General features: G+C 46.3%; 1 protein-coding gene across 1 annotated transcript; it reads left to right on the top strand.

Annotated features, from left to right (window-relative positions):
* The first annotated feature begins 12,910 nt into the window (after positions 1-12,910).
* LOC138301550 (olfactory receptor 11L1-like) lies at positions 12,911-66,153 on the top strand. Its single transcript, XM_069242068.1, has 8 exons — positions 12,911-12,996; positions 16,656-16,768; positions 17,133-17,318; positions 20,937-20,982; positions 46,839-47,776; positions 48,424-48,506; positions 48,776-48,917; positions 66,044-66,153. Exons 1-8 carry the CDS (start codon positions 12,911-12,913, stop codon positions 66,151-66,153), a joined length of 1,704 nt encoding a protein of 567 aa, XP_069098169.1.
* Positions 66,154-72,089: the final 5,936 nt, after the last annotated feature.

The following is a 72,089-nucleotide window of genomic DNA, read 5'->3' as shown; positions in this document are numbered from 1 at the left end:
CATGACACACCACGGAGGAAGGACTACAGTCCATCCGCCGACGGGGACAGCTGTACAGTGGTTGCAGTGCCAGTGCAGGTATCGGTGCCGCCAGTGTTGGGGGAGGCACCAGCTCTTCCCCTGCAGCCTCGGACGGCTGCCCACTGGGGCTGCTGCTGCTGGAAGTGGTGCTGCTTGCGGCGGTGCAGGTGGCGTGCAGATGGCGGTGTGTGGCATTCTGTATATAGAATCTTTAGGCAGAATGTATGACACCGGAACCTGGTGACAGTAACTAAGGGTGATCTGGCGGTTGAGAAGGAAGGGGGAGAGAGAAGACGTCTATTGGCTGGGGTGTTTCATGAATTCCTTATCTTGAATAAACCAAAGCAGATTTGTTCACAAAGAAGTGTCTCCCACCATCATTTCATTGGCGACGAGGAAGAAGAATTCACCGGGATTTACTTCAAGTGGAGCATCAACACCCCAACACTACTACTGGATATGTGGAACTGCGTAATGGCTCACCTAATTTCTGAGTTTTCATCGATCAGCTGAAGGAAACTCTGGCAGCAAGCTCCGAAATAATTTTCGTTAAAAGCACTTCGGTTGGGGTGTGGCGTAGGCGCTTTGGTATCCAGGCAAGGAGCGCCGTCTTGTTCCAGAGCTGATTCAATTGGAGACAAGAAGCGCCGTCTTGTTACGGAGCTGTTTCAGTTTGTCAACCGTTTCAGCCGTCTTGAAACAGAGCCGCAGTGTGTATCTTGCGGCACGGGACGGCAGAGCCGCAGTGCATAGCGGCGATCAAATTTCACAACTGCTCTGCCCCTCTGTAGTACAACCATGTCGCAGAGCCACAGTGAACGTCTCTCTTGACATCTTGGTTTAATCTCGCCCGTTTGCGCCACGGTTTATAGCGGCGAGCGGCGATTTAATTCTTCAGCTGTTACAATCCTCCGTAAATACAATGGAGCCACGGAACCACAGTGTGTGACAGTGTCTTCCTTGAAGTCTCGAGGAAATTGTTCCGGGTACCAGATGGTGGCGCTGAGGTGCAGAGGAAGCTCTGGGGTCGTTAAAAAATGCTTCCTAGAGCTGGAGCTATAGTTTTAGAGCTGGAATTGTTTTGAACAAGCAGTATTGTGCTTTTATGGCTGAAACTGTCTAAAGCAAAGGAAGGCTTTTGAACTTTCAAAGTTTTAAGTTCTTTAATCACATACTTTCCTGTAATATTTATATAGATGTTTTTGTGTTGAAGAAAGAAACTCGTTAGTTTAAAATACTGTATTGTTTTGAGTAGATCTGTGTCTCACAAAGGGTAAAACATTATCTACAGTTTCAGTATATAACGGTATTTTGCATGATATTTAGGGAGTTTTTAGAGTTTTACAAATTTTAATAATTTAAAAGGAGACATTAGTATTTTATTTACCATTAACATTCACCATGCAGAACAAAACATGTCCCCCGTTTTTCTTACCTTCTCCTGGTGAACCACAGATTCCGTGGAGAAAATGGAAATGTATATTTTCACATTATGCAAGGGTCTGTGGCACTTCGTTGAGTGCTGAGCGCAAAATGTCACTTTTGTTACACTGCCTAGGGGCTGAAGGTCAGGAGGTTTTCGAGAATCTTCCTGAACTTTCTGTTGAAGATGCGAGTAAGCTCAATGATTTTGAGATTTGTATCAAGAAACTTGATTTGCATTATTTACCTAAAGTTTACACAGTTTTAGAAAGGTATCACTTTGGGAAAAGGGTTCAACACCCAGGTGAATCTGTAGAGGAGTACATCACAGTTCTAAGGAAATTAGCATCTTCATGTAGTTTTGGGAGCAATAAAGAAGAAAGGTTAAGAGACCAGTTCATGTTGGGTTGTAGCATTGAGAAAGCGAAAGAATCCTTTTGGAACAAAGATAACCCTTCACTTAGTGAAGTAATTGTGATTGCTAAAATGCATGAACATAGTTCAGCCTGTGTAGAAGAAATTAAGAGGACAAATTTTACTGAAAGAGAATGTGATGTACATTTTGTCAGTCAAAGGAAGAACCCACAAGAGAGGGTGAATTCTCAGAAAATGGTGAAGGAGAATTCGAAAGTCAATAAGGAGAAGGAAAGTTTCCAGGGAAGGTGTTATAGGTGTGGAGAGTTTGGTCATTATGCTAACTTCAAAGGCTGTGTTGGTTGGAAAGCATCTTGTAAGAAGTGTGGTAAGAAAGGACATGTTACTTCTTGCTGCAGGAGTGCAGACAAAAAAAAAAAAGGTTCAGGAAATAAGTTTGGTAGATGAAGATTTTCCGCAAGAATTTGTTTTACAAGTTAAAAATGGTATCAGTGGTCCAATAGAGACTGTACAGGTTGAGGGAGTACATATTCCCATGATGTTTGACTCTGGAGCAAAGATTACGCTTATTCCTAGGGTTCTATTTGAAAAACACCTCAGAACTTCTGTGAAACTTTTCAAACCAGACATTTCACCCAAAGAGTATGGTGGAAAACCAATTAAGTTATTAGGTTACTTTGTTGGCTCAATTCAATAAAAAAATAGGTTTACAGCTGGCAAAGTCTATGTTTCTATGAGAGGAGATTCCCTCATTAGCTGGTTCCACCAAAGAGATTTAAGAGTGTATCTTTATCCCAATGAATATCCATCTGTAAGATTGAAAAATTATGTGCGTGTTGATACTGTGAAAAATGATGAGTGCGTCAAGATTAACAGTCCGAGACCATCATATGAGCAAGAATTTCCAAATCTTTTTCAAAACAATCTCAGGTGTATGAAAGGTTATGTGCATAAAATTAAGATGAAGAAAGATGTCACACCTGTGGTCGGTAAAGTAAGAGGTGTACCTTTATTGATCAAGGAAAAAATGAGGGCAGAATTAGATAAGCTAAAACAGAATGGCATTATCGAAGAAGTGGAAGCCACTGAATGGTTGGCTCCAGTGGTTATGGCTGTAAAGGCCAATGGCGAACCAAGGCTTTGCATTGACTTGAGAGAACTAAATAAATGTATAGTGGTGGATCATTATCATTTGCCCAACATTAATGAAATGCTATCTTTATTAGGAAATGCAAATTGCTTCTCTTCTATAGATTTAACGTCTGCCTACCACCAAATTACTTTACATAAAGACTCTCAAAATTTAACAGCATTCATCACTCCTTTTGGTATCTACAAGTTTATCCGTATGCCTTTTGGCCTGGCTTCCGCTGCAGCTGTATTTCAACGTGCCATGGAGAGACTACTAGAAGGACTGCAAGGAATCAAGATATATCAAGATGATATTCTTGTATATGGTAGGAATGGAAAAGAACACAATGAAAGAGTACGCCGAGTCCTTCAGAAACTGGAAGAGAGTGGCTTGACCTTAAAAGCGGAAAAATGCAAATTTAATCTTCATGAAATTGACTATTTTGGTCACAAAATTTCTTCCAAGGGTATTGAACCCAAGAAAGAGTTGGTAGATACTATAGTTAATTTTTCCAGTCCTTCTTCAAAAGACAAGGTGGTAAAATTTCTTGGCATGGCAGAGTTTTACAGTAAATTTGTGGATCATTTTGCTGACAAAACTATAGGTATGAGGGAATTAGTGAGGAAGGGTGTTGCTTTTAACTGGAGTGATGAGTGTGAAAAGGAGTTCAATTTAATGAAACAAAGTTTGAAGTTTGCTTCTAGTTTAAATAGTTTTGAACCTGGGCATGATACAGTAATAATGTCTGACACTAGCGCCAAGGGTCTTGGGGCTGTCTTGATACAAACTCATAATGGAGTTGAAAGAACAATACTCTTTTTATCCAGGTCCTTGAAGGGGGCAGAAGTAAACTATTCTGTTATTGAAAAGGAAGCGTTAGCTGTGTTCTGGGCGGTGAATAAACGAAGAAAGTTTGTGTGGGGTAGCAAATTTTTTGTAAGAACGGACCATAAACCGTTAAAAGAGATCTTTGAAAAAAAGGGTTTGGATGCTGTATCTGGTAGAATCAGAAAGTGGGTAGTAGCTTTGCAGGAATTCTCGTTTGGGGTCCAGTACATACCCGGAGTTGAAAACAACCTGGCAGATTGTTGCTCAAGGTTAGTAAGTGACAGTTTGGAAAATGAGGATGTTTCCATGTATGGTAGTGATGATTTTGAGGTATGTATGATCAAGGATGGTATAATCAAGGAGAGTGAATGGATGTTGGCGTTACTCGGTGATGAAGTTTTACAGAAAATTCTTTAAAAAATCAGAAGTGGATGGGATGGTACTGAAAAGAATGATCAACAATTATGCGGATTCTGGAGATTCAGAGATGAATTGTCAACTCTTGGTGATTTCATATTGAGAGGAACTAGGCTTCTTCCTCCGGAGAAGTTGAGAGATGAGCTAATCTCTTTAGCTCATGAGAGCCATCCTGGCATTTCTAAAACAAAAGAAAGGTTGAGACTCATGTATTGGTGGCCAGGTATGGATGTGTTAATTGAAAGATGTGTTAGGGAGTGTGCGGAATGTTCGAAGGCTGACAAGACTTTAACTTGTAGAGTCCAGCCCATGAAAGTGAGGGAGCTTCCGAAAGAACCGTGGCAAGAGATTTCTTTGGATATTTTGGGTGCGATTAGACACTACGGCTCTGATAAATATGTAATTGTGTTATTGGATATGTATTCAAGGTGGCCTGAATTTAAAATCACTACCTCCGTGGAAACAAGGGATGTAATAGGCTTTCTCAATGATATTTTTGACAGAGAAGGGTTTCCTTCCTCTATACTCACAGATAATGGTGTACAATTGGTCTCACAGGACATGGAATGCTTCTTGAGTGAAAGTGTCATTATACATAAGAAAACTTCTCTTTACCATCCTGAGACCAATGGTATGGTGGAGAGGCTAAATAGAGTATTAAAGGAAACTATTCAAATGTCTCTAGCATGTAACAAATGTTGGAAGGAGGAAGTGTCACGTAAGATCAAGATTTATAGGTTGACTCCTCATTCTGTTACGGGCTTTTTGCCTTTTGAGTTATTCAGGAGGAGAAAACCTAACACGTTGGTGTGTCCCTCATGGGTTAATGACAAGGTTGGTTCAAAATCTGAAACTTTATGTAATGATAAGCAGAAGTGTTTGAAAGAATTTAAGAAGGTTTCAGAAAGAAAGATCAGATTTGATAAGCGGAAAGCAGTGAAGAAAGTGGTGATTCGAGTAGGTGATTTTGTCAGAGTGAAGAATCCTCGCTTTGGTCTTTCAAAGGAACATTCGAAATTTTCAATGCCTCTCAAAGTTAAGAAAGTTCTGGGAAATGCGGTAAGAACTGAAGATCACAAAGTGTGGAATATTGGGAGAGTGGTCAAAATGAAAACTGCTTGTGGGGAAAATAATTCTGAGGGAGATAGTGTAGAAGTAAAACATGATAATGTTGACAATCATTTTTTTCCAAGGAAGTCTTCAAGAGTTATCAAACGCCCTAACATTTTAGATGACTTTGTTTAGTATTTATGTCTCTTTATTTTATGTGTTCCCATGTTATATGTTGTCATTTTTAATTGGATGCCCTTGACTGTTGTTTGGTTACATTTCTTCCTATGTTAATGAAGGGGGGGAGATGTGTGGCATTCTGTATATAGAATTTTTAGGCAGAATGTATGACACCGGAACCTGGTGACAGTAACTAAGGGTGATCTGGCGGTTGAGAAGGAAGGGGGAGAGAGAAGACGTCTGTTGGCTGGGGTGTTTCATGAATTCCTTATCTTGAATAAACCAAAGCAGATTTGATCACAAAGAAGTGTCTCCCACCATCATTTCACGGTGCTTGCGGCGGTGCTGGTGGAGGTGCTGGCCGTGGTGCAGGTGGCAGTGCTGGCTGCGGTGCAGGTGTTGGTGCTGTCAGTGGTGGGGGACGGCTCCAGCCCTTCCCCTGCAGCCTCAGACAGCTGAAGTGCCCTGGCTTGTATTCTGTGCCCCTTCCTGCCCTTGGCAGATGGTGGTGCCTCCTTGCTTCTGCCAGCTGGTGTCTTTGCCTTGGCTTTGCTGCCTGGATGTGCCTCCTTCTCCTTGCTGGATGCTGTCCCCTTTTTTGCCCTTTCTAGATGGGGGAACCTTCTTGTCCTTGGCAGGTTTTGGTGGCACACTGGCTGGGCTGACAGGTGCCTCCTTGGAGCCTCTCAGAGCTGTAGAAACCACAGCGGATGTGGACTTGGTGTCTGAGGTGCTGGGTTGGGTTCTGGCCACCCTAGCCCGAGGTGAAAGATGGGGGTAAGGGGTAGGGAAGAGGTCAATGCTGGCTAGAAAAAGCTTCCTAGGGACATTGGGGCGGGAAGAGGGTGAAGGTTTGGGAGTGGAGGAAGAGGGAATGCTTGTAGGAGGTGTCAGTTGGCTGTGTTTGGGTGCAGGTGCATGAGCTGGATGTTGTGAGGTGGATGGCTATTGTGTGGGTGTGTGCTTGCGTTTGTGTACTTTGGGAGGAGGGGTCACAGACACAGTGGGAGAGGACACAGGGGACATGTGCATCAATGTGGGGGTGGAGACTGCCAATGAGGGGCGTGTAGTGATAGGTGTGCTGGTGATGGAGGTAGTGGATGTGGATGAGGATGTAGTGCATGCAGGTGTTTTAGTGGAGACGCTACTGGGAGGGAAGTGGACGAGGAGGCGGAGGGAGACACAGTGGAGGCAGTGGATGTTGGTGTGTTTGCATGGGGATGGTGCTTGTGTGAGTGCCTGTAAGATGAAGCATGGTGCTTGTGTTTGCCTGAGCCACTTCTATGTGTTGATTTGGTTGAATGCTGGTCTGAAGGTGTGCTTGGGATAGGTTGGGTTTGAGGGAATTGGGACTGGGTAGAGGAAGTTGGAGGGGGAGGCTGGAGACAAGGACAATGGCTGCCATCAGTGTGGATGCCAGACCATGAAATGCGCTCTGTTGGGCCACTACGCCAGAGTGAATGCTTCCAGGTATGCATTTGTTTGTTGCAAATACATTTTGACTCCCTGGATGGCATTCTGTATGGTTGACTGCCCAACAGTGAGGGATCTCAGCAGGTCAATAGCCTCCTCACTGAGGGCAGCAGGGCTGACTGGGGCAGGGCCTGAGGTGCCTGGGGGGAAGGAGTTGCCCACCCTCCTGGGTGAGCGGGCACAGGAAACACGCTGAGGGGCTGCTGGGAGGGCGGTGCTGGTACGGGGTGGCAACTGTACCTGTTGTTGCGGTGGGCACAGAAGTGTCTGCACCGCCAGGGAGCTTCCATCAGAGGAGGAGTCTGAAATCCCCTCCTGTCTCCGTCGTGGTGCTCATCTCACCCTCCGTCCCACTGGTGCCCTCACTGTCTGTGGCCCATGTGGGATGCAGCTCCCTCTGTCGCCGGTGCCTCTGCTCCTCCGCCAGATGATGCTAATGCACACAAGGACAGGGTGACAAAGCAAGGGGGGGAAGAGACAGAGGATACACTTCGTCAATGTCAGCAGCAACACTACCGTTGGTTTATACAACACACAGGGATCAGCCCTATGCACTAGGCCATGCACTACCAGTTACACAGCTAGTCACCAGCCCATGGGGTACATTGCCCAACGCCATTGGCTGCACACTTGAAACCAACAGGACCCTGCCCAGTAGTAGATGCCCACTAACACTATTGGGGTGGAGTGCTTTCAGAGCCAGATGGATGATTGCAGATCTACCCTGCCAGTTCGCCCTGGCTTAGCGGTACCCATAGCCCACATCCCCCACCCAAGTACAACTTTAAAGCATGCAAAGTCATGATTCAGAAACTGTACTCACCGCCTTGTGGCTGCTGTGATGCCTTCAAGCGCTCATCAAACTCTGGATAGGCCACCGCCAGGATGTGGAACATCAGGGCGGTCAGGGTACGATGGGCACCCCTTCCTCGTTGGGAGGCCAGCCCCAGCTGGGCCTCTACCGTCTTCCTTGCCCAGCGACGCAGGTCCTCCCACAGTTTATGGCAGTGGGTGCTCTGCCTATCAAAGACCCCCACGGTCCGCACCTCCTTGGCGACGGCATGCCAAATATCCTTTTTCTGATGGCCGCTGACCTGCAGAAAAATATGCATAGAAAAAAGTGATTAGTCATACCATCCGGACTGTTACACTCATGGCCCACAATATCCCTGCCATCCCCTTACGCACAGACATTGACCACCAGACATGCAGCACTCTGCCCAGATCCCCTCAGTCCCCCTTACACGAGGGTTACACACACAGCAATCCATACATTTATGGCCCATGCATCATGGTCACAGTGTACTCACCTGTTTGCCTGGAGGACCATAGAGTAAAATATACTGGGGTAGGACCCCATCCAGCAGTCTCTCCAACTCCTCCGAAGTGAAGACGGGGGCCCTTTCCCCAGACATTCGATCCATTGTCGCTTCCAGACACAGGTCACAGCAGCACTTGCAGTGTAGGTCCTCTCCTGTAGAAGATCAGGTAGCAAGTGAGTAAACAGAGAGAAAATGGCGGTCACGTCCGCGGTGGTGCGTACCGTCACCACCGGCGTACCTCGCCATTGGCTCCTGGAACCCATAGGGCCCAATGATAATCAATGCAAAGTTGCACAGCAGTCATCTACTGCCGACCGCAACAGCGAACAACGCCAGCCGAATTACCTCATTTCCACGTGTCTCTCCTCACTGGTCATGCAGCCACCATTTCAGGGGGGCACAGGCCTTGGCTGCGTCACAGCAGATATTGGCACATCAACTGACTCTCAAATTCACACACTGTTTCTGTAAAGGAAAAAATGCATTCTAAATTTCACATGTGTGTGAATATGACCCTCTGCTCACCATTTTCCACCCTAGAGTTCAACTGCTGAGGATGAATAGGTGATGGAGACTTTCCCCCGTGTACAGACCCCTGGTGGACCTGGCGACAATGGAGGACAGACACATGATCCTTACCTACAGACTTGATAGGGCCACAATCCAAGAACTGTATGCCGAATTGGAGCCAGACCTGATTTCAGCTATCCTCCATCCCACAGGAATACCCTCTGTAGTGCAGGTCTTGTCAGTGCTCCATTTCCTGGCAAGTGGTTCCTTCCAAGCGACAGTGGCCATGGCATCAGGGATGTCTCAGACAATGTTCTCCAAAGTGTTTACCAGAGTGTTGGCAGCCCTGCTGAAACACATGCGCAGATACATCATATTCCCCCAGGTGGAGGATTTGGCCACAGTGAAGGCTGACTCTTTTGCCCTGGGACATTTCCCCAACATCATTGGTGCCATTGATGGTACCCATGTGGCATTTGTCCCCCCCCGGAGAAATGAACCGGTGTATAGTGAATATAAAAAGCTTTCACTCTCTGAATGTGCAGCTGGTGTGTTTGGCGGACCAGTACATCTCCCATGTGAATGCCAAGTATCCTGGCTCTGTGCATGATGGCTTTATCTTGAGGAATAGCAGCATTCCATATGTGATGTCTCAACTCCAGAGGCACCGGATGTGGCTAATAGGTGAGCCCATGGTCCCCACCTAGTATATGTTGGTGTATGTGTATGGGTTTGGCTCTAAGGGTTAGTGTCTGGCTAACAGGTATCCCTCGGTATTTGCAGGTGATTCTGGTTACCCCAACCTCTCTTGGCTACTGCACCAGTGAGGAATGCCAGGACAAAGGCGGTGGAACGTTACAATGAGGCACATGGGCGAACAAGGAGGATAATTGAAAAAGCCTTTCGCCTCTGAAGGCCAGATTATGGTGCCTCCATCTGACAGGTGGATCCCTGTACTACTCTCCCAAGAAGGTGTGTCAGATCATTGTTGCATGTTGCACAACCTGGCCTTGAGACGCCAGGTGCCTTTTCTGCAGGAGGATGAGCCTGAAGACAGTATTGTGGCAGCTGTGGAGCCTGTGGACAGTGAGGAAAAGGAGGCAGAGGAAGAAGATGTGGACAACAGAAGGTCACTCATTCAACAGTACTTCCAGTGACACACAGGTAAGAAACTGTAACTTCACTTTCCATTGCAATTTTATGTTAGACATTGGACATGGCAGCCTGAATTCCCTATGTCTATGGCCACTTACTGTACCCTTTGGGATCTCGATTTTCAGATCTCTGTGTCCCACTCTGGCTTCTGGTGTGTTTACTGCTGCCCACTGCAGGTCATACCTATGTATATATAACTGTACATGTGCATTGCAATGTTTACAGCTTGTTAAACTAATACATATTTCAATCACTTGACAGACTAAATACTTGTATTTGTTCCAAGGCTGTTCATTTAAGTGCTAATAAGTAGAGGAGGCTGTGCAATGGGCTGGGGTGATGGTCGAGGAATGTCCAGGATAGAGTCCAGTCTATTTGTATCACAGGTGCATTATCCAAGGGGGCACAGGAAGGGGAGCAATGGCAGTACAAGGTGGACATTGTGACAGAGTGGGACAGAAAAATGACATTCAGGAAAGTCTTATTTCCTGGCGGGGTCTTGGCAATGTTCTCTGGCTTCTGCCTGGATCGCAGGGACCGTTTGTGGGATGGTTCTCCTTCTTCAGGGAGTGGGGTGCTGGTGGCCTGTTGGTCCCGTGGCGGGGCCTCCTGTCCACTAGCGCGGGTGTGCCAGGACAGTGTGAATGTATTTGAGGTCCTCCCTGATCCCCAAGTACTGTCCCTCCTGCATCCGCTGGGTCTCCTGGAACTTGTACAGTATCTGGTCCAAGGTCTCCTGGGAATGCTGGTATGCTCCCAGGATCCCTGCAAGTGCCTCATGGAGAGTGGGTTCCCTGGGCCTGTCCTCCCCCATCACACAGCAGTTCTCCCAGCTTCCGTGTTGTCCTGTGCCTCTGTCCCCTGAACCGTGTGCCCACTGCCAATGACCCCAGGTCTCTGATTGTCTTGGGTTTCTGGGGGTCCTTGTAGTGGTGGATATACTGCTGAGTGACGTGTCCTGGGGACAGAGGGATGGGCCCGCTGGGTGGGTGCTGTGCTGGAGTTTCCTCAAGGGGGAGGTTCTATGGTGGTTTGGGACTGTGGCAGGGTAACCAACTGTCCAGAGGTCCCTGATGGGCCAGGTTGGTCCTCGTGATCCAGGTGAGCAGAGCTGCTGTCATCACTGTGGGCCTCTTCCTTGGGGGACTGAATGTTGGTGGCACCTCCTCTCCGGTGACGTTGAGTGGGGGTCCTGTGGGGATGTAAATGCAGTGTTATTGTATCTGTGTGTGCCATCTTGTGCATGGATATGTTTCCCTCTATGGTTGTTATTAGCAAGGCACGTTTGGGTTGTGTGAGATGTTATTGGTTTGGCTAAGGGATTGTCACTAGTGTGCATGCTATGGTGATGGGTGTCCATGCATTGGTGTTGCTGCAGGGTTTGGTATTGGGATGGGTGGGTTGTGAAAGTGGGATATATGTGAGGTGGTGGAGTGATGGGGGTTAGGGTAGGGGTAGGAGTTTGTAATGGCATGCAGGTGGGAGGTAAGTAGTAAAGGTTTGACTTATCGGAGTCCAATCCTCCTGCTGCTCCTGCGAGGCCCTCAGGATGCATGATCGCCAAAGACTTGCCCCTCCCATGTTGTTAGTTGTGGGGGAGGAGGTGGGAGTCCACCGCCAGTTCTCTGTATGGCTACCTGGTGTCTTGCAACCACAGAATGCACCTTCCCCCGTAGGTTGTTCCACCTCTTCCTGATGTCATTCCTTGTTCTGGGGTGCTGTCCCATGGCGTTGACCCTGTCCACGACTCTCTGCCATAGCTCCATCTTCCTTGCAATGGATGTATGCTGCACCTGTGATCCAAATAGCTGTGGCTCTACCCAGATGATTTCCTCCACCATGACCCTTAGCTTCTCCTCTGAGAACCTGGGGTGTCTTGGTGGTGCCAGGGGTGTAGTGTGCGTGGTATGTGTGAGGGGTGTGGGGGGAGATGTGTTGGGGCGTGTGCTGTGAGGTGTGTGGATGGTGTATGGGTGATGGTGTTATGTGGCTCTGATTCAGTGGGTGCTCCTGACTTGTCTCTCTCTCAGTTGCCAAAACTTTTATTTCGTTGTAAGGTGTTGTGGGTAATGTGGGTGTGTGTTTTATATTGGATTGGGTGTGTGGGTGTGGTGTGTGTATGTGTCAGGTGTGTGTAGTTTGAATTGTTCAATGTGGTGTAGTTTTGTTAGTGCGTGTGTATTTTGAGCGAGGCGGTGTGTAGCACCAATGGTTTACCGCTGTTGAATGTCCACTGCAGTGATTCGTGGGTCATGATGCTGTGGGCATATTTCTGTTGGCGTAACGGTGTGGGTTTTGGTACTGCCAGTTTATCACTGACCTTTGGTCTGGCGTATTTGTGAGGGTGTCTGTATAGTGGCGGATTTCTCTGTGTGGGTCATAATACCCGTAACGGTATACTGCAGCGGTCACGGTATGATGGCAGGCGTCAGCACGGCGGTCAGCGCCATTTACCGCCAGGGTTGTAATGAGGGCCATAATCTGCATTTCACTATGATGTGTCATTTGTGCATGGTGTGTGTGTGTTACCACAGACAGATAGTATGTGTCTGGTGATTTCCATTTATTTAATTCAAATCTATTTATTAATACTGTATTTAATAATGTTGTTATTGTGTGATTTGACATTTATAAAAATATTGAACATTTTGCTGTGTAAAAATGAAGAGCAACCCATTAAAAAAATGTGAACACTATGGTGGTCATTACAACCCTGGCAGACGGTGTTAAAGCGGTGGTAAGACCGCAAACAGGCGGGCGGTAAAAAAATTGGAATTACGACCGTGGCGGAAACCGCCAACAAAGACAGCCACTTTAATACTCCGACCGCCACGGCGGTACAAACAAACAGCATGGCGGTCACCGCCAACATACAGGCAGAAGACAAAGTACTGCCCACAGTATCACAACCTACCAATCTGCCACCTTTTCCGGGGTGGATTTACCGCAGACAAAAACAAGGCGGACACAGGACTTTGAAGGGAAAACGCTCACCTCTACACACCCCACGAGGAATCCGGACGCCATGGAACCAGAGCTGCACTTCCTGACAGCCATTATCTTCCTGCTCCTCTACCAGGAGCACGAACACAGGCGGCAAAGACAACATGAGTACTGCACCTACGACACAGGGGAGGGGGGAGGGAGAAAACAGGGACACACACACGCAACACCCCCACCCTCACCCACTACAATACACACACCAATACAGCATGATACATTACAATTATACCCCCAACCTCCCCTGGAAGAATGCAAAGACAAAAGCAAATGAGTGTAACCATCGTAATATATTAAAATCAAGTACGCAAAAATATATATATATATACACTATAAACAAAATATACACCAAGCTTAGTAGTCCAGGTAGTGCTCCAATGAAGTCAGTGGCACACAGGGCCATCACAGTATGGGCGAGGCCTACACAAGATCCCCGACCATGACGGAGAGAACACTGCAGGGGCATAAGAGAGCAAGAAAACAGGCACCTCAGGGGGAGGGAAAGGGGGGGCACCTCAGCCGGTTGAGTGCACGATGCCAAATCCATGAGAGGGCCACATGCCCACTGTTCAATCCTGGGGAGTGCAAAGCCACAGTCTCTCAAGTCTCTACAGTGGGTGGTATGCCCACTCTTCCATCCTGGGGAGTGCAAAGCCACAGTCTCTCAAGTCTCTACAGTGGGTGGGTTGCCCACTGCTATATCCTGGGGAGTGCAAAGCCACAGTCTCTCAAGTGGATAACAGTCTCCATTGGTTCTGGAGGGGGCTTTGTGCCCAGAGTGCTTCATCCTGCTAAGGACAGAGGTAGTGGATGACAGTCTCCACTGGTTCTGGAGGGGGCTTTGTGCCCAGAGTGCTTCATCCTGCTAAGGACAGAGGTAGTGGATGACGGTCTCCACTGGTTCTGGAGGGGGCTTTGTGCCCAGAGTGCTTCATCCTGCTCGTGATGGACTCAGTAGTGGTCGTGCCTTTGGCGCTTATGTGCCAGCGGTGCTTGAGGCGGCGGTGCCCTGTTCAGCGGTGCTTGAGGCGGCGGGTTCCTCTGCAATGACTCATCTGCTGGCGGTCCCCTCTAGCCCAGTGGGTCTTGTGCTGGCGGTCCTCTCTAGCCCAGCGGGCTTGTGCTGGCGGTCCGCTCTAGCCCAGCGGGGCTTGTGCTGGCGGTCCTCTCTAGCCCAGTGGGGCTTGTGCTGGCGGTCCTCTCTAGCCCAGCGGGGCTTGTGCTGGCTGTGGCCTCCTGGGCAGCAGGGCAGGTGCTGGCGGTGGCCTCCTGGGCAGCAGGGCAGGTGCTGGCGATGGCCTCCTGGGCAGCGGGGATGATGGCGGTGGCCTCCAGGGCAGCAGGGCAGGTGCTGGCGGTGGCCACCTGGGCAGCGGGGATGATGGCGGTGGCCTCCAGGGCAGCAGGGCAGGTGCTGACGGTGGCCTCCTGGGCAACGGGGATGATGGCGGTCTTCTCCGCCGTGCTGCTCTTCCCAGACTTGCCGGGTTTCTTGTGGCCCTTCCCCACCTTGGAAGGTGTCGCAGCTGACTCCACACTCCCACCGGGACCCCTGGGAGCGGCTTTGGTGGCTGGAATCTTCCCCCTCTCCCGCCGGGCACTGGCCAACTTCTGATGCTTGACATTTGGGGGACTGTCTGTACTGTGGCTCAGTGCCACACTGGCTGCCCTAGTGGCCGGAGCACTCCATATTCCCGTGATTACAGGCACCACTGGTTCCAGAGATGTTGTGGCTGAGGTGCTAGTTCGGGACCTAGGAGACAGATGGGGTGGGGGAGGTGTGGGAAAGAGGTCAAGGTTGGACAGGAAAAGTTTTTGGGAGACACTGGGACGGGTAGCTGGAGGGGGTTTGGGAGTGGAGGAAGAGGTTGTGGTTGTAGGTGTTCATTTGGTAACTTTGGGTGAAGGTGCATTTGCTGGAGGCTGTTGTGAGGTGGATTGCTGTTGGGTGGGTGTGTGCCTGCGTTTGTGTATTTTGGGAGGTGGCGTCACATACACACTGATGTGCCGGGCTGGGCTGGTCATCTATTTCCAGTTGGACAGAGCTGCTGTCATCACCGTGGGCCTCTTCTGTTGGTGGTGTGGACATGTGTGGACCCTCCTGTCCAGTGACGTTGGGTAGGCGTCCTTCAGGGGTATGAAAGGATGTTTATTACATCTGTGTGTGCCCAGGTGTGCAATGGGTGGGTGACCGTGTACCCCAGTGTTTGCATTTTTGTGTGGGACCTTGCGTGATGGTGGTTTATGGGATGTATGGGTGTGTGCAGTGGCCATGCTTTGGTGATGGGTGTCCATGCTTTGGTGTTACATGCAGGGCTTGGTGTTGGTATGGGTGGTTTGTGAAATTGGGACATTTGTGAGGAGTAGGAGTGATGGGGGTGAGGGTGAGGGTGGGTGGGGGTATGTGATGGCATGCAGGTAGGGTGGGGGATGTAATAGTTAAGATTTGACTTAGTCCATTCCGCCATCTACTCCTGCGAGGCCCTCAGGATGCAGAATCGCCAAGACCTGTTCCTCCCATGTTGTTAGTTGTGGAGGAGGAGGTGGGATTCTGCCACCAGTCCGCTGAACCGCATATGGTGTCTTGAGACCACGGAACGCACCTTCCCCCGTAGGTCGTTCCACCTCTTCCTGATGTCATCCCTATTTCTTGGGTGCTGTCCCACTGCATTGACCCTGTCCACTATTCTTCGCCATAGCTTCATCTTCCTAGCTATGGTGGTGTGCTGCACCTGTGCTCCGAATAGCTGTGGCTCTACCCAGACGATTTCCTCCACCATGACCCTGAGCTCCTCCTCAGAGAACCTGGGGTGTCTTTGCCGTGCCATGGGGTGGTGTGGGTGATGTGTGGGGTGGTGTATGTGGTGATAGGTGTGCTGATATGTAGTGGTGTGTTGTGTGAGGTGCGTGGACGTTCTGTTGGTGATGGTATTTTGTGCCTGTGGATGCTTGGTAGTTGTTTGTGGTGTCTCTCTCTGGCCTTCTTTCAGAATTTTTGGTAGTAGGGGTTTGTGGGTGATGTGGGTGTGTTTTTTATATTGTATTGGGTGTGTGGGAGTGGTGTGTGTATGTGTATCAGGTGTGTTAATTTGGACTTGTCCAATGTGGTTGTGTTTTGTAAGAGTGTGTGTATTTTGAGCGCAGCGCTGTGTACCGCCAATGGAATACCACGGTTGAAAGACCGCCGCGTGGATTCATGGGTTGTGATAGTGTGGGCGTATTTCTGTTGGCGTGACGGTGGAGGTTTTGTTTTCGCCAGTTTATCACTGACGTTTGGTGTGGCAGACTTGTGTGGGTGTCTGGATTTTGGCGGATTCCGAGCTGGGGGTCATAATAGCTGTGGCGGATTTCCGTGACCGCGGCGGTGGGTTGGCGGACTTCTGCACGGCGGTAAGCGGCATTTACCGCCAATTTCGTAAAGACCCCCTATATTTCCTACACATCTCACAACTGTATTTGCTTATTCAGCTTAAATAGAGTTTTTTTGGGCAAAAATATATAAATACATTCTGAAACAAAAACACAAATTGTATGTTTAACATAAGGCATGTGTGTATGTTAGTATCCTAAAGCTAATTTTGATAATTACATAACTGAAATGTTGGTAAAATCTGAAAATATAAACAATAGTTGGTTAGAATTAGGGTCCAAAAAGCTAAGTCTTGTAAAGCTTGGTATAAGTGAAGCCAACACATAGATAGTGTGACATTAAAGTCCAAAGTTAGCACTTTGGCATTCTTCCTTTTCTTCTTGGTGTGTTTTTAATGAAGGCATCAGCTAGACCTGCAGAACAATCTCTGGGTAGCAGCTATTGAGGACCAGGATCTTGAAGAGGTGTGGTTATCAGGGACAGCAACAAGTGGCACTGTTAAGTTTTTCATGGGTATGCCACCATGAGATGTTGCAGGGGAAGTGGTGGTAGAAGAAAGTTTTTGGTTGTGAATAATATATTTAAGATTTGTAATTGCTCCTGTTGGTGTCTTAAACCAATCAAATACTATCCCACATTGCTGCATCCCTACATTCAGATTCCTCTCTAGGAGATTATTCTGTATCCTATGGGGTGTAATGTTTTTTATCCAACTGCTCTCTTTGCTGTATTGCCACACCAGTCAGATTGACCATTATTTCACTGGAATTTTGACATTCACCCTCCACCTTCTTCCAAACTGAAGGTTGTATCTTACTAGGTTGGAAACAATCCTGTGATCATTGAGTTGTGCCCATTTGTCTTTCTTGTCTTGCAGTTAATGATGTTGGGGTTCACCTTGAAAGGGGCAAGACTGGGTTGAGAACAGAAAAGCTGGACCTAGGTGGATGTCATCGGTACAATGGTGGTGGTTGGAGGGAACGAAAGGACATTCCTGGATGCAGTAGCATTAATGGAACCTGTGAGAGTGTTGGCAGCAGGACAGACAAACTTGATGGTCCTGGTATATCTACTTGGATGTCTTAAATAGCAGGAGGGCTACTTCTCCCACTGAAGGCATGTGATGTTTCTTCTGCAGATGATGTTGGCAACAGTGCTGGTTCGGAAACGTGTTGTCTTGGAATAGACCCAACATACAAAAAGTAATTCAAGGATGAATATTGTTTTATAATTATTGTGGGGCATGTTGCTGTTCAATACAGAAACGTTGCTGAACAGAATTACACCAAATGTTGTTACAATTTAGAACCTTACTCAGAAAGTGTACATTTTGTAATTTGGTGTAATTACATTCAGCCTTTTTAAAACCATTTGCAGTTAAAGAGGAGCTACCAGAAAGCAAGAAATGGTGAAAACTGATAAAACATTAGAGATATCTGCCCTGTTGGTGCCCAGACATCCTCTTATTGGTCCATTCAAAATGAACAGGTGGATCCTTATTGGCTTTCCCCTACGTAGAGAATATGTTGTGGTAGACATCACTGGCCTCTGGGGCTCAGTCTCTGAGTCCTGAAAAAAAGAAATAATTTGCATTATAAAGGGGATAGGGTGGGGTCTCCCTGATCCCCATGTCCATGTGGGGGGTCCCTTAAGCCAAAATTAAAAACTATATATTTTGGGTTGTGTATCAGCACCTGATACTGCGGTACTGCTAAACCATTCCAAAAGTTGTGAGAAGGGTCTTATTATGCACCAGTCTCTGCAGCAAACTGCTGTTCTGCAGGCAATTGGAAGCTGGACACTTGCAGTGGGGTGAACACATGGCAAACCCATCGCTGCACATGGCTGAAGGCTCTGGGCAGTAGGGGTGTTGTGAGCCCATGGGGGTGGCTGCAAGGTGTTACAAGAAGTCAGTAACAGATGCCAACCTTTGTTATGCACAGCCAAAGGCCATGTGCAGCAAGCACTCGGCCACCAACTGGGGGATGCAATCAGGGCCTGTTTCCGCCCCCCCCCCTCCCTCTGCACATGGCTGAAGGCTATGCACAACAAGGGGGCTTAGCTGAAGGATGCCTGAGGGGTTTAGGTGTATACTGATTTTTGCATATGATCTAAAAACCACCGAAATTCATGAAATAAATAGGGTAAAGTGACATTGTTAGGTATGGAAAAAAAACATATCTTACTTTAAAAAAAAAACACCAGACGTTCACTGTAAAGCAACAGTTAACATGTTACAGTTAAAAGAGAGAAAAAAACATTTTAAAGATTAAAAAGCATTGAAATTTGCTAATTACGGCTTGCTGAGTTACCTATAACTTGTACCCCTGTTGTAGGAGGCAGGCCTGGTTTGTAGTGGGTACCTAAGGTACTTACACCTTATACCAGGTCTAGTTATCCCTTATTAGTGAAATGTAGACAGTGTCTAGAACCCAGGCTCTCTAGGGGTAGTGTGGATGAGCAGCCAAGGCCTAACTAGGAGGCATGCAAAGCTCATGCAATACCACTGTAGTCACACACACACATGAAAGTAAATACTCAGGGGCATATTTATACTCTGTTTGCGCCAGATTTGAATAATTTTTTTTAACGCAAATCCGGAACAACCTTAACTCCATATTTATATTTTGGCGCTAGACATGTCTACTGCCAAAATATTAGAGTTAGAGTCATTTTTTGCCTGTGGAAAACTACCTTGCGTCAATGAGATGCAAGGTAGGCGTTCCCGGGCAAAACATTACTCTAATGCCTAGGTGCCTTATTCATCCTCCCATGCAAAAATCACACACGGGATGGAGGTGGGCCTAAATATTGGTGCTAAGTTTGCTTAGCACCATTATGTAACGTCTGGGTCAGCGCAGGCATTGGAGGACCTGTGGGCCTATTTCCATGGTGCAACACCATGGAATAAGCCAACTGGTGCCCTCCCCGAGCCCCAGGGATACCCCCACCCACACCAAAGGGGCAGTGGAGGATGGAGTTCCCCATCCCAGGTAAGTATTGGTAAGTAAAGGTAAGTATTTATTTTTAATGGCCATGGGGGGCCTAACTTGGGCACCCCTACATGGCACTGTGCCCAATGGCCATGCCCAGGGGACTTAGTTCCCCTGTGCATTGCCATTGGGCTGGGTGGCATGACTCCTGTCTTTACTTAGACAGGAGTCATGTTCATGGGGGTTGTGCGTCTAACAATAGCGCTAGTCAGGTCATTATTTTGATTCTAACCTGACTAGCGACATTCTTTTACGCACAACCTCAGTTTGCCCCATGCCTCCCCTACCCGTTAGAGTCATGTATTTTGCCGCTAACCGGGCCTTAGTGCCGGCTTGCGACATTCCTTAAATATGGCATCCGGCTGGCGTCCTGGAATAGAGCTAGCTGGTGCTATACTTTTTTACTCAAACCTGCACTAACGCAGGTTTGTGTCAAAAAGTATAAATCATTCCGTCAGTGTTAAAAAAATGAAGGCGCTTTTATTTGGTGACACAAATGCCCAAAATACCATAGAGTCTATACTCCCTTAGGAGGTAGGTAATACACAAATTATATACACTAGTATGCAAAAATATACTAGGAAAGTGGAATGCGAAAATCGGTTTCCCACCTAGGCAAGTGTGTAGAGGGGCACTGGGAGTATTAGAAAACACCAAAGGTAAGTAATAGAACCTACCCCAGAGCCCAGGATAGCAGCAGTAAATCACAGTAACTTTCCTAGAACACACAAGAACACGAGAAAGAAGATATTGCAAGAACCAGAAGAGACTGCAAGGCACCAATGATGGATTCCTGGACCTGAAGACCTGTAGAAGAAGAGGACCAAGTCCAAGAAGCACTGAAGAGTCCAGGGAGAACAGGAGCCCCTGCTAACCCGGATCAAGGTGCAAAACAAAAACCACTGGTGAAGAACAACAGTCAGTACTACACCCAAGAAGACAGATGCGGGCTCCTGGCTGGTGCAGAAGATGTCCCATGCCAGATGGATGATTGCACTCTGGTTTGTGTCGCTGGATTCCACCAACAAGCCTTGGCACATGCAAAGCTGACAATTAGTGAAAATTACGGCAGCCCGGGACCAGGAGGGACCTGGTGGACTCCACTCAGGAGGGGGAGTTAGCGGGAACACTCAGCAACTCAGAGAGCCCTCAGAAGACCAGGCAGCGTGCACAAGAGACCCACAGCACGGGAACAAAGAAAGTGCAAAAGGAGGCCCATGCAGATCTACACAAAGGGATCTCACGCCACCGAAGAACCATGAAGGAAGCTGTGCGTTGCAGGAAGGAGTGCTGGGGGCACAAAGAGGTTTGTGGAAGAATGGCAACATGCCTTGGCAACTGCAAAACACGTGGTGCACGGGGAATTGTCTTCAGTGGGGAGGGAATCTCTTACCTTCATTTGGGAAGATGGATGTCAGAAACGTAGGGACCACTTCAGTCCACCACCCGTGATGCTGGATCCACACACTTCATCAGGAGAGGGGACCCAAGCTACCAGTCGTCTCTGCAGAGGGGTGCCTGCTGATGCAGGGGAGTGACTCCTTCACTCGAAGGGAGATTCCTTCATTCTTCTGGTGCAGGCTGAAGACAGGCTGTCCTCTGAGGATGCACGACTGGGAAATGGTTGCAGTTGCTGGCTGGAGCTGAAGATACAATGTTGCATAAGTCATCTTTGCTTCTTTGTGCAGTTGTAGAGTTCCCAGAGGGTCTAGATGCAGTTTCTTCAGAAAGAAGGTGAGATAAAGGATGCAGAAGATTCCTGCTGGAGTCTTGCAATCCGAATCTGAAGAACAACCCAAGAGAGAGACCCTAAATAGCCCTGAAACAGGGAGTTGTCAGCTAAACAGGTAAGCACCTATCAGGGGAGGGCTCTGACATCACCTGCTGGCAATGGCCACTCAGATGCTCCCAGAGTGACCTGCCAACTTGGAATCCATGATTGCAAAACCCAGGGACCCCCTGGAGGAGCTCTGAGCACCACCCCTGGGGTGGTGATGGACAGCGGAGAGTCACTCCACTTTCCTTTGTCCAGTTTTGCCCCAGAGTAGGGACTGGGGGTCCCTGAACTAATGTAGACTTGATTATGCAAGGAGGACGCCACCTGTGCCCTTTCCAGGGGCTTGGGGAGGCTACCCCTCCCAAGCCTGTAACACCTATTTCCAAAGTAAGAGGGTGTATCACCTCTCTCCCAAAGGAAATCCTTTGTTCTGCCTTCCTGTGCTTGAGCTGCTCAAGCAACAGGAGGGCAGAAACCTGTCTGTGAGGTGGCAGCACCTGGGGTTGCCTGGAAAACATCAGACGGCTGTAATCGCAATACTGGGGGTCTTAGGAGCACCCAGAGTGGCTCCTAAGTCCCCCAGAGCTCCACAAATCATAGGCGTCAACAAGAATGCCTGATGTTGTCTTAAGATTTTTCACATCATTGTTTAAAATCAGACAGCAGAACTGTTACAAACTAATGTTTTTGAGCCGTAAATAGAAGCCGACCACATTGATGATGGCTTTAAAGGAATAAGCGAAGAAGTGGAAGAAAACCATGTTTTGTGAGTTACATAACAACAAAAGGAAACTTCTGCTACACATTATTATGGGCCACACAGTTTATAACAAGTGCAAAAGTAGAGAGCTGATCACTTCAATGAATAGGATTGGTGTATCATTAAGTTATATACGGGAACTTGTCAGCAGCTCATGCTGTAAAATTTTGTGAATCTGACAGCACACCACTTCAAGTTACTTTACCAGAAAAGGATTTACTGTTTCTGCTCTTGATCATTTTGATTTTAAAGACAGCTTTTCTTTGTCAAGAACATCCAGTACACAGGATACTGCCATAGTGCTTTTTCAAGACTTTACCAATGAAGTAGCTGCTGGAAGACAAGCTGTATCAACTGTAGGAAGAAAGAAAGTAAGCAGTAAACTTATAACCCAACTGCCTTGCCAACGTGTGCAACATCACTATAAGCCATCAACACGTCCTAGTCTACCTGAAAGTTTCAAAGTGGCTGAGGAAATGGATCTTCTCCTACCTGGTGGTGCGGTGGGCAAAGCTGATGTAACTGAATTCATCATATCACTTTTTTGTGAGGACTGAAGGATGAAGAAAAGCCAGTTCCTCTGTGGGAGAGAATTTATGCTCGTATCTCACAGAGTACTGTCCCACTGAGGAAGGTTAGGTTTTTACAACTAATACCATCTCCAGTCACAAACTACGCAGCAGTATACACAGCTCTAAATACTTTCCAAAATGTGTATGCTCAGCTTGAAGACCAGTCTATTCTGCCAATTTTCTGTGATGAAGGTGTTTTCTATATTGTAGTTGACATTTCTATGAGCAGTCCAGTAGAATGTGATAATCTTGATCCAATGATGGGTATTTTCCACATGACAAAAGTTGTGTTGCAGTGTGCAGCAAGTAATCTGAGTGGATGGAACATAAACAATGCACTTTTGAGGCTGAAATCTTTGGAAGTTAAACTTTCCAGTCAGTATTGAGCGGAACTTCTAATGTTTGTTCGTTACAAGGCATGTTCATCATATCTGAGGCTATAGAAACATTGTGTTGGAATGCTTTCTGGAATGAGAATGACAAATTAGGTTCTACATATCCTATCTCAGAAATGAACAAGGCACAGGGTATACTTCGTTCAAAAGACATAATGAAAAGCCAGGCAATGTTCTTTGAAAGTACTGAGAAAATGTGTTTCACATGATAGCTCTAGTGAAAAACGTGGTACATGATGTTCTGGAAGGTGAACTATGAAAATGTGTCTAAAACAGGAGTGCTAAGCATTATTTTTTCATATTCAGATCATAAACATCGTTTGGCATATACATAAAATGATTAAAAGCCATTATTATTTGTTTAATTTCTATGTATGTCTCTTCCTCCTCCATTATAGCTGCCCTTTTGAAAAATGGAGGAAGGGTTGCTCTGAGGAGTCACTTTTCTGTCTCTGTAATACTACTTGACCCCAAAAACCTATGTTTTGATGCCAAAATGAAGTATATATGAGTTATTTTCTGTTTCAAGTTTCCATAAGACTACTTGATCCCAAAAAACCTATACTGTGACACCAAAATGAAGTAAAAAGGTCTCAAGGTTCCTGCAGTATTACATCATCACTGCAACACATCTGCCGTTTTTAAAAATGCTGTCCCAAAACAATTGCCCTGTATTACCAATGTCTACCCAAGCTAAATTGCTTCTCTAATGATACAAAAACACAAGTCAAAAATGAAAATCTACGGACAATTTTTTTATGCAGGTACATCAAGGGGCCATGACTAATAGCTTTTAACCGCCTGTAGTTCACTATGTATGCTGTTATAGCTTGCATAGCACTTTCACTCCTTGTTGTGACATCATTGCACTTACTTCATCGGGCTTTTTGTGCTTAAATGTTGTAGCCAAAGTTTTAAAGTGACTGTTGGTGATTGTTTGTGTGATTTTAGTAGGGGATGTATTCCGTGTTTAAAGGTGACTCATGAGAGTTAGTGTGGTGGGTTGTGTGAATCAGCTTGGAATATAAAACGGAAAAAAACAGCACACTTCATACCCAAGCCTAAATTAGCTTCACACCAGGCTCAAACACTGTAATTCTGGGACTCTGGAGTCGTTTATATATGTTAATTCATATGTAAGGATTTTTGCATGCCTCTTCATGTTGCCAAGGTCACACAAATCAGAGAGTTGACCCCAAAAGGCCTAATGTTGTACCAATTGTGCAACATTGAAAACTGATTTCGTAGTGTGCGCCACACTAATAGCATCACACACATGTGTCCCCTTCCAGCACTATATATTATTGAAGTGCTCAAATGCGGGGACAGTAAAGTCCCTTGAATATTGCAGAACGGGGGGTGGAGATTGTGGGTCCTATCAGATGCCTCTGAAATAAAAAACACAGCAGTTTACAGCAGGATACAGCTTCGCTTCCAATGCTTGCTGTGCATATGCAAATGGGCATGCAAATGCGGTTGCCCTAATCCCAAACCTGGATCCTGCCAGGGGGCCAAGAACTGTTGCCAAGAGAGGAACTCCCTAGTTAGTCTGGGCACCTAAGTGGGCAAGTGTAAGCATAGTCTGTGTAAAGAATGCAGTGCTCTTCGAAGAGGCAGGTTTCTACTTCTTTTCTGGAGTGCTGCAGTTTTGCCTGCTCAGAGGGCTGTGGCCATCTCCCTACCCAAATGAGTGAGTATCTGCATTTCACTAATTTAGCAATGTTGTCGTGGTTGCTGTGTTGTGGCTCCCACCCACCTGTAATGAGCAACGTTACCCATGCGATCCACCTGTTTGCTTGCAATACATCCACCTGCTCTGTGACCAGTATGGGTGCTGGTGGCTAAATTTCACAAACCTTTACAGACACACTTGGGTGCTGATCCCTGGATTATCAATCCATCCACCTGCTTAAGATCCCCATCGGTGCTTCTGCCTGGTTTATATCTACCTGCATAGCCATGCCCGATGAGTGTTGCTGCCTGGTTTCATCACTAGCCTGCCCCAGGTTACTTGATGCCACAGTTCGCTTCCTGATACTTCTCTCCCCCTCCCCCACCTTCAGTGCTGCCTACACTGTGGTGACAAAATGCACCCACACTGTTTTGGGGAAGGGGTGTGTTTTCTTGATGTGAAACGCTGCAAACAGCTTTGTATGATGCTATTAGGAAGTTACTATTGGAAGATGGGAAGAACGTTATCATCATTACATTTTCTATGTTTTCAAAAACAATACATGCACTTTTTGGTCAGGCCTAATTGCCTTTTCCAGGAATGGGTTGCTCTGTGTGACCTTGGGCAGTAAATCGCAGTGGCGCTCAATCTGCGGTAGTTGTAGCATGTTTCTGTCTAAATCTCCTTGGCATTTCCCTGCATCTGCTGTATGGGAACATAAGCTTGCCGTCCTGAGATGTCAGCTGGTGGATCTCTACCCCTGCCCCTCCCTCCAGTCAGAGTAACAATAAATTGTGTTCTAGTATTTTGCGGGAAAGACACAAAACCTAGTAAGAAATTAGAGGTGAGTGCTAGTAAAGTTTGGCAACACAGCGATTGGCGGAGTTTTTGCCAAACTCCATGCTCCAAGCAGCACACGGAATGGCAAAACTCTGCGAACTACGTTGGCAGAGCAGTTTTTACCATCCATCCCTAATTCTATTATAATGTATCTCCTATAGGCATTTGATACTTTGATGTTCCATTTCTTTTCTGTTTACAGAATACAGTAGATATGACTTTTGTTTATTCCAAAGTGATAATGGCCATTTCATCTTGTTGTGTATATTCCAATCTTCTAATTCTTAAAATGTTGATGCCACAAACTTTGACCCTCCCTCCTCCGTCACCTCCTGCAGCCTTGCCCTGCTGAACTTAACCTTTTCAGACATTTTTCTTCACGAATTCTTTAAGTCCAATGGTAAGCCCTGACCAGATCCAATCCACTTCTTTTTTCCGAACTGTGCTCCATTGACGTCGGACTGGAGCTTTGACTTTGACCCGGTGTTGGGCAACTAGATATTCAAGGTTGACGCATTGATCTTTTAGTCTCTAGTTTTACTTAAAACTTAAAAAAATCATAATTCTGGTACTACTGATTGGACTTTTGTCATTTTGGTGTCAAATAATTTATTAAAGTGCACTCTATTTTTCTAAATTGGCCTGGGATTTTTCTTGTATTGTGTTTTCACTATATTACTGTTTGTGTGCTTCATAAATACTTTACACATTGCCTCTAAGTAAAACTTGGGTGCTTTCTGTGCCTGGCTACCCAGGGTTAAGTAGGGATTAAATTAGTGACTTTTTGTGGTTCACCCTTCAAGGGATTGTGGCTGTTACCTGACCAGGACTAAAACCCTGGTCAATCAATGTAGGAGGCTGGACTGGCTTGTAGTGAGTACCAAGGGGTACTTACACCTTGCACCAGGCCCAGTTATCCCTTATTAGTGTATAGGGTGTCTAGCATCATAGGCTGATAGATAATGGTATCTTAGCAGAGCAGCTTAGGCTGAACTAGGAGACGAATGAAGCTCCTACAGTACCACTTATTGTATGCACAATATCATAAGAAAACACAATACACAGTTATACTAAAAATAAAGGTACTTTATTTTTATGACAATATGCCAAAGTATCTTAGAGTGTACCCTCAGTGAGAGGATAGGAAATATACACAAGATATATGTACACAATACCAAAAATATGCAGTATAGTCTTAGAAAACAGTGCAAACAATGTATAGTTACAATAGGATGCAATGGGGACACATAGGGATAGGGGCAACACAAACCATATACTCCAAAAGTGGAATGCGAACCACGAATGGACCCCAAACCTATGTGACCTTGTAGAGGGTCGCTGGGACTATTAGAAAATAGTAAGAGTTAGAAAAATAACCCTCCCCAAGACCCTGAAAAGTGAGTGCAAAGTGCACTAAAGTTCCCCCAAGGACATAGAAGTCGTGATAGAGGAATAATGCAGGAAAGACACAAACCAACAATGCAACAACAATGGATTTCCAATCTTGGGTACCTGGGGAACAAGGGGACCAAGTCCAAAAGTCACAAGCAAGTCGGAGATGGGCAGATGCCCAGGAAATGCCAGCTGTGGGTGCAAAGAAGCTTCTACTGGACAGAAGAAGCTGAGGTTTCTGCAAGAACGAAAAGGCCTAGAGACTTCCCCTTTGGTGGACGGATCCCTCTCGCCGTAAAGAGTCGTGCAGAAGTATTTTCCTGCCGAAAGAACGCCAACAAGCCTTGCTAGCTGCAAATCGTGTGGTTAGCGTTTTTGGACGCTGATGTGGCCCAGGAGGGACCAGGAGGTCGCAAATTGGACCAGGAGGTAGAGGGGACGTCGAGCAAGACAAGGAGCCCTCTTAGCAGCAGGTAGCACCCGGAGAAGTGCCAAAAACAGGCACTACGAGGATGCGTGAAACGGTGCTCACCCGAAGTCGCACAAAGGAGTCCCACGTCGCCGGAGACCAACTTAGAAAGTCATGCAATGCAGGTTACAGTGCCATGGACCCAGGCTTGGCTGTGCACAAAGGATTTCCGCCGGAAGTGCACAGGGGCCGGAATAGCTGGAAAAGTCGTGGTTCCCAGCAATGCAGTCTAGCGAGGTGAGGCAAGGACTTACCTCCACCAAACTTGGACTGAAGAGTCACTGGACTGTGGGAGTCACTTGGACAGAGTTGCTGGATTCGAGGGACCTCGCTCGTCATGCTGAGAGGAGACCCAAGGGACCGGTAATGCAGCTTTTTGGTGCCTGCGGTTGCAGGGGGAAGATTCCGTCGACCCACGGGAGATTTCTTCAGAGCTTCTAGTGCAGAGAGGAGGCAGACTACCCCCACAGCATGCACCACCAGGAAAACAGTCGAGAAGGTGGCAGGATCAGCGTTACAGAGTTGCAGTAGTCGTCTTTGCTACTATGTTGCAGTTTTGCAGGCTTCCAGCGTGGTCAGCAGTCGATTCCTTGGCAGAAGGTGAAGAGAGAGATGCAGAGGAACTCGGATGAGCTCTTGCATTCGTTATCTAAAGTTTCCCCAGAGACAGAGACCCTAAATAGCCAGAAAAGAGGGTTTGGCTACCTAGGAGAGAGTATAGGCTAGCAACACCTGAAGGAGCCTATCAGAAGGAGTCTCTGACGTCACCTGGTGGCACTGGCCACTCAGAGCAGTCCAGTGTGCCAGCAGCACCTCTGTTTCCAAGATGGCAGAGGTCTGGAGCACACTGAAGGAGCTCTGGACACCTCCCAGGGGAGGTGCAGGTCAGGGGAGTGGTCACTCCCCTTTCCTTTGTCCAGTTTCGCACCAGAGCAGGGCTAAGGGGTCCCCTGAACCGGTGTAGACTGGCTTATGCAGAATTGGGCACATCTGTGCCCAAGAAAGCATTTCCAGAGGCTGGGGGAGGCTACTCCTCCCCTGCCTTCACACCATTTTCCAAAGGGAGAGGGTGTAACACCCTCTCTCAGAGGAAGTCCTTTGTTCTGCCATCCTGGGCCAGGCCTGGCTGGACCCCAGGAGGGCAGATGCCTGTCTGAGGGGTTGGCAGCAGCAGCAGCTGCAGTGAAACCCCAGGAAGGGCAGTTTGGCAGTACCAGGGTCTGTGCTACAGACCACTGGGATCATGGAATTGTGCCAACTATGCCAGGATGGCATAGAGGGGGCAATTCCATGATCATAGACATGTTACATGGCCATATTCAGAGTTACCATTGTGAAGCTACATATAGGTAGTGAACTATATGTAGTGCACGCGTGTAATGGTATCCCCGCACTCACAAAGTCCGGGGAATTGGCCCTGAACAATGTGGGGGCACCTTGGCTAGTGCCAGGGTTCCCTCACACTAAGTAACTTTGCACCTAACCTTTACCAGGTAAAGGTTAGACATATAGGTGACTTATAAGTTACTTAAGTGCAGTGTAAAATGGCTGTGAAATAACGTGGACGTTATTTCACTGAGGCTGCAGTGGCAGGCCTGTGTAAGAATTGTCAGAGCTCCCTATGGGTGGCAAAAGAAATGCTGCAGCCCATAGGGATCTCCTGGAACCCCAATACCCTGGGTACCTCAGTACCATATACTAGTGAATTATAAGGGTGTTCCAGTAAGCCAATGTAAATTGGTAAAATTGGTCACTAGCCTGTCAGTGACAATTTGAAAGAAATGAGAGAGCATAACCACTGAGGTTCTGATTAGCAGAGCCTCAGTGAGACAGTTAGTCACTACACAGGTAACACATTCAGGCACACTTATGAGCACTGGGGCCCTGGAGAACAGGGTCCCAGTGACACATACAACTAAAACAACATATATACAGTGAAAAATGGGGGTAACATGCCAGGCAAGATGGTACTTTCCTACACAACCCCCCCAAACGAAGGACAATAAGACTAGCCATGACCTGATGAGTCTTCATTGTCTAAGTGGAAATATCTGGAGAGTCCATCTGCATTGGAGTGGCTACTCCCAGGTCTATGTTCCACTGTATAGTCCATTCCCTGTAGGGATATGGACCACCTCAACAATTTAGGATTTTCACCTTTCATTTGTTTTAGCCAAAGTAGAGGTTTGTGGTCTGTCTGAACAATGAAGTGAGTGCCAAACAGGTATGGCCCCAACTTCTTCAGTGCCCAGACCACAGCAAAGGCCTCCCTCTCAATGGCAGACCAACGCTTTTCTCTAGGGGTCAACCTCCTACTAATAAAAGCAACAGGTTGATCCTGGCCCTCAGAATTAAGTTGTGATAGGACTGCCCCTACTCCTAATTCAGATGCATCAGTTTGGACATAGAATTTTTTAGAGTAACAAGGGCTTTTCAGGACAGGTGCAGAGCACATGGCCTTCTTCAGCTCCTCAAAAGCTTTCTGACAGTTTGCTGTCCATAATACCTTTTTTGGCATTTTCTTGGATGTGAGGTCATTAAGAGGGGCTGCAATGGAGCCATAATTCTTAATGAACCTCCTGTAATACCCAGTGAGGCCTAGGAAGGCTCTCACCTGAGTCTGAGTGGTAGGGGGAACCCAATCAATAATTGTTTGGATTTTCCCCTGTAGTGGTGCAATCTGTTCCCCACCAACAAGGTGTCCCAGATAAACCACCTTACCCTGCCCTATCTGGCACTTTGAAGCCTTGATAGTGAGGCCTGCCTTTTGCAGGGCCTCCAAAACTTTCCATAGGTGGACCAGGTGATCATCCCAGCTGGAGCTAAATACAGCAATATCGTCCAAATATGCTGCACTGAAAGCTTCCAGCCCTTGCAGGACTGTGTTCACCAACCTCTGAAAAGTGGCAGGTGCATTGTTCAATCCAAAAGGCATTACAGTGAACTGGTAATGTCCTCCAATGGTTGAAAATGCAGTTTTAGGTTTAGCATCTTCTGATAATTTGATCTGCCAATACCCTGCAGTCAAATCAAAAGTGCTTAGATACTTGGCAGATGCCAGTGTATCTATGAGCTCATCTGCCCTGGGTATAGGGTGAGCATCAGTTTTGGTTACCTGGTTGAGACCTCTGTAGTCTACACAAAACCGCATTTCCTTCTTTCCATCCTTGGAATGAGGTTTTGGTACAAGTACCACAGGAGAAGCCCATGGACTTTCAGAGTGCTCAACCACTCCCAGTTCTAACATTTTCTGCACCTCTTGCTTTATGCAGTCTCTGACATGGTCAGGCTGCCTATAGATCTTACTTTTGACAGGCAAGCTGTCTCCAGTATCTATAGTGTACTCACACCAAGAAGTGGTACCTGGCACAGTAGAGAAGAGTTCAGAAAACTGACCCAGGAGATTTATGCAATGGTCTTTCTGCTCAGCAGTAAGACAATCAGCCAAAACTACACCTTCAACAAGAGCATCTTGTTCTGTGGAAGAGAAGAGATCAGGTAGAGGATCACTGTCTTCTTCCTGTCCCTCATCAGTTGCCATGGCAGGGTGAGATCAGCCCTGTCATAGTAGGGTTTCAGGCGGTTGACATGGAGCACCCTAAGGGGACTCCTGGCAGTGCCTAAGTCAACTAAATAGGTGACTTCTCCCTTCTTTTCAACAATTGTGTGGGGTCCACTCCATTTATCTTGGAGTGCTCTTGGGGCCACAGGCTCCAAGACCCACACTTTCTGCCCTGGTTGGTACTGAACCAAAACAGCCTTCTGGTCATGCCACTGCTTCTGGAGCTCTTGGCTGGCCTGAAGGTTCTTACTGGCCTTTTTCATATACTCAGCCATCCTTGATCTGAGGCCAAGTACATAATCCACAATATCTTGCTTAGGAGCTTTTAAAGGTTGTTCCCAACCCTCATTTACAAGTGTGAGTGGACCCCTAACAGGGTGTCCAAAAAGAAGTTCAAAGGGGCTGAAGCCCACTCCTTTCTGGGGTACCTCCCTGTAGGCAAAAAGGAGGCATGGTAGAAGGATATCCCATCTCCAGCGGAGTTTTTCAGGGAGACCCATAATCATGCCTTTGAGAGTTTTATTAAATCTCTCCACCAGTCCATTTGTTTGTGGATGATAGGGTGTAGTGAACTTATAAGTCACACCACACTCCTTCCACATGGCCTTTAAGTATGCAGACATGAAATTGCTTCCTCTCTCTGATACTACTTCCTTTGGGAAGCCCACCCTGGAAAATATTCCCAGGAGGGCCTTTGCCACTGGAGGTGCTGTAGTGGTCCTTAAAGGAATTGCTTCAGGATATCTTGTGGCATGGTCCACTACCACCAAGATAAACCTATTGCCTGAAGCAGTAGGAGGGTCAAGGGGGCCAACGATGTCAACCCCTACCCTTTCAAAGGGAACCCCAACCACAGGCAGTGGGATAAGGGGTGCCTTTGGAGTGCCACCTGTCTTGCCACTGCCTTGACAGGTTTCACAGGACTTACAAAATTCCTTTGTGTCCTCAGACATCCTAGGCCAATGAAACACCGGAACAAGCCTGTCCCAAGTTTTCATTTGCCCCAGATGTCCAGCTAGGGGAATGTCGTGGGCAAGAGTTAGGAGGAACTTTCTGTACTCCTGAGGAATCACTAACCTCCTGGCAGTTCCAGGTTTAGGATCCCTTGCTTCAGTGTACAAGAGGTTGTCCTCCCAGTAAACTCTGTGAGAGTCACTGACATCTCCATTAGCCTGTTTGACAGCTTGCTGTCTTAGACCCTCTAGTGTGGGACAGGTTTGCTGTGCCACACTCAGCTCCTCCCTGGCAGGCCCCCCTTCACCCAAAAGCTCAGCAGTGTCTGCTTCCAGCTCCTCTGGTGTAGGTTCTGCACAGGGTGGAAATTCTTCTTCCTCAGAAGTAGAATCCACTGTAGAGGGAGGGATAGTAGGAAGTGGTTTGCTTCTACTAGCCCTAGCTTTAGGGAGCACTTGGTCCATTGTTCCAGGATCCAAGCTTCCCTGTCCTTTTTGCTTTTTGGCCTGAGCCCTGGTTAAAGCAAAAATATGCCCTGGGATGCCCAGCATTGCTGCATGGGCCTCCAACTCCACATCTGACCAAGCTGATGTCTGCAAATCGTTTCCTAGTAGACAGTCTACAGGTAAATCTGTGGCTACCACAACTTTCTTTGGACCAGTAACCCCCCCCCCCAGTTGAGATTTACAACAGCCATGGGGTGGCTAAGTGTGTTGTTGTGAGCATCGGTTACTTGGTACTGGTGACCAAGTAGGTGTTGTTCATGGTGGACCAGTTTCTCTATGACCATAGTCACACTGGCTCCAGTGTCCCTGTAGGCATGAACCTCAACACCATTTATTAGGGGTAGCTGCTTGTACTTATCCATATTAAGGGGACAAGCAACTAAGGTGGCTAAATCAATAGCCCCCTCAGAGACTAACACAGCCTCTGTGGCCTCCCTAACAAGGCCAACCCCAACTAAGTTACCAATAGTGAGCCCAGCTACTCCCTTGGATTGGCTATTAGTAGGTTTGCTCCCACCACCACTGCTATTAGTAGGGACACTAGGTGTAGCAGTAGGTGTTGTAGTGGTAGGAGGCTTGGTGCTTTTCTTTGGACAACTGGGATCTGTTGTCCAATGGCCTTTTACTTTACATAAATAGCACCATGGTTTCTTTTCTTTGTTTTGATTAAAGGAGGATTTGGGCCCACCACCCCCACCAGAGTGTTTTTGTGGGCCTGATGAAGACTCATTTTTAGATTTGTCCCCACCCTTGTCAGAAGACTTACCATCCTTCTTTTTGTTGCCATCTTTGTCACCCCCTGTATGAACTTTTCTGTTCACCCTTGTTCTGACCCATTTGTCTGCCTTCTTTCCCAATTCTTGGGGAGAGGTCAGATCAGAGTCCACCAAGTACTGGTGCAACAAATCAGACACACAATTATTAAGAATATGCTCTCTCAGGATCAAGTTATACAGGCTGTCATAATCAGTAACTTTACTGCCATGTAACCACCCCTCCAAGGCCTTCACTGAATGGTCAATGAAATCAACCCAGTCTTGTGAAGACTCCTTTTTGGTCTCTCTGAACTTTATCCTGTATTGTTCAGTGTTTAAGCCATAACCATCCAGGAGTGCATTCTTAAGAACTTTGTAATCATTAGCTTCATTTTCTTTCACAGTAAGGAGCCTATCCCTACCTTTTCCACTAAATGATAGCCATAGGATAGCAGCCCACTGCCTTTGAGGGACATCCTGTACAGCACAGGCCCTCTCAAGTGCAGCAAACCACTTGTTAATGTCATCCCCCTCCTTATAAGGGGGAACTATCTTGTGCAGATTCCTGGAATCATGCTCTTTTGCAGGATGACTATGGGGAATACTGCTGCTGCCACCATGGGTTTCTAAACCCAGCTTCTGTCTCTCCTTCTCTACTTCTAAAGTCTGTCTATCCAAATCCAGCTGTTGCTTCTTGAGCTTCAGTCTGGTTTGTTCCACTCTCAATCTATTGAGCTCCCTTTCTAACAATCTGTCATCAGGGTGGGTGGGAGGGACATGTCTTGAAACAGAAGTATGATGAGAATGGACAGAAGGAGACCTGTCCCTTACAGAGGACACCCTAACAGCTTGGCTAACAGAAACATCAGTACCACTGTGGTGAGAATAAATGCTTTTGCTATAATGTGAGACAACACTATTTGTATGGTGTGGCTCTTCATCATTACCAACTATGCTAGACTGACTAGTAATGGGCAGGCTAGGAAGTTTCTTTCCTGAATCTTTTCCTGGGGGAGTCCCTGGATCAGATTGGGAACCATTAGCTACTTTTTCAACAGATTGGGCCCTTTTAGCCTTATCTTGTTCTCTAAGCATGTTAAGTAACAATTCCAAGGAAGGATTCTTCCCTACACTCAAACCTCTCTCTATGCAGAGACTCCTTGCTCCTTTCCAGCTAAGGTGATCATTTGCAATCTTAGACAGGTCAACATTTTGGCCTGTGCCAGACATTTTTAGAGAGAGTTAAAAGTGATAGAAAAAGAGAAAAAAGTTTTCAGAACTTTTTAGAAAGACAGAAAAAAACTTTTTAAACTTTTAAGAACTTTTTGAAAGTTTAGAAGTACTTTGCAGCACTTTAGAAAAGAGTGAAAAGAGGAAATGCAAAACCTTTTAGCTATGTGTACACACACTGAACTTGTTTTGTATATTTTTCTCTTATGAAAAGTACAATGACAAGAGTGGTAAGTAGTCTCAAAGCACTTATCCCACCGCTGCACAACCAATGGAAGAGCTTGTAGTGAGTACCAAGGGGTACTTACACCTTGCACCAGGCCCAGTTATCCCTTATTAGTGTATAGGGTGTCTAGCAGCATAGGCTGATAGATAATGGTAGCTTAGCAGAGCAGCTTAGGCTGAACTAGGAGACGAGTGAAGCTCCTACAGTACCACTTAGTGTCATATGCACAATATCATAAGAAAACACAATACACAGTTATACTAAAAATAAAGGTACTTTATTTTTATGACAATATGCCAAAGTATCTTAGAGTGTACCCTCAGTGAGAGGATAGGAAATATACACAAGATATATGTACACAATACCAAAAATATGCAGTATAGTCTTAGAAAACAGTGCAAACAATGTATAGTTACAATAGGATGCAATGGGGAAACACAGGGATAGGGGCAACACAAACCATATACTCCAAAAGTGGAATGCGAACCTTGAATGGACCCCAAACCTATGTGACCTTGTAGAGGGTCGCTGGGACTATTAGAAAATAGTGAGAGTTAGAAAAATAACCCTCCCCAAGACCCTGAAAAGTGAGTGCAAAGTGCACTAAAGTTCCCCCAAGGACATAGAAGTCGTGATAGAGGAATAATGCAGGAAAGACACAAACCACCAATGCAACAACGATGGATTTCCAATCTTGGGTACCTGTGGAACAAGGGGACCAAGTCCAAAAGTCACAAGCAAGTCGGAGATGGGCAGATGCCCAGGAAATGCCAGCTGTGGGTGCAAAGAAGCTTCTACTGGACAGAAGAAGCTGAGGTTTCTGCAGGAACGAAAAGGGCTAGAGACTTCCCCTTTGGTGGACGGATCTTTCTCGCCGTGGAGAGTCGTGCAGAAGTGTTTTCCCGCCGAAAGAATGCCAACAGGCCTTGCTAGCTGCAAATCGTGTGGTTAGCGTTTTTGGATGCTGCTGTAGCCCAGGAGGGACCAGGAGGTTGCAAATTGGACCAGAAGGTAGAGGGGACGTCGAGCAAGCCAAGGAGCCCTCTTAGCAGCAGGTAGCACCCAGAGAAGTGCCAGAAACAGGCACTACGAAGATGCATGAAACAGTGCTCACCCGAAGTCGCACAAAGGAGTCCCACGTCGCCGGAGACCAACTTAGAAAGTCGTGCAATGCAGGTTAGAGTGCCGAGGACCCAGGCTTGGCTGTACACAAAGGATTTCCGCCGGAAGTGCACAGGGGCCGGAGTAGCTGCAAAAGTTGCAGTTCCCAGCAATGCAGTCTAGCGAAGTGAGGCGAGGACTTACCTCCACCAAACTTGGACTGAAGAGTCACTGGACTGTGGGAGTCACTTGGACAGAGTTGCTGGATTCGAGGGACCTCGCTCGTCGTGCTGAGAGGAGACCCAAGGGACTGGTAATGCAGCTTTTTGGTGCCTGCGGTTGCAGGGGGAAGATTCCGTCGACCCACGGGAGATTTCTTCGGAGCTTCTAGTGCAGAGAGGAGGCAGACTACCCCCACAGCATGCACCACCAGGAAAACAGTCGAGAAGGCGGCAGGATCAGCGTTACAGAGTTGCAGTAGTCGTCTTTGCTACTATGTTGCAGTTTTGCAGGCTTCCAGCGCGGTCAGCAGTCGATTCCTTGGCAGAAGGTGAAGAGAGAGATGCAGAGGAACTCGGATGAGCTCTTGCATTCGTTATCTAAAGTTTCCCCAGAGACAGAGACCCTAAATAGCCAGAAAATAGGGTTTGGCTACCTAGGAGAGAGGATAGGCTAGCAACACCTGAAGGAGCCTATCAGAAGGAGTCTCTGACGTCACCTGGTGGCACTGGCCACTCAGAGCACTCCAGTGTGCCAGCAGCACCTCTGTTTCCAAGATGGCAGAGGTCTGGAGCACACTGGAGGAGCTCTGGACACCTCCCAGGGGAGGTGCAGGTCAGGGGAGTAGTCACTCCCCTTTCCTTTGTCCAGTTTCGCGCCAGAGCAGGGCTAAGGGGTCCCCTGAACCGGTGTAGACTGGCTTATGCAGAATTGGGCACATCTGTGCCCAAGAAAGCATTTCCAGAGGCTGGGGGAGGCTACTCCTCCCCTGCCTTCACACCATTTTCCAAAGGGAGAGGGTGTAACACCCTCTCTCAGAGGAAGTCCTTTGTTCTGCCATCCTGGGCCAGGCCTGGCTGGACCCCAGGAGGGCAGATGCCTGTCTGAGGGGTTGGCAGCAGCTGCAGTGAAACCCCAGGAAGGGCAGTTTGGCAGTAACAGGGTCTGTGCTACAGACCACTGGGATCATGGGATTGTGCCAACTATGCCAGGATGGCATAGAGGGGGCAATTCCATGATCATAGACATGTTACATGGCCATATTCGGAGTTACCATTGTGAAGCTACATATAGGTAGTGACCTATATGTAGTGCACGCGTGTAATGGTGTCCCCGCACTCACAAAGTCTGGGGAATTGGCCCTGAACAATGTGGGGGCACCTTGGCTAGTGCCAGGGTGCCCTCACACTAAGTAACTTTGCACCTAACCTTTACCAGGTAAAGGTTAGACAGATAGGTGACTTATAAGTTACTTAAGTGCAGTGTAAAATGGCTGTGAAATAACGTGGACGTTATTTCACTGAGGCTGCAGTGGCAGGCCTGTGGAAGAATTGTCAGAGCTCCCTATGGGTGGCAAAAGTAATGCTGCAGCCCATAGGGATCTCCTGGAACCCCAATACCCTGGGTACCTCAGTACCATATACTAGTGAATTATAAGGGTTTTCCAGTAAGCCAATGTAAATTGGTAAAATTGGTCACTAGCCTGTCAGTGACAATTTGAAAGAAATGAGAGAGCAAAACCACTGAGGTTCTGATTAGCAGAGCCTCAGTGAGACAGTTAGTCACTACACAGGTAACACATTCAGGCACACTTATGAGCACTGGGGCCCTGGAGAACAGGGTCCCAGTGACACATACAACTAAAACAACATATATACAGTGAAAAATGGGGGTAACATGCCAGGCAAGATGGTACTTTCCTACAATCAACAACCTAATTTCTCACATTAATTACAAGCCATCTACACCATATTAATTGTAGGACAGCCCTATCTTTTATGTGCTGAGTTCTTGGCCCCAACTGTGGAGTCTCTCCCCTTAAAAACCTATTATTGAAATGCAGTTTTGTGAATACTGAAATAGCATAAATGCATAAATGTGTAAGTTTACATTGGTGAATTAGGCCATCAGTGTTTTGATGTTATATAAGGTCCCTTGATTATATAATATTGTTATAAGGTTCCTAAAATATTAATAGGAACATGTATATAACAACAAGAACCTCACAATATAGTGACTTAGGGCTAAATGTTGTCAAACGGGTTACTCTGTCACAAATGTGACAGTTATTCTGTCCGCCATGTTACAATTTCTGTGGGAATATTCAAGATTTAAATCAGTCCCAGATTCAACATATATCATTGGCACATGCTGGTTTGTTTTGGCTAGCTCACAATGCCACATGCATAACCCTAAACCAACCATGGTAATAGATATTATTGGTAACCTTGAACATGAACACTCTGATTCCCAAGGAATCCGAAGAAACAGATCTAAGCCTTTCATTTTGTCACACTTACATGCCAAAGGTGAACACTAGAAAGATGCAAAAATGCTTTTTCAAACATTTCTTGAAATTCTCATATTTTGCAAAGAAAGCATGAGCTGTGATTACTAGAAAGATGAGACTGTAATCAGCATTATTAGAATAGTGAACAACACAAACCATTCAACCATTTTAATTGCTACTAATGTTGGCTCATTCTGATCTGTGTTTAATAATAATCTAAAGAGAGCATAACGAGAGAACCCTCTGACAGATCATTTGGGATAGTCCAACCCCATACCTTGGTCTTAGGTGTTGGGAAGTCGAACTAAGTGTACAAGTTATCTTTCTTTGCAAAAGGAACGGTGGAGTCAACAGGGATGCATCTCAGTCACAGCTCACAGTGATTCCATGGTAATCATGTGTGAAGTGCTCCTCTCAACGAATGTAACATGAATGCTGTTCATATAAGAAACCATTTTCCTTTTCTTATCTCACTGTGACAGAGGTGCAGAACAGCTACTTTGGTTCATCTAGCATAAAAGGTTCTTTTCTGACGAGCGCAGAAAGAGAAAAGAAAGGCATTGCATTCTGATTGTACTAACCTGGACTAAATGAGAAGACTACAGGGTGGCAATGACTACAAAGAACAAATATGTGTGCAGCACATTCTCAGTTTAGTGAGAAATAATGTGAAAAGTCAACATTAGTCACCATTAGAAAAAGATGTCAAACTAAAAATGATAATCTAAAATGGAGACCTACTGCATGCCTTGCAACAACATAGTACCCTAACTAAAGTTTTTGGCAAAAACAATCCATCCATCCATGCATAATGCATCTGTTTGTCTACCAGTACAGAAAGTCAGGAGACAAAAATGCTTTCTTGAGTAGCCATCATGTTCAATTTGGCTACTCATGACACTCATTATTAAACAAATCTAGTAAGTGTGATATTCTAAATTCAACAATAATACATTTAAAATGATCAGGCACCCTTGGAGTGTAGACAAAGCATGTATGTGTTAATTCAAAATAATGATATGTGCTTCAACATTTTTTCCCTCAAAAAATTCAGCATTTGTTTGATTCATTGATGAAAGACGTAATGCAACAGACAATTTGTCATAAGTTTACACTAGCGTAGGAAAGACATTTTATTGTGCAAGTGGTAATTTTTTATGTGGACAGGGTAATATGCCATGTTTGAGGCATAGTAGGCATAGTACCGTGTGTGTTAAAGAATAAAGGATCTGGGACATTCATTTGGAGGCTATCGCTGCTGGTGTCAGATTATGTCCTCCAGCAGCTCCTGCCCAGCCATGGAGAAAGGGCTTCCTGTCACCTTGCGCTCTTACGCACTTCCTTGGGCCTGCAGCATGGGATGCAACTAGGCACATGATTGGGCGAAGACCAGACAGTAGCAGGTCTGTTTTCGCCCGTCATTGGCCAGAAGAGGCCAGGTTGTCTTCAAGGCTCATTCTCTACACATGGTGAGTCTCCATTAGCAGGGAGCACTTTGACTTTTAGTCAACATTAAGTGGTGTTTCTCCAATGATAATCTTAAAAACATTTTGGGGTTTAACCAGCCAAATATGGGCAAACATAAGCAGAGTCAATGCCAACACCAAACCAACACAGGGCACCACACTTGATTCCTTCCTGGCTCATGCTGTCGGGTGATTTTTGAAGAAATAGACCTTGAGGAGACATGCCTATCTATAGATACTAGGGAGGGCCTTAGCTGTGTTCTGCCAGTTCAGATGAGATATCAGTCATGTATAGGGAATGGTGACATTCTTGCTATATGTAGTCCACCTAATGCACCTCAATCTCCAGCTCAGTCGCCATCCACTGGAACACTTAATGACTCTGTTACCTCTATGGACAATAATAGTGGGCCTTCAGCCAAAAGAAAGTGAAAACTCTAGCAAGCGGATAAACCCAGAGCTCATTTGCAAGGGACCCCAGGCATAAACATTGTGGCCACTGTCCAGCAGTCTGGTTTGTCCCAACCTGCTATTAACAGAGCTTTAAATATTGATTGCGATCATATCTTGGTCAAATTTAAATCTATTGTTGTTGCTTGTGTCACTCAATTGGTGAACAGGTTGCAAAGTCTAGAGGGTACCGTTTTGGAACTAACTAAGCTCCATACTAATCAGAAGGTTTTCTTTGACTCTGTTCAGACTGTTCTGCCTAGTTCTGAAAGATCTTTGGGTGCAACCTATGTTACCATTATCACCAGTTTAGTCACACATACATCTCACAGTGTAGTAGGACTAATGCTCAGTCTCCCACTTCACATGCTGGGGGTATTTTGGGGTCTCATAGTGTTGAAAGGGGCCTGCGTGGGGGGGGTCAAAGGGCCAGAATGTCTTGCCAGAGCAGAATATTGGAGCTTATGCTCAGTCCTTCCATAACCAGTCTTGCTTAAACCCCCCACACCGAATGCTGTCCCTATTTGGTTATCATGACAGGTGTACCATTTTAGAACTCCTCTAAGGAGAAATCCACTGCCACTACAAAATTAAAGTGTGTCATTGGTTGACCTGTAATTCACATTTCAGTATCAATGAATATAATGAAATTTATGAGGTGGGTTGGATGAGTTGGTCCTTCAGCTAAAAATTTGAGAAGGAATTGTATTGTGATTAATTGTAAATATCCATGTCTGGCTCATTGTTTGATCCTAAATAATGCTAGGAAGCCTTTGTAATTAGGATTGTGGGGTGCATCATTTTGAACTGAATAGAACCTTGGACATAGCACAGCAATGTCCTCTGTCTGGCGTCATATGGTTTCAGGGAAGGTTTGGGGACCCTAGAACAATATTTGAATTTCAATCTTAATATTGTGAAGTATGACACAGGAATAAAAGGGGTACATTACCTAGTCTTCATGGGCCTAGCAGCGCATATGACCGGATTAACCGGTCCAAGTTGTTGGATATTTTTTCTCACACTGGTATGCCTTTTCTTCTGGTTGATTTCTTGCAGGCACTGCATACAGGGGTTAGTTCTTCTGTCAGATATGGCACTGAGGGGGAGTGCACCAAACCATTTGGTCTATCTCAGTGAGTTCAACAAGGTTGTGTCCTGGACACTATTTTATTTTTGCTATACATTAATGATCTTAACTCATTTTTAGTTACTAATGGGATTGACATGCCTAAAGTGAGTTCTGTTTTTATTTGTGTCCTTTTCAATGTCAATGATGCAGTCTTGCTCTCCCGTACCCCTAGTGGTTTCAGGGGCCCCGTTGATGCCTTTGTCAGGTGTATGGACAGCTTAGATCTAGATACCAATATTGCTAAGGCGCACTATATGGTTTGTGGGAGGCAGACTTGCAAAATCAGGCCAGTTTTCATCAAGGGAAAAACTATTTTGAGGGTTACTGAGTTAACCTATCTGGGCATTTCATTTGACTTGTGAAATTGTTGGACACCCTTCCTTTCTAATTGTTGCATGTGTTTCCATCAATCTTGTGGAGCTTTGTTTAGGTTTGCCAGTAGTGTTGGAATTAAACCTATTCTGCCCCTGCTTGAAGTATCCAAAATAAAGTGCCTTCCTGTTCTGTCCTATGGGGCAACAATCTGGGGATACCATGATTGTACAGAACTCCAGCAAGAGGAGAATTGCTTCTGTAGGAGGCTGTTAGGATTGGGCCCAGGTCGTCCTAATGTATTTGTCCATGAAGAATTGAACTTAGCATACGCTGAAGTCCTTATCAAACTTGTTCTGCTCCTTCTATGAATGTTGGTTTGGAACTATCAGCATACTGCTTTTATCATTATGTGATTTTGGACTCCCTAAACTGTAAACATGGCCCAAACCTTCCTGGCTCAACTATGTAAGGAGAACTGCAGAATCACTGGGCAGAACTGATCTGTATACTTCCCCCCAAATGATGAGCAAGGGACAGCATGTGAAGGTTAAGGAATTATTTAGTAAGCACGCCTCAGGTGCAAGAGAGACTGTGGCCCTGGGAAAACCAACACTTTGAGATTATTTAGTCATCAAGGCTAGAAAAGGATCTGAGCCTTCTGAATCCATGGGAAAGGTCCCTTTTAACCACATTCTTAATAGGCTCAATTAGAACCCATCCCTCCTTCACAGCTGGCCAGTTTCACCCAAACTCTATAAAGGCCTGCCCATGTGTTGGCATTTCCCTTCAGACATTAAAGCACTTTACCTTATTTTGCACTTACTATGAACTCTTTCAACACAGGCACCTGCTGCTCATTCTCAGAAACCAGGGGTATTGCCAATATTGACTGACATTCTTTTATCTTTCAATGCTCTGTGTGCCAGCCATATGTTATGCTGTAGGAGATTTTTTTTAAAGCTCTCTTCAATGGCAGAAAATAATTAAACTTAGCACATCCTTTTTAATATAGTGTGTGTCTTTGAAGCCAAAGTTTTTTCAATGGTTTTTGTAGATGTATTTATGAATCTATATGTTGTTCTTATGCAGTTACGTATTTCTTCTGTGCTATATTTTTCATGATTGTAATTTATTGCAATTTGTATGTTTTATCCTTTTATGATTATTTTTCAATAATCAAATAAATATTTATAACTCAACTCAACTCATAAAGGATTTGTGTCAATGACAACATGGATTCATTAGCTCGCTCTAAAACCACACATATTTCTATATTTTTGTGACTGTTGGAACTGGGGTTTGAGTGAATATACCCTTCGGAATACTGTGTTTATTGGCCCAAATGTGTAAAAAGGTCTGTTGTTTTAATGTTAATCATTATATTTTTGTAAAATAGGTTCCAAGGGGACGTATTGGCCAATAAATGTCAAGACAGTCTGCAGACTACTTACCACTGTTCACTCCACCTTCATTGTCCACAATGCCTTCAGTCTAGGCTGGAGGATTACCAACACTTTCCCCTCCCAGGGACGGAGGTTGAGGGGCTGAAGAGACCCGACACCTATTTGCATGACAGGTTAGTGGAACTGAGCATAGGGGGAATAGACTCTGACCAGCAAATCATTCCACCTTTTGTGAATGTCGTCCTGTGAGCATCACATACTGTACACAGCATTCATCATATCCACTATTCTGGCCAAAATTTCCCATTGCTGATTTGTGGTTGTGCTCTGCACTTGAGCTTCAGAGAACTGTTTCTACCCTCACATTTTCATTCATTTTTGCACTTAACTCTTTCTCTGATAATTCTGTGTGCCATGGGCAATGGCTTCTGTTGTGGAGCAGCAGAAGTCTGTGGTAAGAGAAGTAAATGGTTTTGTTTGTTTGCGTGAGCTGTTTTGTAAGGGAGACAGCAGGTGTGTGGAATTGGAAGATGTACAACAGATGTGATTTGATGGATTGTCTGCTTAGTTTTGATGGGTGTCAGACATACCTTCTCCTTTCTGTCATTGCCATTCTCAGTCACAATATATTGTACATCACACCACGGTGAAGGATCATTTTAAATATAACAGATGGGTTCTGCCATAATAGTTTTAATGGATATATGATGCCAATGGAGGAAAGTTTTACTGCCAAAGGAGGAGGGGAGGACCACCAGCAAACTAAGGGGGTTATTCCAACTTTGGAGGAAGTGGTAATCCGTCCCAAAAGTGACGGTAAAGTGACGGATATACCACCAGCCGTATTACGAGTCCATTATATCCTATGGAACTCGTAATACGGCTGGTGGTAAATCCGTCACATTTGGGACGGATTACCACCTCCTCCAAAGTTGGAATAACCCCCTAACTCTGCCTTTGCGATTAGCAGACATCACAGACAAACCCTATGTACAGAGAACAGCCATCCTGCAATCTGATGGACTGCAATGCTCTGTCATGGCAGACGAAGAGCATCTTGTCAACCAATCTCTAAATTAGACCCTTAGGTGGTCATTCTGACCCTGGCGGTCTTTGACCGCCAGGGCGGAGGACCGCGGGAGCACCGCCGACAGGCCGGCGGTGCTCCAATGGGGATTCCGACCGCGGCGGTAAAGCCGCGGTCGGACCGGCACCACTGGCGGGGTCCCGCCAGTGTACCGCGGCCCCATTGAATCCTCCGCGGCGGCGCAGCTTGCTGCACCGCCGCGGGGATTCCGACCCCCCCTACCGCCATCCAGATCCCGGCGGTCGGACCGCCGAGATCCGGATGGCGGTAGGGGGGGTCGCGGGGCCCCTGGGGGCCCCTGCAGTGCCCATGCCACTGGCATGGGCATTGCAGGGGCCCCCGTAAGAGGGCCCCTACATGTATTTCACTGTCTGCTGCGCAGACAGTGAAATACGCGACGGGTGCAACTGCACCCGTCGCACAGCTTCCACTCCGCCGGCTCGATTCCGAGCCGGCTTCATCGTGGAAGCCTCTTTCCCGCTGGGCTGGCTGGCGGTCTGAAGGCGACCGCCCGCCAGCCCAGCGGGAAAGTCAGAATTACCGCCGCGGTCTTTCGACCGCGGAACGGTAACCTGACGGCGGGACTTTGGCGGGCGGCCTCCGCCGCCCGCCAAGGTCAGAATGAGGGCCTTAGTGTTTCCAGGTTAACTAAGTGGGATTTTGAGTGGAGTTTAAATGTTTACATTCCATTAGGAAAGGCTTGGCTCTGAGTTGCTAGGGGATGGCATTTCAAATGAGACTATCAAACAATTCAAATGATCTGAAGCTTGAGGACATCTATGGAGGACTAAGAATAGCAGAGGGATGAAGATTGTCCAACCAAAAGGAGCATCATTCCACGTACTGTATAGCCGATTGGGAACAGTATGAAAGTGCATTGCAAATGTCTCGATTTAAATAGCACAGTGAGAATCTTCCATTGTGCATTTTTTTATGCAGACAACAAACCTCATTGGTGGGTTGCGCAGGTGATACTCTGGATAGGCTGGTCAAATAATACCCATGCAGCAAAATTAATAATTGGAAAAGGCATATAATGTTAGCCTCAAAAGACATTTTTGAAAGGTCTAGCTTGCACTTTGCCAGTCTATTAAACATGAACATAACTCCTTAAAAAAGGTAATTGCAGACAATTTATTTTGCCCAGTGACAATAGAGATGGATGTGATGAAGGATCTTAGCCGCATGATTAACTGATATTGCACTACCAGCTTTCTGACTTTAGGAAAAGGTGTTAAGGTGTCTAATTGACAGCAGAATATGGGAGAGGAGGGAAAGTTGATGTCTGCTGTTGCTAGCAAAGGAAGGATTTTTGTGTTGGGACACTTCATCATTAGTGAGCAGAGAGCGCTATTGTCTTAGAGCTATTACACATTCAATGTGATGGTCTATAGAAGGGAATAGCAAGGGGAAAGGATATTCAGAATTTCGTGTTATCAGTGCATAGGTGATACCAGCCTGTTTAGAATCTGGTCAGTCGATGTTTTATTTATGATGTTGGTGGAATTACAACCTTCCCCAAGGCATATGTTGAAAATCCAACATATTTAGGGTTTGACACCAAATCAGTGGGGTATCCTGTGGAATGTAGTACTTTGACTGAGGAGCTGTTGGTAGACAATACAATAATGTAGAGTATTGTTAATACAAAGTATCTCAGCAAATGAGGAGGAATATTTAGCCTGTAGTATGGATTGGGGTGCTGCCATTCTTTTGGCAGGTTCAATGTTATTGCACTTATCTAAATCTAGAACTACGTAACCAAATGAGGTTATGTAGAAGGTAAACAGATGAGGTTACAGGTTTGGGATACACCATGTGACAGGGGGAAATTACAAAAGATGCAAATGACAGGATACTGAAAAGTGTAGAGAGGTAACAGGGTGACTGGTTTAGAAATGTACCTGTAATACTTAGGGAATCAAGGGTCAGGAGCATGTTGGATTGGTTGACTGTATACAATGCAACAACAATACCACAGAGAATGAGATCAGATGAGAGTGTAAGAGAACTGACTGTGGTGGGCAGAGGAAGGAACAAATGCGATCTGGACAAAAATAGTTTCTGAGGAATGCAAAAGGAAGACAAAATAGACACTGAGAGAGAAGAAATTACGTTTGCTTAGAAGTCATTGAAGTGTGAAGAGGAATCAGTGGTTGACCTTTACAGCAGTGACACGATGGCCACAGATTTCATGCTTTTATGTAGATTCCAGAAAGAAGAGAATGGTTGAAAGAGAAGTGTGGCAAAGATGACTGAAGATACAACTAGTGGTTTACCATTTAGAAGGGAGAAAGAGTCAAAAGGAGCACAGGAGGGTTGAAAATGCATAACCTAGTGACCAGTAATGTATGATGGGTCTTTATGAAACAGATGATATAGACAATATGGGAGGCAGGAGGAAAAAAAGAAGTAGGAGTCTGAGATGTGTCACAAGATGAGAGCAGTGTGTGTTTATGATATACATCATTTTTAATTAAAAGTAGACTATACATTTATTTATGAAACTGCTTTCATGTCAGAATGTAAATAAGGCTAAAGAAGTTTGCTGAATTGCCCAAGTCAGGGGTTGGGGTTATCACATTTTAGTTGTTGTTGTGTGAAAAGGAGTAGGCATTACTGCACAAACAATCAAACATTCATCCTAGAATATTTGTTCATGGCCAGTAAATTAATGTGGACTACTGAAATTAATTATGTGACATGTAAGTAATTAAAGAGTCTGGGCCTGATTTAGAAGTCGGCGAACGGATTACTCTGTCACAACAGTGACAGATATCCCATCCGCCGAAATCTAAATCCTATTCCATTATATGGGATTTAGATTTCAGCAGACGAGGTATCCGAGTAACCCGTTCGACGAGTTCTAAATTGAGCTCTCTGTTTGGGGTAAAGAGCCTTGTGTACAAATCATTGTCCACTAACTGTCGCATTATTGAGATATTTTCAGTCAACACTATTTTTTCTCCATACACCAATAATTTTCCTAACAAATGTATCCTTTTTCTATTCCTTAGATACTTTGACTCAGTCATGTTTCTTACAAATCAATCATCCAACATTGAATTTATAATTTTGGGACTTATGAACATTCATGAACCTCAGGTCCTTCTCTTTGTGGTCTTCCTATCCTTCTACCTTCTTACATTGATGGGGAACTGCATAATCATCTCCACAGTGAGACTTGGAAACCTTCTTCATAAACCCATGTACTTCTTTCTACATCACCTCTCCGTCTTGGAAATATGGTACACTACCACAATTGTTCCAAAGATGCTTGTCAACCTGTTGGCTATAAGTCAAACAATATCGTTTTCCAGTTGCATGATGCAGCTTTATTTCTTTGTGTTTTTTGGGGCCACAGAATGCTACCTCTTATCTGTCATGGCTTATGACCGCTACCTAGCCATATGTAAGCCTTTGTATTACGCAACCAGCATGAGTGGAAGAATCTGTGTGCAAATGGCGGTTGGTTCCTGGATTTGCGGCATTTTCACTGGTTTGTTACCAGTCCTTTTGATTTCCAGGTTGCATTTCTGTGCTTCCAAGGAAATCAACCACTTCTTTTGTGATATTCCACCTCTGCTAAGTCTGTCCTGTAGTGACACCTATGCCACCGAGATTTCGATTTTTTTTCTGTCCCTTTTAGTCCTGTTTTGCTCATTTATATTGGCTGTTGTGTCTTATGTTTTTATCATAGTTTCTATTCTGAAGATTCCCTCAGCCCGAGGAAGAAGAAAAGCTTTCTCCACCTGCGGATCTCACCTGACAGTGGTGGTCATTTATTATGGAACTATGATCTTCATGTATGTCCGGCCCCACTCTGGATTTTCCACCGACATGACTAAGGTGGTATCAGTGTTCTACACTGTGGTCACTCCAGTGTTGAATCCTGTGATTTACAGCTTACGTAACAAAGAGTTTATTGGTGCCCTGAAGAGGGTGACAAAGAAATGTATTTATTCAATACAAATGGAGTAGTACCTCCGCTGTGTCCCAACAGAAGGAACACAATTACAAAGCTTGCATCTGTGAATAGGCTAATTTAGTTACCTTTTTCAGGTGGTAGTATAGAAAGCACATGTAGGACTACGACTTGAAATGCAGGCATTAGTCAAAATAGAAACAAATATATTTGAAGAACCTATTGCGGGCATCCCTGTTTCTGTTTTTCCCGTTTGCGCACTCACACAACTAACCAGAATAAGACGACAGAAACAATTGCCTAACCCAACAAGAGCTGTGGTCAAACGTGTTGACTGTTTTTGCAGATGTGGAACCGTGAGATCCAGGTTTTACACTCGGGCTCACAACACATTGAGAGGTTCAGAGCATTAGAATTAAATTCTCAGGTCTCACTTTTACTATTTGACAAAATTGACTAAATACAGATAGTAACTGCTGTATAAAATTGAGGACAATTATCCCTTTGTGTGAATTGGAATTCAGTCCAAATGCAGATTTCTGTAAGTAACAATGGATTACAACTTGTTCGGTAAAGACATGTCCATAAGCCTTTGGTAGTGTTGAGTGTGCACAATATGAATGTTTAAGCTCGAAACGTTTACCCTGCTTACGGTTTCATATTACTGATTATTACAGCTATCATTCCTGCCTTCTGCAGTGACATTAAATTAGTATTTAAATCCCCAAGCGAAGTAAAAGTATCTACATTTTTCGACAGAGTAAGTTCATATATCTCTGTTATAAATCCTTGCCATTATTCTTCAGACACCTGAGCCTTCAGACTTTCTGGGAATATGTTGAACTCAGTATTAACCAAACACCAAAAGGTGTTTAATTACCTTGCCCTATTGCATAAGGGATTGCTAAGCAATTATACTCATAGAAAGTTTGTTTCTTTTGCGTAAGTAAGTCATGATATTATTTTTAAATACTTAGCATGTGCCTATAAATATCACTGCTATCTTTATGCGCTTCTCCTATTTGTCAGCAAAATGGGCCAGGGGCTGAAGTCAGTTTTGAGCTAATACAAAACCCTCTTAAGGAGCTGGCTTTACCATTCTACAACACAGTAATCAGAAATGTTTATCATGAGTTTGTCTGTTGTGTAGCTGTTGGAAAATGGGTTATTGGTAAGGGCAGGTAAGTACCTATACTTAGCAATAGGCCACAAACCTCCACTTAGGTCCAATTAGGTCTCAATAAATTAAACCTAGCTCAACCCTTGGTAGCTTGGCAACGAGCGACAAGGCTTAACTTAGGAGACAAAGCGTAAAGCATTCAAATATCACAAAACAGTAATTAAATAAAACACATGAAACAGTTTAAAAATCCAGAATCAATTTATGAAAATAGATTATATTTTTATCTTTAAAATGACACCAAAACGAATATAATTGGATAAGGGGAACCGGAGATATGAATTTTTAAAGAATTCATGCTTTCCAGCGTACAGAAGCAACTAGCGCTCAAAAGGTTAAAAATGGTCACATTGGAAAGGAACAAGTCGAGAGTTCAGGCCACCCACGAAGTAACACCGTCACACTTACTTTCAGAAGTACTTGATTCAGGAAAGTGGTCCACAGCACCAGCCAAGGGTTCAGAGGCTCTGGTGTGCCTCTTGGGGGTCTGGGAATACAACTCCCACAATGCACCTCTTCAACTTATGGAGTTGTTCCAAACGTCTCCAAACTTCTGGATCTTCTTCCAGAGGTCCTTTTTGTGTCCTTGAAGTGTCCACAACTTGATCCAAGGTTCCAGAAGCTCGAGGTTACTCCTTGGGAGTTGGGACTACAATTCCCAGAATTAACCTGGTCAGAATCCTCAAATGGTCACTGGATGCTGGTCCTGCTCGCAGGACTTGATGCAAGGGACTCTGGGCAGCTCCTTTGTACCTTTAGCAAACAGGGAGTCCCTTCTTGAAGCAGTAGAAGACAGTTAAAGTCCTTTTAGTGCTGAAGCCCAAGTGTGCAGCTTGTGCAGTCCTCCAGAGTGCAGTGTCCAGGTGCAGGTCAGGGGTCCGGCAGGGCAGTCCTTCTTCTCCTGTAGTTCTTCCTTGTTGGAATCTGATAGGGATCTGAGGTGTGGGTGCAGGTCTGCCAGTTTTATCCTTGATCCTGGGTGAAAAACAGGGGGGTCCTGGTTCTCCAATCAGGGGCAGGGTCCTTACCCCTGTGATGACCACTTCCTGGGAAGTGTGGCAAAAATCAATCCCAGGGAGCAACATTCCTCCAAAATACATCATGGCTGAAAGTGATTTTTGGAGGTTACATCTGGCTGAGCCCACCCACTGGTGTGGCTAAAAATCCTAAACACACCCCTCTCCTGCCCTCTCCTAATCTAATCAAGGGGGCACCTAATTGTCTGGGTTTGCAGGATGTGAGGGTGTTGCTGGGATGCTCCATGTGTCCTTCTCTGCCTTTGAAGACCAGTTTGGCAGCCCTCCTCCTTCCTTCTTCACCATCTGCTGAGGGGTGATCTTCTCCCCCAGGCACATCTCTTTGTGTGAAGCCAGGCCACTTCACACCTCATCAATGCAGCCTGGCCAGGCTGCCAGAGGCTGGCCAATCAGAGCACAGCAGCAAAAACACTGCAGGGCTGAAGTTGGTAACTTTTCAGGTAAAGTTTAAAACTCTTTACCCAAACAAGTTATATTAAATCCAACAACTGGAATTTGTGGGATTTATTATAACAATTAATTTGATGCCCAACTTCTGGTATCTGTTACTTAAGGGGACTTTTAAAATTAAAATAAAGTCTCCCCGTTCTAGCCTATGGACACCATTCACTACAATGAGGGAAAAACAAACTTGCCTGTTTTACCTCACCAGGTCTTATAAAAACTATTTTTATAAGGTCCCTGCTTATAGTTACATGGCAGACAGCCCTAGGGGCACATAGGGCACACCTTAGTGTTGACTTATATGTTAAAATAAAATAGTTTAAGATTTTGGAACTACTTTTAATTCCAAAGTCGAATTTACATGTAACTTTAATTTAAAAGCAGCCAGCATGGCAGGCCTGCCTTTAAAATGACACTGGGCACCTCAGCAGTGCACCTATGGGGACACTACCTATGCTGGGGTCCCTAAACCTCCATGCCTTACCATATACTAGGGACTTATAGGTAGGTTGACTTAGCCAATTATAATTAGCCTAATTTGCATACTGATTTTACACAGAGCACAGGCCCTGGGACTAGTTGGCAATACCCAGGGCACCATCAGAGTCAGGAAAACACCAGCAAAAAGTGGAAAATGGGGGCAAAAAGTTAGGGGGCCTCTGCAATCAGCCCTGTTCTCTCACAGTAGCCATTTTAGCCATAGCTCCATGCACGTTATTTTAACACACTGGGCCAAGCCGCTGTGCACCTTAACCTAGATATATTTTATTTGGCTTCATTTTATTATTGTTACAGTAGCCACTTTTATGGTCTTGTTTTATTTTCTGATTATCTAACTGTTTTTGCCTAGGCCAGCACTCTGTTCTCAAACAAGACATTCTTGATCACTCTGTGCTTCTTCCAAGGCTACAGCACGGTACATTGCTGGTGAACATGGTAGAAGTTTAGTCTCCAACATTCGTAGAAAAAACACATCTTTACGTATTGACATTTTCCCAGAACATCAGCTGTGTTGGTTTAAAAACACTTCCTTGTCCCTTATACGTTAGAGGGAGATTCCAGACAGAGAACCACGACTGATTGCTGAATGCTTTGCTACAGATGCTAACGCAAACCGCAGGCCTTTGCTCAGGTATGGGGGATGATGTCTTCCAGGGGGAACCTAAAGGGCAGAATTAGACCTTAACATGCTGTGCTCTATCATAGCCTAGGTAGGAGTTAGTCTATTGATGATAGTGACAATATGATAGCGTTATTTGTATGCTTCTCTCTTCTCGTCACAATTTTAATACTGTCATCTTGTGTCATCCTGGTTATTGCAGCTCATGCTTTGCTATCTAAGATACATTTGTTTTATTAAACTCATTATTGAAACATATACTGCCTCTGTTTGTCACTTATATGTGAGACTAAAATAAAACTGAGAGGAATGGATGAGACCTGAGTGACCACGGCTTCCCTGAGAAACCAATTATGTCATTTACGCCTACATCATCTTCTGGACTCCACCTGGTTTGAGTGCAGGATAAGTATTGCGCCTTGAGACTGGAATTGCCTGGTGCGTAGCCTTCAAATTACAGACCACACTTACGGAGTGTGGCCCTCCATCGTGGGGCCACTGCCCACATCGTCTTGTTTGTGGGGGGGGGGTTCACTTGTAGCGGGACCCAGCATGGCACGCTTTTGTTGAGTGCGTCTCATTTTTCATGTTCGACACCCGACTGCATGCTTGTGCGCGGTGCCCGATTCATAGTTTGTGACCCCTCAGAGGTGGGGGGTGTATCCGGAGCAGTGCTGCATTCTGCCTTGTGTGGCACTGCTGTACTTGCATCTTTGTGTGCGACCGGATTGTATGGGTTGACTCAAGTCATGGCGCACCAGATGTTGTGCCTCATTCTAGCAAGGTACGGAATTGGAGTTCTTTGTGAGTGTGACCGAATTGTCTGGTGCGACTCAAGTCATCACGCACCAGGCATTGTGCCTCATTTCAGGGAGGTACAGCATCGGAGTTCTTTGTGTGATTGTCCTGAATTGTCTGGTGGACTCAAGTCATGGCACACCTGACTTGCGCCTCATTCTGGGGAGGTGCTGCATTGGAAACCTTTTTGTGTGTGATCCAACTGTCTGGGGCTACTCAAGTCGTTGCGCTCCAGATGTTGTGCCTCATTCCAGAGAGGCACGATGTTGAGCACTTTACGTGTGGGATCAGAATTGTCTGATATGACTAAAGTCATCACTCACCAGACCTTGTGCCTTCTTTTTCCAGAGGTATGGACCTGATAACTCTTGTGTACAACTTGAATTGTTGGGGCGGCTCAAGTCATCACTCCCCCAGACAAACAAATATTTGAGTATGATCAAAACAAATCAGTACATTAGGTGATGGCATTTCCACACATTATCATTTGTGCGCTGTAGAGTTTTATCAGTATAACTATATGTTCCAATGTAATGACCATTTCAATAAAAAATTTGCTGTCTACAATGGCAGTTTGATAATACACCATGCTCTCCACTCTACGCCCCTTTACTCTATTCTACACCCCTTTATTCCACTGTATGCCCCTCCATTGTACGCCACTCCACAACACTACACTTTACTTCACTCTTTGTCACTTTACTTGAGTCCACCTCTCTACTCCACTTTTTGCCACTTCACAACTTTACTCCACTCTAACACTCCACCCTATGACACTTTATTACACTTTGTGCAAATCCAGGTTACTCCACTCCACTTTACTCCACTCTGCTCCACCCTACTTCACTCAACTCCACTCTTCGCCACTCCACTCTAAGACACTCCATAACACTCTCCTATATGCCACTAAGTTTTAGCCATGATGAACAGCAGCCACACTTGTCTACAACATGCAACAAACTGCAGCTACACAAACTTAACAGGATATACAAATCATCAATCAAAAAAGCTAAAAAAAGATACTACTCAGACAGAATTCAAAATGCTCAATCTACAACCAAGGAATTTTATAAAATTCTCAATGAATTTCGAAAACCTACATGCATGGAAGGAAGTCATCCCGCCACTCAAGATTTTACAAACAAATTGGCAACTCACTACACAACCAAGGCAGACACATTGGACTCCTATTTAAAACAGAAGAAAATCATCAGCACCAACCCCTTTACTAAAATACCCTTTAAGAATAAACCATCCCAACCTCTACAGTCCTTCAAACAAATATCCCAGGATGAATTTATGGATTTGGTCAAAGCAAGCAGACCTTCTGGTTGCCCTTCTGACCCTTGCCCACCACAAATCTTTAAGAACATCCTGCTATCTACTTCTGCTGCCACACCTGTAAGAAGAATCATCAACAAATCTTTAACTTCAGGAACTTTTCCTGCAGACCTGAAAAAGGCATACATACGACCATTATTAAAGAAAACAAACCTAGACCCGCAAGACCCCAACAACTACAGACCAATCACAAATGGACCTTTCCTGGGCAAATTGATAGAAAGAGCAGCATTCGCCCAGATGTCACAATTCATTGAAGACAATTCTATACTTTCAGACTTCCAAACTGGATTCCGCCCAGGAAGAAGCACTGAATCGGCACTCATGGCAATCTGGGACGATCTTAAAAACACAGTCGACCGAAATGGAGTTGCTGCACTACTTCTCTTGGACCTCTCAGCTGCCTTTGATACGGTTGACCATGACACCCTAACTCAAAGACTTCACGAAGCAGGCATACAAGGGATTGCTCTCGACTGGATTACTTCCTATCTTCAAAAAACAGCAAATATCATCCACTCACCCCCCTTCTCGTCCGAACCCTACTTCATAAAAGCAGGGGTCCCCCAAGGGTCAATCATCTCACCTTTGCTTTTCAACATCTACATGATATCTTTACCAGAACTGATCAATGATTTCCATCTCACATGCTACAACTATGCAGATGACACACAGATACTACTTAAATTAGAAGACCCCAAAAACATTGAAAACTCACAAATCTTCAGGTGCCTCAGAGCCGTTGATCAGTGGATGACCTGAAGTCATCTCAAACTAAATACCTCCAAAACAGAAATACTCATATGTGGTGACTGGAAAAATTATGACCCTCTGTGCGTCTGGCCTGACGATCTCGGACCACCTACTCAATTATCCAAGGAAGTTAAAAACCTAGGAATCACCATGGATTCCAAGTTAACTATGAATGCCCAAGTAGACAAATTCGCACGCACAAGCTTCATCACCTTAAAGACTTTACGACGCATCTTCCCCCACCTCGGATTTCCACAGAAGGTGCAAGCTACTATCGCTTGTACTACCCAAACTGGATTAGGCCAATAGCCTCTACCATGGATCATCTCTATCTGTTATGAAAAAACTACAACATATCCAGAATTCCGCAGCCAGGCTACTACTACATATAAAGCCGCAAGCCCACATCTCCCCTGCCTTGAGAGCACTACACTGGTTACCCGTTGCCAGAAGATGCACTTTCAAGCTGCTTTGTATCACCCACAAAGCTATACAAGGAACAGGACCGCTTTTTATCAGAAAGAAAATTACCAAATACATCCAACAAAGAACCCTCCGCTCAAGATTGGCACCCCCGCCTTAGAACACCACCATACAAGAAAAAGACTATAGGTGGTACATCCTTCTCCATCCAAGCAGCCAAACTATGGAATTCATTACCCCCAACTATAAGAGCCACAGATAACTTTCTTGTCTTCAGAAAACTACTCAAGAGTTGGCTCTTTCCTTCATAACCACCTTTTTCAAACAACTATGAACTGCATATGCCTATCAGATTATGGGCCTGATTCTAACTTTGGAGGACGGTGTTAAACCGTCCCAAAAGTGGCGGATATACCACCTACCGTATTACGAGTCCATTATATCCTATGGAACTCGTAATACGGTAGGTGGTATATCCGCCACTTTTGGGACGGTTTAACACCGTCCTCCAAAGTTAGAATCAGGCCCTATATGTATATTACTATTTATTTATAGTTTCTTTGGAAAATATGTATTGCTACTATGTCATAACAATAAAATACACACACACTCTTTACACCTGTCTGACTAAGTATTTTTTACCCATGATTCTAATTATGTATTGTATGTGCATATGTGTGTGTGTGTGTGTGTGTGTGTGTATATATATATGTATATATATATATATATATGTATGTATGTGTGTATGTTGTTTCTGTGCTTGGCATGTTCGTGGATCATTGCATGGCTCCTGGTTCTTTGGGTTGTTATACTAGATATCTATGAATTCCAGCTCTCATCTTATCACACTTATCTACTCATCACTCTTATGTCATGTCTCTATCAAACTATCCTCCATTCTCACTCTGACTCATCCCAAATCCCTTCTACCACTTTCATCTCCTAAATACCTCTGCCTAAGCTCTTCCCTCCGCTTCCACATCTAACTCACCAAACCTCACTCTACCTCTGTGACCTCCCACACAACCCTACTAAATTCTCCTGCATTCATCTCACCCTGCTACTATGCTCTCCCTAACCCTTCCACATACTCTTCCCCCTCCGCCCCCGTTTACTCATCCCAAGCCTTTGGGTTGAGTAAATGAAAGATATACTCCCAATTAACACTTCTGGATTTCTTTCCTCCTCCACCCCTCCATTACTCCAGTCAATCTAACTAACAAACTCTCATATCCGCGGCTCAAATTAACTCATAATAATACTAAAACTGTACTCATTATTTAACGATACTAATCCATCACTAATTTTTGTTGGGTTCCAGAGTAGCGTGCTACTCATTGAAAAGCGCTTCGACGCCTCGTCAGGGGTAGTAAGCGCTATATAAATACGATTACAATACAATACAATGCGCTTTTCTGCCCAGTCATCCCTATCCTTGGGTAGAGATGAGGCACTGATAGTTAGCTGGTGTAAAACCTGGATTGGAGCGACAGGTGTCACCCGCAGTGGGTTAGACTTAGACCCTCATTACAACTGTGGCGGTCGGTGTTAAAGCAGCAGTAAGACCGCTAACAGGCCGGCGGTAAAGAAAATGGAATCATGACCATGGCGGAAACCGCCAACATAGACAACCACTTTAACACTCCGACCGCCACGGCGGTACAAACAAACACAGCGGCGGTCACCGACAACAGACAGGCGGAAGACAATGTACCGCCCACACTATTATGACAGGCCAATTTGCCACCTTTTCGGGGGCGAATTAAACACAAATAAAAACACGGCAGAAACAGGACATAGAAGGGAAAACACTCACCTCTACACAACCCACGAGAAACCAGGATGCCATGGAGCCTGAACTCCAAATACTCCCTGCGATAGTATTCCTGCTCCTCTACCAGGAGCACGAAAGACAGCGGCGACAACCACGGTGAGTACTGCACCTACAACACAGGGGAGGGGGGAGTTAAAAGAGAGTGATACACACACACAACACACAACACCCCCACCCCCACCCACACAACATACACACCTATACATGCTGCAACATTACATTTACATCCCCCCACCCCCCAGGAAGAACACAATGACAAAAGGAAATGAGTTGAACGACTGTAATCAATAAAAATCCATTAGTCAAAACCCTATATACAATATAAACAATTATATACACCAACCAATCAAGTCCGGGTGGTGCACCATTCATAGTCCGTGGACCACTGGGCCCAAAATGCATGGGCGAGGCCCAGACTCGATACCAGACTCAAAACGGAGAGAAGACTGCTGGGGCATCAGATCGAAATGAAACAGGCACCTCAGGGGGAAGGGAAGGGGGGCACCTCAGCCGGATGAGCGCACAATGCCAGCTCCACGAGGGGGCTCCATGCCCATTGACGTATCCTGGGGAGTGCAAAGCCACAGTCTCTCAAGTCTCTCCAGTGGGTGGGTTGCCCACTGCTTTATCCTGGGGAGGTCAAAGCCACAGTCTCTCAAGTCTCTCCAGTGGGTGGTTTGCACACTGCTGCATCCTGGGGAGTGCAAAGCCACAGTCTCTCAAGTCTCTCCAGTGGGTTGTTTGCCCACTGCTTTATCCTGGGGAGTGCAAAGTCACAGTCTCTCAAGTCTCTCCAGTGGGTGGGTTGCCCACTGCTTTATCCTGGGAAGTGCAAAGCCACAGTCTCTCAAGTCTCTCCAGTGGGTTGGTTGCCCACTGCTTTATCCTGGGGAGTGCAAAGCCACAGTTTCTCAAGTCTCTCCAGTGGGTGGTTTGCCCACTGCTTTATCATGAGGAGTGCAAAGCCACAGTCTTTCAAGTCTCTCAGGTGGGTGCTTTGCCCACTGCTTTATCTTGGGGAGTGCAAAGCCACAGTCTCTCAAGTATCTCCAGAGGGTGGGTTGCCCACTGCTTAATCCTGGGGAGTGCAAAGCCACAGTATCACAAGTGGATGCCTTTCTCCACTGGTTCTGGAGGGGGCTTTGTGCCCAGAGTGCTTCATCCTGCCATAGACTGAGGTAGTGGATGCCTTTCTCCACTGGTTCTGGAGGGGGCTTTGTGCCCAGAGTGCTTCCTTCTGCCAAGGACTGATGTAGTGGATGTGACACTCCACTGACAGTGGTGCAACATGCAACTGCCCATGCTCCTGGAACTGACCACCAGCCTCGTACGACTGACCATTGGGGATGGCAGCCATGTTTACGGTAGTGCCACTGGCTCAGGATGTTGCGGGCCGCTGGCGGTGCTTGTGGTGGTGTCGATAGCGGCGGTGCTGGTGGCAGGCTCACTGACGGCGGTGTCAGTAGCGGTGGTGCTGGTGGCGGGCTCACTGACTGCGGTGCTGGCGGCGATGTCAGTAGCGGCAGTGCTGGTGGCCGGCTCACTCACGGCGGTGCTGGTGAAGGGCTCAGTGTCTGGGGTGCTGGTGGCGGTGTCTGTGGCGGCGGTGCAGGTGGCGGTGCCGGTCTTGTCCGCCGTGCAGGTTGGCGTCGATGTGGACCTGCCTTTGATTTTCAGGCCCTTACCCACCTTGGATGGTGGCGCAGCTGTCTTCCCACGTTCAATTTTTTTCTTGATTGAGCCCTTGGTGGCAGGTGTTTTGGCCTTCTCCCTCTGGGATGTGGGCAACTTTTTCTGTTTTGGAGGTGGTGGAATGTCCTTGCCCTCGCTCCTTGAGACACTGGCAGCCCTGTTGCTTGGCACACTCCAAAATCCAGTTATTGCTGGCACCACTGTGCCCGGTGATGTGGTGGCTGAGGTGCTGGGTTGGGACCTGGAAAGGCGGGCCCTCGGGGACGGGGGGAGGTGTAGGGAAGAGGTCAACATTTGATAGGAAACGTTTTTTAGACACACTGGGATGGGTAGATGGAGGGGGTATGGGAGTGGAGGAGGTGTTTGTTTGGTGATTTTGGGTGAAGGTGCATGGACTGTAGGCTGTTGTGAGGTGGATGGCTGTTAGGGGGGGTGTGACTGTGTTTGTGTACTTTGGGAGGAGGGCTCACAGACACACTGCGAGAGGACACAGGGGGTGTGTGAATGGTAGTGGGGGTGGTGAGTGCACGTTAGCTGTGTGTGGTGATGGGCGTGCTGGTGGTGGAGGTAGTGGCTGAGGATATAGTGCATGCAGGTGTGAGTGGAGATGAGACTGGGAGGGAGGAGGGAGACGTGGAGGAGGGGGACACAGTGGAGGCAGTGGATGTTGGTATGTGTGCATGGGTATGATGCTTGTGTTTGCCTGAGCCACCCTTGTGTGTTGAGGTGTGTGCATGCTGGTCTGATGGTGTGTTTTGGGATAGGCTGAGGTACAGGGGATTGGATCTGGGTGGAGGAAGTTGAAGGGGGGAGGCTAGACACAGGGACAATGGCTGCCATCAGTGCTGAGGCCAGAGCCTGAAATGCTCTCTGTTGGGCTGCCTGGCCAGAATGAATGTCCTCCAGGTATGCATTTGTTTCCTGCAACTGCCTCTCCACACCCTGGATGGCATTCGGAATGGTAGACTGCCCAACAGTGAGGGATCTCAGGAGGTCAATGGCCTCCTCACTGAGGCCAGCAGGGCTGACTGGGGCAGGGCCTGAGGTGCCTGGGGCGAATGAGATGCCCACCCTCCTGGGTGAGCGGCCACGGGACACACGCTGAGGGGCTGCTGGGAGGGCGGTGCTGGCAGGGGTGCTGGCGGCTTTACCTGTTGATGCGGTGGGCACAGAGGGGCCCGCCACCGCAAGGGAGCTCCCATCAAAGGAGGAGTCGGTGTCGCTGGTCTCTGCTCCTGTCCCAGCCGTGGAGCTCCCCTCGCCCTCCATCCCACTGGTGACTTCAGACTTCGTTGTCTTGCCCTCCAGGGCCATGTGGGATGCAGCTCCCTCCTGCTCCGGTGGCACTGCTCCTCCTTCTGCGCCTGATGATGCCAATGCACACAAGAACATGGAGACCACAAAAGGGGGGTGGGGAGAAAGAAGAAAGACATGTTCAGTGCATGCAATACCGCTACCGTTGGCGGACACTACAGACACAGCAGCCCTCTGCACTACTCCATACACTTAGAGTTCTCTAATTAATCACAGGGACATGGGGTACAAGGCCTATGCCTGATTGCTGCACACATGGAGGCCTGACTAGGTATAGATGGCTCTGACCACTGGTGGGGTTGGGGTGCCACATAGCCTGCTTCACAAAGGGTCCTTGCCGACAAAGCTCGCCTAGGGGAACCCACTGCCCACCTCCTCCAACCAGACACCTCCTAATGCGCGCAGAGTCAGCTGAATGAGAGTGTATTCACCCCCTTGTGGCTGCTGTGATGCCCTCAAGCGCCCATCCAACTCCGGAAACGCCACCGCCAAGATCCGGAACATCAGGGGGGTCATGGTGCAATGGACACCCCTCCCACGTTGGGAGGCTATCCCCAGCTGGGCCTCCGCCGTCTTCTTGCTCAAGCGGCGAATGTCCCCCCATCATTTGCGGCAGTGGGTACTCTGTCTGTGGTGGACCCCCAGGGTCCGGATGTCCTTGGCGATGGCACGCCAAATAGCCTTCTTTTGGTGGGCGCTGACCTAGAGGAATAGTACAGTGGAAAAGGAAAAACTTCAACCGCCCGGACCGTCACAGTCATTGGCCCACGTTCCCACCCTTCCCCTAACGCACATATACTCACTGTCTGCTCATGCAGGCCTCAGTCCCCCCGTATCTTCCATCCACACTAGTCCAAACAGGCATTGCCCATACAGCATGCTCACAGTGTACTCACCTGTTTGTCTGGAGGACCGTAGAGTAGCGTGTACTGGGGGAGGACCCCATCCACTAACTTGTCCAACTCCTCCGAAGTGAAGGCAGGGGCCCTTTCCCCAGACACATGAGCCATCGTCGCTTCCAGACTGAGGTCACAGCAGCACTTGCGGTGTAGGTCCTCTCCTGTCGAAGGTCAGGTATCAAGTGAGTGAACAGATAGAAAATGGCGGTCACGTCCGCGGCGGTGCGTACCCTCACCGCCGGTGTACATTGTTATTGGCTCCTGGGACCCATAGGGCCCAATGTTAACCAGTGCAGGATTGCGCCGCGGTCTTTGACCGCCTACCGCGACGATGTACAAAGCCAGCGCAGTTACCTTATATCCCATTGTCCCACATTACAGGTCAGGCAGCTGCCATTTCAGGGGGCCACATGGCATTATTTTTTAATGCGTCACACATATCTAGGCCTTGCATACACACAGAGACAGACACATAGCGGATTGACAAATGTGTGCGATAAATTCTTTTTTTACTATCTCAGTGTTGGCTGACTCTGTGCTTGCTGTTCTTCCCCATAGGGCACGTCCGCTGGGGCAGGTGAGCCGATTGCGTCATCCTCCGGTGTACAGACCGCTGGTGGACCTGTTGACAATGGAAGAGAGACATGTAATAGTCACCTACAGACCTGATCATGCAACAATCCATGAACTGTGTGCCCAGTTGGAGCCAGACCTGATTTCAGCTATCCGCCATCCCACAGGAATACCCCCTCTAGTGCAGGTCCTGTCAGTACTCCATTTCCTGGCCAGTGGGTCCTTTCAAACAACAGTGGCTATTGCATCAGGGATGTCCCAGCCTATGTTCTCAAACGTGTTGTCCAGAGTGTTGTCTGCCCTGCTGAAACACATGCGCAGCTACATCGTTTTCCCTCAAATGGAGGATTTGCCTACAGTGAAAGGTGACTTCTATGCCCTGGGACATACCCCCAACATCATAGGTGCCATTGATGGGACACATGTGGCCTTGGTACCCCCACGCAGGAGTGAACAGGTGTACAGAAGAGCTATCATTCAAAGAATGTGCAGATGGTGTGTTTGGCCGACCAGTACATCTCCCATGTGAACACCTAGTTTCCTGGCTCAGTGCATGATGCTTACATTTTGAGGAAAAGCAGCATCCCTTATGTGATGGGGCAATTCCAGAGGCACAGTGTGTGGCTAATAGGTGAGGACAAGGACCCTATACCCTGTGAATAGTTGTCTGGGACTGGGGTTGTCCCTAAGGGTTAGTGTGTGTTTAACAGTTGTCCCTCGATATTTTCAGGTGACTCTGGGTACCCCAACCTGTCATGGCTACTGACCCTAGTGAGAAATCCCAGGACAAGGGCAGAGGAACGCTACAATGAGGCACATGGGCAAACTAGGAGGATTATAGAAAGAGCCTTCGGCCTCCTGAAGGCCAGATTTCGGTGCCTCCATATGACAGGTGGTTGTCTGTACTACTCACCAAAGAAGGTGTGCCAGATCCTCGTGGCCTGCTGTATGCTGCACAACTTGGCTTTGCGACGACGGTCCAGAAGGAGGTCTTGTGGCAGCTGTGGAGCTTGTGGACAGTGAAGAAGAGGAGGCAGAAGAAGAGGATATCGACAACAGAAACAACGTGATCCAGCAATACTTCCAGTGAGACACAGGTAAGAAGACATCACTGTCTCCTACATCTCATACAATTGTTAAACCTATCAAATGTCTGTCACTTTCACCCAGTGTATGGACCCTGACCTGTCACTTTGCCTTTCCATTTCACAGATGTGGGTCTCACGTGTGACCTCTGCTATGTTACCTCATGGACTAGAGCTGTGTGACATAGGTATGTTGGCAATACAATGGACATTGCTATTTTCCTTAGTTATTGCAAATACACATTTGTGAAAGCACAGACTGACTCTAGATTGTTTTGTGATTCAAGGGTGTTTATTTAAGTGCAAATTAGTGGAGGGGGTTGTAAAATGGTCAGGGGTGATGGTGGCGGAATGTCCATGGCAGAGTCCAGTTATTTGTTTCACACGTGCATTGTCCAAAGGGGCATAGGAAGTGGAGCTAGGGCAGTTTACTGATGGACAGGGTGACGAAGTGGGACAGAAGGATGACATTCAGGGTGGTCTAATTTCTTGGCAGGAGTCTTGGCATTGTACTCTGTCTTTGTCCTGGATCTCAGGGACCGTTTGCGGGTGGTTCTCCATCTGCAGGGGGTGGGGTGCTGGTGTTGTGGTCCTGTGGTGGTGCCTCCTGTCCACTAGCGCCGGCGGAGGTGGTGGGCAGTTCATCATCAAGGCTAGTGTCAGGGGCCCCTTGTTGTGCCACAGTGTCCCTCCTAGTGTTCACAAGGTCCTTCATCACCCCTACAATGGTGACCAGGGTGGTGTTGATTGGCTTGAGTTCCTCCCTGATCCCCAAATACTGGTCCTCCTGCAGCCGCTGGGTCTCCTGAAACTTGGCCAGTACCGTTGCCATCGGCTCCTGGGAATGATGGTACGCTCCCATGATGTTGGAGAGGGCCTCGTGGAGAGTGGGTTCCCTGGGCCTGTCCGCCCCCTGTCGCACAGCATTCCTCCCAGTTCCCCTGTTCCTTTGTCCCCTGAACCGTGTGCCCACTGCCTCCAGGTCCCTGATGTTCTTGGGTTTGTGGGTTAACCTGGGTTCCCTGTAGTGGTGGACACACTGCTGCTTGACGTGTCCTGGGGACAGAGGTATGGGCCCGCTGGATGGGTGCTGTGCTGGTGTTTCCTGAGGGGGGAGGCTCTGTGGCGGCATGTGCCAGTGTGAGGGGAACCGACTGTCCCGAGGTCCCAGATGGGCCGGGCTGGTCATCTAGATCCAGTTGGACAGAGCTGCTGTCATCACTGTGGGCCTCTTCTGTGGGGAGTGTGTACATGTCTTGAAACTCCTGTCCGGTGATGTTGGGTAGGGGTCCTGCAGGGGTGTAAAGGCATGATTATTGCGTCTGTGTGTGCCATTGTGTGCAATGGGTGGGTGACCCTGTACCCCAGTGCTTACACACTTGTCTCGGACCTTGTGTAATATTTGGTTTGGGGATCTGCGTGGGTATCTGTAGTGGACATGCTTTGGTGATGGGTGTCCATGCTTTGGTGTTGCATGCAGGGCTTGGTGTTGAGATGGGTGGTTTGTGATAGTGGGACATATGTGAGGTGTTGGAGTGTTGGGGGTGAGGGTGAAGGTGGGGGTATGTGATAGCATGCAGGTAGGGTGGGGGATGTAACAGTTAAGATTTGACTTACCAGAGTCCATTCCTCCAGCTACTCCTGCGAGGCCCTCAGGATGCAGTATAGCCAAGACCCGTTCCTCCCATGTTGTTAGTTGTGGGGGAGGAGGTGGGGCTCCGCCATCAGTCCTCTGAACTGCAATCTGGTGTCTTAAGACCACGGAACGCACCTTCCCCCATAGGTCGTTCCACCTCTTGCTGATGTCATCCTGTGTTCTTGGATGCTGTCCCACTGCATTGACCCTGTCTATGATTCTGCGCCATAGCTCCATCTTCCTAGCTATGGAGGTGTGCTGCACATGTGATCCGAATAGCTGTAGCTCTACCCGGACGATTTCCTCCACCATGACCCTGAGCTCCTCCTCAGAGAACCTGGGGTGTCTTTGTGGTGCCATGATGTAGTGTGGGTGGTGTGTGAGCTGGTGTGTGTTGTGATGTGTGAGGGGATGTGTTTGTGTGTGTTGTGTGAGGTGCGTGGATGTTGTGTGAGTGTTGGTGTTGGGTGCCTGTGGATGCTAGTTTGTTGATGGTGGTGTCTCTCTCTGTGCTTCGTTCTCAATTTTTGGTGGTAAGGGTTTGTGGGTGATGTGGGTGTGTGTTTTATATTGTATTGGGTGTGTGGGATTGGTGTGTGTATGTGTATCAGGTGTGTGTATTTCGAACTGTCCAATGTGGTTGTGTTTTGTAAATGTGTGTGTATTTTGAGTGCGGCGGTGTGTACTGCCAATGGAATAACGTGGTTGAAAGACCGCCGCGTGGATTCTTGGGTCGTGATAGTGTGGGCGTATTCCTGTTGGAGTGACGGTGTCGGTTTTGTTATCGCCAGTTTATCACTGACCTTTGGTGTGGCGGACTTGTGTGGGTGTCTGGATTTTTGCGGATTCCGGCCTGTGGGTTGTAATAGCTGTAGCGGAATTCCACCGCAGCGGTGTGTTGGCGGTCTTCTGCACGGCGGTAAGCGGGAATTATCGCCAATGTTGTAATGAGGGCCTTAGTCTCCCACACCGCGGGTGATTCTCCCGCTCAAAATCCAGTAGTCTCATTAGAATAATGAGAGCCTATGCAACATGGTGCTGTCAATGTTTGGTCTGGCTCTAATTTTCAGGGCCTCCGCAGTATCTCTGTCTCATTATATACAATGATGCCTCAATACTGTATACGGAGACGTCTGTGGTATTAAGGATTTGCACCTCAACCACGTAGGCTATCCTACTTGGGGCTGGAGGTTGTTCAAGCTTGAACTTTAAAAGGAAAAACCCTATTTGGTGTGCCTCCTCTGAACATATCTTCTAACTAGTATGGTGAATCCACAGCAGATAGCAATAGCAGTTAATATGAGACAACCTCTGACTGCACACTTATTAGCAAATGGCCTAATGGCCCAGGGGGGTCCAGTCACATTTGTGGTAGACGCCCATCCAGCTTATAGAACAGAACTCTTCTATTCTTGGGTCACATTTCCAGCAATTGATGGAAGCACAAATACTTTTCATCATTATACTGTACACTTACAAACGTACCTGGACGATACAGGGCATATGCATATTTAGAAATACCATTATCTTATCAAGAACATAATAATTGGCTTGATGGCACCCTACCCCAATCCATATTACCTGTAAGGTTAGGTCCTCTAAGTAATGATGGTCCTACCTGGCCTTTATTGGCCATCTATACACCACATCCTGCAGTAGCGAATTTAGCAGTAGCTGAGGTTCGTCGCTTACATTAACAGCGACATATAGACGATTAGTACAGTTTGTGATGCAAACATTAAATAGGAGCCCAGCGTGTGCTGCACCAGCGCAACCACATGTAGTAACGCCAGGTATAAACCCTGCGACTGTACATTCGATCATGGGCAAAGTACCTGCCAAACGAGAGGAAACTCCGTTTTGGTTAGCACAAAAAATAAATACGCTGGAAGCTATATTTCCCTATACGGGACCTCAGGATAAACATAGAATTCTAATGATGTGCTTGTCATTTGGGATGGTCCCTACAGTAGATAACTGTAATACTTGGGGCATGGTATTTGCGGTGCTCTATACAACTGCACATGGTACACCGACACTTGGCAATTTGACAGAAGTGTTGAAACAAATTCAAGATTAATACGGGGCTGCCCCAGACCTAGACTTGGGGATGAAACTGATGGGCAATTTTGCCACAGTATCCTCAATTATTTTAAATAATCTTAAAGGGGAAGCAGTCACACTAGCAGTGCTCATGCGGCTCCGTGATGTTCCTCAGCAGGACCAGGAACGCGAGCTGCCTAAGATTATCACAGAGACCTATTCTAGCATTGGTTGAGATAGTTTAGGGGCCAGACCAACTACACCACAATTTCAGGGCAAATCTAACAAAGATTTTTCCAAGCAAACTCCTGAGGGTAAGAAAAAACGCTGGGGTAAAAAAAAAAAAACTCCCGAAAAAGAGAGGGGAGAATCTCCACAGAATAGATGTAATCTCAGAAATAGACATAATATAAAAACGCCTGATAGATGTCAATATACTGATACACGCCACCTTTCAGGACTCATTGGAAAAACGAAATAAGAGAGGTGGGCGATCAGAGTATGTGAAACCGAGATAGGAATCACAACGCACATCGGAGGTTTCTGTTAAAATGGAAGAGAAACCTGCCCAACAAAAACCCCAATTCAAAAAGAAAAAAGTGGCAGCAGTCGCAGTCCGACATGCCACTCAGGAAGAGCATCCTCTTGAAAAACAGGAAGTGGGCACTAGCACTGCTAGACAGTGCGGCAGAGGTCACAATAGTTCACCGGAGTCTTGTAGAGCATCTGGAAGTGAAAGCAACTGATGACTTTATACAAGTAGAAACTGCGGACATGCGTGTCTCCACACCTGATAGGGTGTATAAAGTAACGCTACAGTTAGAAAGAGACATTAAGCTCATAATAGACGCAATCTTTTGGGATCGCGTAGTAAACATATATAATGTTTTGTTGGCCAAACAAGATTGGCCACCTGAATTTCTCCGTACCTGCCTATATGGAGAAGACGTTATTAAACGTTCTGTCTCGCCCCTTGTTCCAGAGGAACTCGCTGCATCCTATGCCATTGATTGGGCTTTGGCACAGGCACCTGCGTTATACCTCAATCAAGTAGGATGGGATAAAGAATCCCCCTACCATGTAATTCCTTCTTCACGATCCTGCAGCGTTATCACGTGCAAGCCGCATCCGCTTTTTCTCCCTGACTCTCGGGACCTTTGAGAGGTCAGGTGTGGGCTTATCAGGGCCTGTGCACTTGCCATCCCATATTTTTCAGATGCCTTCAACCCATACAGTCCTTATATCTTTAAGGACTGGTACTTCCCTATGCATTAAGGGACGGCTCTGGACATTGCTGTCGTCAATCATCCTTTTGCCTTGAAAAAGTCTGTGTGGACGAAACACGTGTTGGCTGTTTCTGAACATTGATGTGTTTTCTCTCAAACATGAGGGTATGACTATCTCTGAGCATTGATTGGATCTTTCTCAATACAAAGGAATAAAGAATTCTGCAACTTTCTTCATCGTGGACTTATTATTTGGAGTGCCCTGGTTGTGCTTTTGTTTTCACCATGTAATTCCTATTAAAAATGAACCTCACTCCCAACCTCAGTACCCAATAAAACATGAAGCAAAAGCACCTATAAGAGAAATATTCACACAATTAGAGTACCAGGGCGTAATTGAACCCTGTGTCTCCCCAGTGAATAATCCATAATTCCCAGTAGCTAAACAAGACCATTCTTACAAAATAGTCTTAGTCTACAGACACTTAAACACACACACATATGCCATACAAAACTCACATAGCGCAGCATTAAGGAACAATATAGTGTGTAAAAAATACAAAACAACGCTGGACATTACCAGTGGTTTCTTCTGCCATAATATAGTGCCTGAGAGCAGAGACTTAACATGTTTCAGTGCACTAGGCTCCCAGAAAAACATTCTGTCATTTACCTCAGGGGTATAAGAACAGCCCAGGACTGTTCGCAGCTCGTATGACAGCAATTTTGCACGAGATTGACCCTGAAGCATTGTCCTATGTAGATGATATTTATATGATGGATGATGAATTGCTACAACATTTAAGACGGGTAGCCCACATTGTTGTTGGATTTGCTGAATTTGGCTACAAATTCAACTTCAAAAAAACAAAAATTACCTTCCTCAGCATCCTGTTTCTGGGATATGAGCTGTCAAGTGAAGGAAAGAGCCTAGCACCACAATTCTTAGAATAATGTGCACAACTACAACCCCCAAATACGATTAAAAAACTGCAATCTCTATTGGGTTTTATAAATTTTGGCTGAACTTACATTCCAGATTATTCTACACGCATAAAACCTTTATATGATTTGATATGTCCTGATTTCTCAAGTAAATTTCGGACAATTGACCATACACGAATTCTTAGAGAACCGCAGACAGACATGCTTGCAGCACAATATTTACACACAAGAGACAATAAAACACATTTGGTCATCAGAGTAATCGCTGGTGCCATCGGTTTCACCTATGTGACATTTAATGAAGGTGAGACAGTCCCGATTGCATACAAATCACACTTGTACTCAGCAGCAGAACAACTCTTTGCTTCCACTGAGAAAATACTCACTGCTGTACAGATAGCGGTCATTAAAGAAAGACCTCTAGCCCAGGGTAAATGCATAATTGTTGTTTCCCCAATCCCAGAACTGAAGGCAGTTACAAAAGCCAGCGTTCCAAACGTAAAAGCTTTAAATCCACACTGGATACAATGGGCCACGTCTTTGACAGCCACTGATGTAGACTACACTTTTGACCCAAAATTACAAACTCAAGAATTTTTGCAGTATGAACTGGAATACCCAGTTCCAGCAAACGCCTATCGAACAATATAATAGAATAATGTACACCGATGGCTCTGGACAACATGCAATTGGCACACAACACCAATATTCTGCTGCTTGCGTTGTCGTAAGTGACTATATGTAAGACATACATTTACGCAAATCCTAGGGGATTGCATGGCATAATTGGCAGAGCTAAAAGCACTTTTGATGTCGCTGGAACATACGGATCCTCCACAGCCAACGCTGATTGTTTGTGATTCATATTATTGTGTCCAGTCCCTCAATGAATACCTGCATCACTGGCACCAGAATGGGTTCAGAGATTCTAAAGGCAACACCATTAAACACAGACTTCTGTGGGGGAAGGTAGCAGATCTGAAAGAGATGCTACCAAATGTCCATGTTGTACACACACTTGGACACCAGCGCGTTGGAATACACGTTGCTGGAAATACATTGGCTGATGAAGCCACAAAGTCAGCAGTGGCTGTGGCTGCTGTTGCTGCAGTAACTCGAATAGCTTGAGTTCAAAACCAGACGCAGACATATGCGCTGCCGTAACAGCTATGGCTGATGGTACGCCCTATCCGAAAGGATTTCCTGACAAATATTGCTACCCAATGGGAGGTATGCTGAACGCTGAGGTTAAGATACCAGGCGTAGGGGTACAAGATATTCCCAATGGAGATATAAGGTCACAATTGATTAAAGCAGCGCAGGAGGGGGTGGCATCTGCCCATGCTGGCGTGGCAGCTACAATTTCAATCTTACAAGCCCGTTATTGGTGGCCAGGCCTCTTCAAGGAGACCAAGCAGTATGTCCTTTGCTATGATATCTGCCAACAAATCAAAATTTCCACTGCCAAACGCCCACTGCAGACACCCCTCTTGATTTCAAACAAACCATTACAATGTGTGTACTTGGACCATTGCGGTCCCCTAACAACGGTTGTGCATACAAGTATATATTAGTCAATGTTGATTCGTTCCCGATTTTTATGGGTGTGGCCACAATGCTCGGCTGACGCTCGGACTGTTATTAAAGGTTTGCGAGTCTTTATCGGTACATATGCAGTTGCGGCTTTCCACTTGGACCAGGGCCCTGCTTTCGTCTCAAGGGCATTCAGGGACGCCATGGCTTTGTTGGGGGTCCAACCCCAGTACTCGTCTCCATTTCATCCCGAGGGAAATAGTGTTGTGGAGTGATTAAACCATGGTTTAAAGCAATCCTTTACAGCCAGAGTCTTAGGTAAAGGATCGTAGTTCAGAGAGCACTTAACAATCTGCCTAGAAGGTCCCTGAGGGGTCGTACTTCATATGAGTGCCTGATCAGAAGTCAAATGTATGTTCCGGATCTTGATGGTCCTGGCGTGGAGGCGGCAGAAACACCTTTTGACATAAATTAACATGTCACTGTCTTACAGGAATTGCAACAGTTCCGTGATGATAATTCTTCTATCAGTACTGCCTCCACAGGAATCAAGGATGTACCTGTAACACCTACCAGCTGGATTCCTAGAGTCGGGGATCTAGTACGTGAAAAGGTTGCTGTGAAAAAGGAATTTGGTCCTTCTTACCGAGCACCAGTCCCAGTCTTGAGGATACACGGTACCAGAATTGTCATTCTACCACCGTTGGCTGGTACCAAAGAAAATCGTTTTGTCTCCATCTACACTGTCAAACTACACCATGCAGCTGATCCTGCACAGCAGACCAAGAGGAACAACCAGTAGTTCCCGAATCCCTCTCACTACTGGTCAAGATGTCCCTCTACAAGTTGTAAGCAGTAACACAAGACCTCTCCGAGCTTGGGGAGGGTGGAGAATGATCTTGCAATGGTTCCACTAACATCAGGCAATACATAAATCATTCCACCAATATTCACAACTCCAGCTTTCGCACGGACTGCTTCTGGATATTTTGCCGACATCAATGAGGACATCTCAGACTCCTTTGTCTCTTCGATATCTGAACTGTCAAATACACGTAAGCTAATGAACTGGCTTAAAATAACATACTTTATTTTTCCATGGAACTATCTATGGCTCTCCTTGAGTGTACTTGCTTTCCTACTTTGGATCAGTTTTGTTATCACTTTCTTTTTATTAATACATGGTCATTTTCTTCCTGAAAAATCAACAGTTGAACTGGTGTATGAGGTCCTAAAACTACATTTTTCATCACAGAAGGTCAGAAGAGACTTATCTTTAGTGAAAATTTCTGCAATACCAATTCCTGATGGGATTGTTTGGGACAAAGTAATATTTGATATATAGGGTCCCACAGAAGTTATTCAAATACCATATGTGTTCAATGAATGATATTATAATACCAGCCATTGTTTCTGATGATTGGGATGTGAAAACAGTTGATTCTATGATGACTGAATTGCAGTATTATACTGTATTTGAAAACGGAGATGTTTATCAATTTAAAGAAAATTATGGTGATATGTTTTGCTATAATTATTCTGGGCACTATTTCATACACAGAGCAAGCAGCCCGAAAACTATTTTTAATTTTACACAATGGGAACATTGTCTGACTCCACCACAAGGGAGTTCCAAAACATATTCTGATAAGTTTACATATTTTTCTGGGCACAATTTGAGAAATGCTGCATCGTATTATTTTAAATTGCCACCTACTAAAGATATACATATATTATTGACAATACCAAATTCTTAAATGAAACAGTACAAGAAACAAGTTGTTAAGACTTAGCTAAGATTAAGGAATTAAACGTGCCCAGTATACCTGCCACTGCAAAGTTTTATAGATGGCAAAAATATACAAATGCAACTGAAGATCAGCTCGACAAATGGGTCCAGATTGGCACATTTAATGTTTCACTGACACATCGTGGCGGGTGGTTATTGTGGCCAATAGATACCAACGGGTGTCATCAACGTTTTACCAACTCCTCAGGGGTTTTAGAACCAATAGGCCGGACCCTCAATATATATCATCTGAACATGCGGGTATAGTTACAACATATAGGGCCTCATTACAACCCTGGCGGTAAAAACCGCCAGGGCCGTGGTCCGCGGGAGCACCGCCAACAGGCTGGCGGTGCTCCTTTGGGCATTCTGACCGCGGCGGTACAGCCGCGGCCAGAAACGGAAAGTCGGCGGTGTACCGCCGACTTTCCGCTGCCCAGGGGAATCCTCCATGGCGGCGCAGCTTGCTGCGCCGCCATGGGGATTCCGACCCCCATACCGCCATCCAGTTCCTGGCGGTTTCAGCCGCCAGGAACAGGATGGCGGTATGGGGTGTCGTGGGGCCCCTGCAGTGCCCATGCCAATGGCATGGGCACTGCAGGGGCCCCCGTAAGAGAGCCCCACTTTGAATTTCAGTGTCTGCTTAGCAGACACTGAAATTCGCGACGGGTGCTACTG

Source organism: Pleurodeles waltl, chromosome 6 (genome assembly GCF_031143425.1).
Source record: "Pleurodeles waltl isolate 20211129_DDA chromosome 6, aPleWal1.hap1.20221129, whole genome shotgun sequence".
NCBI classification, from domain to species: Eukaryota; Metazoa; Chordata; class Amphibia; order Caudata; family Salamandridae; genus Pleurodeles; species Pleurodeles waltl.
Note: the sequence above shows the minus strand (reverse complement) of the source record. Positions and strands in the feature narration are given on the sequence as shown.

Excerpts from the sequence above, each read along its gene's own strand:
- LOC138301550 (XM_069242068.1), top strand. The coding sequence starts at position 12,911 with ATGGAACCAGAGCTGCACTTCCTGACAGCCATTATCTTCCTGCTCCTC. Across the intron at positions 16,769-17,132 it reads CACTGTTAAGTTTTTCATGG|TTAATGATGTTGGGGTTCAC; the intron begins GTATGCCACCAT and ends CTTGTCTTGCAG. Across the intron at positions 17,319-20,936 it reads AGACAAACTTGATGGTCCTG|TTGTAGAGTTCCCAGAGGGT; the intron begins GTATATCTACTT and ends TTCTTTGTGCAG.